The 72,089-nt window shown below is 38.5% G+C and overlaps 2 protein-coding genes across 2 annotated transcripts in view; one reads left to right on the top strand and one right to left on the bottom strand.

Annotated features, from left to right (window-relative positions):
- Positions 1 to 35,892: 35,892 nt before the first annotated feature.
- Positions 35,893 to 53,111, top strand: ptbp2a (polypyrimidine tract binding protein 2a). The gene is made up of 14 exons (XM_026926516.3): positions 35,893 to 36,003; positions 37,656 to 37,683; positions 43,535 to 43,604; positions 43,960 to 44,144; positions 44,226 to 44,363; positions 44,493 to 44,609; positions 44,850 to 44,960; positions 45,066 to 45,276; positions 47,660 to 47,772; positions 49,230 to 49,263; positions 49,694 to 49,786; positions 51,065 to 51,281; positions 51,367 to 51,444; positions 51,562 to 53,111. The coding sequence occupies exons 1-14, from the start codon at positions 35,996 to 35,998 to the stop codon at positions 51,689 to 51,691; spliced, it is 1,533 nt and encodes a 510-aa protein (XP_026782317.1). The 5' UTR covers positions 35,893 to 35,995; the 3' UTR covers positions 51,692 to 53,111.
- Positions 53,112 to 69,147: 16,036 nt separating this feature from the next.
- Positions 69,148 to 72,089, bottom strand: part of dpyda.1 (dihydropyrimidine dehydrogenase a, tandem duplicate 1) — a 132,420-nt gene continuing 129,478 nt past the window's right edge. Inside the window, exons 21-23 of the mRNA XM_026926535.3 lie at positions 71,665 to 71,811; positions 71,393 to 71,533; positions 69,148 to 70,340 (exon numbers count right to left, since the gene is read on the bottom strand). Coding sequence (XP_026782336.3) covers positions 70,170 to 70,340; positions 71,393 to 71,533; positions 71,665 to 71,811 — 459 coding nt within the window. The 3' untranslated portion in view covers positions 69,148 to 70,169. The remainder of the gene's footprint in view (positions 70,341 to 71,392; positions 71,534 to 71,664; positions 71,812 to 72,089) is intronic.

Raw genomic sequence — 72,089 nt, 5'->3', positions numbered from 1 at the left:
TGCATTGAAAGTTTACTTTCAAAGTACATTATTAAATAACCTGAAGCTGTAGTATACTTTAAGTACAATTTTGGAGTAATTTTTAAGTGGACTTCTTCATGCTTGCAATTCACTTCATTACTGCTTTCAGAAAGTAATAAAACATATGATAAATGCGTTGAAAGCCCATTTAAAACATTTTTAAATAAAGTGTATGCACTGCATAAAAGGCTACTCTTGTAATTGTGATTTAAGTATTTTAATAAATTTATACAATGTCACAGAGAGGTCCAATGTATAAACATCAATCCATGACTAATTTTATACCAACAGCACACCATATGAACACAAGAAAATGTGTTCTACAGGAAAGTAACCTTTTATCGAATGTGCTTTTGAAATGTTTCAGATGAATTTTGGGCGAAATGAGCAATTAAATTAGCATTAGCCGATGCTATTTTGCTTGGCTCGCTATCAGTGCTGTGGCTGAAGCTTACAGAGTGCTAACAGTTAGCCTACTAGCTAATCCGATAGACTTAATATTGTTCGGGGAAATTAGTTGGCTTAGTATTGCTAACTTCAAAGAGCTAGCTATTTATAAAGGCAGCGTTGCAGTTTCCACACTTGGTAGTGGATGTTTAACTGTTTGTGCTCTTGTCTGAAAGGATTTGTGCATTTTTTAAAGTTGCTATTCACACTTCTTGTTTTTGACAGCGAGGTCGCGAATTAGCCATCTCAGTCTCCAGTTAGCTTAGCCTGTTAGCTAGCTAGCTAGTCGTGTGAGTGAGTGAGAGAGAGAGATGGGGAGAGAGAGAGAGACGTTGCTAAAGTTCGGTGCTGTGTCTCGAGATGCCCGCGATGTTGGAAAAGGGTACGACGGAGATTTCAGGGAAAAGAAGAGGCAGAAACTCGGTGAACAACCTGACAAAAAGTTTTACAGTAACAATTCTCGGTCAGTAATGAGGAGCAGGGTAAGTGACGGGTGGTAGCAGGCCCGGGTTGGCTAATCGGGAGCAGCGGGAGGATTCCCGGGGGGCGGGTCTGTGTTTGACCGCGAGGGCATGTGTTGTCATGCCACTGGGTTGAAATACAGATGTCTGTTATTGAAGTTACATGTTATTTATTGTAATGACCCTGACAAAAAGTGCATTCAGCATTGTGGAAAAAATTAGCATATTTTTACTCAAAAATAATATATTTATGGTATATTGCTTGTGTGTTTTGATGACACTCTTAATTAATTTGTAATGTACTTGTAATACAAAAAAGTACACTTTAATATCACTAATCAAGTATGCAATTATCTTACACAGGCATATACTTAAAGTGTACTAAGTATACTTGAAGTTGTTCCAATTTAGCACATGAAAGTACACTAAATACACTTAAAGTTATGCTTTACTACAATTTAATTACAACTAAAATATACTTAGCACAAAATTAGTTGTTCCAAAATAGCACCCTAACTGACAAGTTAACTAATCATTAACACACTTAAAGTATACTGACAATTAGTCTGGCTGCACGTATACTAGGTATATATTTTTTTCACTAGGGTACATAAGGAAGCATCTTCAGCCAGTCTGCCTCATAATGCTAATGTTAGTAGCCCAATACTAAATGCAAACCCAGAGTGACTCTGCATCACACAAACAGATTCAGTATATATGACATACAGTATATGATCTATATATCTCTGGGGAAATTATTTGGGCTTTATAATGCTCAATCAACTCTAATGCTGTTTACAAGCTCTCCATGTATTTATCCCAGAGTCACTGAAAAAATAAGATTGGTGAGCTCTTTACTCGCCATAAAAGTGTTCGTTAGGCTACCACTGTATGTGATCATGCAATGCTACAACAATCATATCTACAGTTTGAGAGTGAATTTCATAGTCTTTCTTCATCTGGTTTCCGAACAAGATGCTGGGGAAAGGATTCTAGTACTCAAACATGGTAAACAATCAGCAGCCAATTATGCCTTGCCTTTTCTTACGCTAGCAGTGGAAAGTGGGTGGAACGTACCTAGCAGTGGAAAGTACCACAAGGGCATCTGTCTGTATTGTGGACAAAAGTGACATATCCAGTCTCAGTGCATTCTTTGGCCTCAAGGAGGACATTCCACTCTGGTGAGCCAACCACTAACTCTTATGGTAGAAAGTAAGAAAAGTACACTTCTTGTATGTACCTCACTCTGAACATTTCCAGCCCGCATCAAATTTGGTGCCACAGGATGAGAAGGTGGCAAAAAACAGTTAGTAATTCTTGTTGCCATGCACAGGTCCCTCAGTGTGTACACCCTGGATGGTAACCCTCTGGGAGAAAAAAAAGACCCATTCCCCTTACCATGTGCACCGGAATACTACATACCAAAATCATCTTTTCTTTCCTGATCCCGATATGTCCAATGCCTGCCAAATTAATTCCACCTTCTAATATCTACTGGTTGTCACTCAAAGTCCAGTGGACATAACTGAACCAAGAAATCTGGGGTTTTCTCAGATCCTACTGTCATCAAAATCAACATGATTGGATCCAGGACCTGGGCTGAATATGCACAGAATTCACTCATTCACTCCACCAATCTCATTCTGTTTCAGTGAGCTTTGGGTTACCAGCCTCCACTGTTCCTATGGTCATTACAGCCTTGTTTTGGGAGGCAGATTAAATTAAGCACAAAATTGGCTACTAATTGCCCAAACTTTAGTACACTGAACAGAACATGTAATAAGCCACACTTTCCATTTCCCCACCCTTTTGTTTCCCCGTTTTATACGCAATCTTCCCTCAAGCGCATATGCACGAGGTGCACTTTGCATGTTGCCATGTTCATGGTGCTTAAATTGCACTTTTAGACTCATACATCACATTTATACATAACACACAATGGTTTTCCACACAGAATACAGCCTAGAAACAGGTGCATATGCGCTTGAGGGAAACAGCTAAGATAATCTGGGCTAGAGTGTATGGTTATCAGAAATCAATACTTTTTTTGCCCAATGTAGTTCTAGGTTGGAGAACTTTTAACTCACTCTTAAGTTAAGCAATTCTTTGGGAAAAAAGAATACTACACTAGCACACAATTACATTAACTTTCTTGAGAATGTGGTTTCAAAATGATTGAATACTGGCAAATAAAGCTAAATTCTTATTTTGGCGTCTCATTAAAGCTAAGAATATGGCTGCCATTAACACTCACTAACACATCTGAAATTAACATTCAGTTTATGAAGACTGTACCTCATGCAAGTAAATGTAGGTTCAGTAAGAAAGAGTTAAATATGTTAATAAATTAACAATGTCACAAAAGTGTTGTTTAATACATTTACACTCTTTAGTAATTGTGAGGAATTTGATGTATGAGATTGTATGTGCTATGACCAGTGGAGTAGTATTGAATAGTGAATAAAAAAAAGCAGAGAATGCTTAAGCCTAATTGGCATAAACAGCTCAGTAAATCTTGCTCTGAGACAAGCATCAGATGAGTAAGGTGGAATGTTGTTGATCAACAAATGTCACTTGTGTGTGCTAAAGTTCATTTATTGATTAACCACTTTAGGGTCCAGGTGGAAGCCAATCCCAGGAACACTGGGCGAAAGTCAGGAGAATTCACTCCTGTCCATCACAGGGTTCCCTTTACACACACAACCAGACACTCATTCACAACTACAGACAATTTAGCAGAGCCAATTCACCGATCATTGTGTCCAGTCATGGGAAAATGGGTCTGCTCTTGTTCACACCTATGGATGATTTAGCATAGCCAGTACGCATACTTGCATGTTTTTGGGCATTGGGAAGATAACAGAGAACCCAGAGGAAACCCACATGAACACGGAGAGAACATGCACCTTGCACAGACAGTAACCTGAGCTCAGGATCAAACCTAGCACCCTGGAGCTGTGAGGCAGCAATGCTCCCACCACGCCACCGTGCTGTGCTTATACTAAAGTTGAGCCACAGAATATGAGAAATATTAAAATCATTGTGCTAAATAATGGGAAAATGGGTCTGCTTGAATGACTGATGGAGGGAGAAGGACAGCACTAATAGCAATGCCTACTACCATAACAGACACTCAATGTCCTTGGAATAGTGCCTCCAAATTGAATCATATTGATGCCCTAATACCTTAGTAATAGAAAAGAAGACCATGAACTCTTTTGGATTCATATACTCAGTATATCTTCTTATTGGTTTAGAAGATTCGATTAATGTTTTGAGTATTTATGTAAACAGCCTGTGAATGTGATGGTGAAAAGATGCTAAATTACAGGCTAAAATGCAGAACATCAGCAGGGTTTCATGTGAGAGTTGTGTTGTGTACATACACAGAGATGCATTTTAAAGAGCTGGGTTATCTGAATAATGGCTAGGAAGAACAGCGTAGATTAAATGAAATTTCAGTAGTTATGTGTATCATTTTGTTTGTGAATGAATTCAGTATTTTAAGTTGTTTAGTGGTCCATGCAATTTTGTTTTTCCTGCTGGGTGCCTATGAAGTGTCAGCGAACATTTACAAGTATGTATGAGATCAATACCCTGCATGAGGTGGAAAGCTTTCTTTACATATCAAATAGATATAAACACCTACATATCAAATAGAACTGTTCCTTACTGTGGGTAATGGCTTGATCATTCTTCTTGTTTCAGTGTCAGGTCAGTAGTTTTTTAAAATGATACACTGACATATTACACAGTAGCTTTTCATGCTTGCACCCTGGCACCAAGAAAACAAAAGAGGACTGAACATCAGCAGCCATGAAAACAAAAAGTAACAAAAGCTTTATGATGGAGAAGGTTGGAGGTTGGAAGAGTAAGAAAGAAGAGAGAATAGAGACTGACTTAGAGGAGGAGGTGGAAGATTACACTCTTTCCTTAAGGGTTCTTTAAGGCTCACTGCATAATTATTGGTTTTTATCTTGCTTAAATGGTTCTACTTGGAACCCTTTCTGATAGGGAAACACTTAGTAATAGAGTTCTACATAGAAGCTTAAAGGTTCACACAGACAAACAACCAAAGGACCCTAAATTTTCTATTAGTGTAGAAAGAAGGAGACAAACAGCCTCAAATAAAATTTAAGTTACTCTAGTTCACTAAGGGGATTTTTGAGATATTGCTAGAAAACATTATATGTGATGCCCCTGCTGAATATAAATAAGATGAAAGATCCTCTAGAGTTCTTTTCCTTATATAATTGGACCCATTTTTATTTTCGTCTGCTATTCGATAATAAAATGATCCATCCATCCATCCATCCATCCATTCATTCATTCATTCAATTTTCTCCACAGTTACTTAGTATTTTAGTGTTTCCAAGTGGAAAAAAATGTGAATAAATGAATGAATGAAAACTAATTTATATATCATAGTGTGGCTGTTGGGATTTGCCCATTCAGCCACAAGACCATTGAAGTCGGGCACTGATGTCAGGTGAGAAGGTGAAATCAGTCAGCGTTCCAGTTCATCCCAAAACTGTTCAGTGGGGTTGAGGTCAGGGTTCTGTGCAGGCCACTGGAGTTCTTCCACACCAACGCTGGCAATGTTTTGAAGGACCTTGCTTTGTGCGCAGGGAAAGTGTCATGCTGGAGCAGGTTTGATCCCCTTAGTTCTAATGAAGGGAAATTTGTATGCTACTGCATGTAAAGACATTCTGGACAATTGTGTGCTTCCATGTTTGTGGCAACAGTTTGGGGAAAGCCTACATAGAATGGGTGTGAAGGTCAAGTGTTTACATACTTTTGGCCATATAGTGTATGTATATATACATTTCTGTGCAGTTTTCCAGTTGATACTACTCCAGTGACTCCAGCACGCACACTGGGAAGGCTGTCTTCTCAATGAGTACAGTGTGAAAAACTGGTTTGTTGTAGAAATCCATGTGTGTTAAGTGTGATACACTGTATGGCCATATGTATGTGGACACCTGACCATCATACCCATATGTGCCAATTCCAAAATTATGGGCATTTACACAGAATTGGTCCCTCCTTTACTATTATTACAGCCTCCACTCATCTGGGAAGGATTTCCACTAGAATGTGGCTGTGGGGACTTGTGGGCCACAAGAGCATTAGTAAGATCAGGCACTGATGTCAAGTGAGGAGGCCTGGTGGGCAGTTGGCATTCCAGTTCATTTCAAAGGTGTTCAGTGGGGTTGAGTTTAGGGCTCTGTGCAAGCTCCTCGAGTTCTTTCACATCAACTTTGGCGGGGAAATCTTAATGCTTCAGCACACAAAGACATTCTAGACAATTGTGTGATTACAACTTTGTGGCAACAGATTGGGAAAGGCCCATATATGGGTGTGATGGTCAGCTGTCTACATACTTTTGGCCATATAGTCTTTTCATTTTCAGTAGAGTTGAGGAGCATGGTTTTGTTTCATTTTGTTCAGAATACAGACGAGTTTGCCATATGTGTGTAGAGTATGTTAGAGCATTTGAGACACTGAGATATTGTATCCAAAAATGTGGGTAAGCCTCTGAGAAAATCTGTAAAAACCACTTAAAAAAACAAATGACCTACAATGTCAAATATGTTGCACACACATGCAGAGGTCTTTACAGTAATAACTCAGGAGACATGCCCTTACTTTGCCTACTGTCCTCAGTAAAAGCTGGGGGAAAAAAACACCAGCATTTTGAGTAGGGGCATCTAATTCCACAGTGGTTATCCTTGCATCGCAAAATCAATGTGGCTTTTTACTTTTAATACTGTTATTCTGGTTTTTCAAATATTCATCAAAAGAAAGCTATGAAGGTTCTATTGTGATTCATGACTTGTAAAACTTGCCCTATAAAGCAGAAGCTCACAACCCTGCCCACTCTATTGACTTTGCTTCAGTAGAAAGGTATACAGAGGCTGCAAGTCAACAGGAGTCACTACTGGAAAAAAAATGGAAACTGTACCATCACAAAGAATAGGGTTTGTTCTCAAGTCACTTTAGCTTGCCCATGGACATTTTGTGAGTGTGTGTGTGTGTGTGTGTGTGTGTGTTGGCATTAAGGTTAACTAATACAACCTCTGCCACCTTTATTGTACAAAAGAACCCATGCTCATAGAAAAATAACTGACCTAATTTAACTCACTTTGGTAAATGTTAGTTGGGAAAAAAAAATAGACTGTACATCCTCAAATTATTTCACTATGTCTGAATTTTAGTGAAAAGTGTAAATGTAAAATCTGGGCTAATTTATATGATTTCACCAGTCTTTTTAGAACACTAAAACACAGAGTGAATATGCAGCTTATAAAGTGACAGTATATGAATACTAATTTCCTCCACTTGTCATGTTATAGGTAGTTTCACAAACATACTGCAATCTACATTACCTGCTTGTCACACCTGACTGCACACTTTATCGCGGACCCTCGCTTGGAGTTGACAAATTACATATTCAAGTTTTCATTTGAATGAAAAATAAAAGTTATCTCATGCTAGGGATTAATGAATAAAGATAAAAGAATGCAGAGCTGGTTGACACTAACAGTCTGGAAATTAAAATATTCCATCTATAATTGATATTATTAAATTAGTCAGCCATCATACATTTAAATTATTTTCCATCCATGTCAGGAGTGAATTCTTTACTTTAGCAGACCTCTCATTCCTAGTGAAAATTATACACCATTATGTGCTGCAAATTATTGTTCAAACTGATCACCTTTTTTCCTCGTTTATTATCACCTTTGTGTTTTTTGACTGATCCTCACTTAGGTCTAATACCCTACCAGCTAAATTACTTTCTGAATAATCTTCAAATTAAATGAAGGGTTTGAAAGGCCAGTGAAGCTGACTCGGTTGCTGCTTTGGCTTGGTTTATCTGAAGCACAGGTCTGCGGCTTTGGGGAGAGGGAACTGAGGAAGCATCGTATTCTCTCAGTTCACACTTGTTAATTTCTCTGTCGGGAGGCACAAATCTGGTCATTAGCACAGTAATGCAGTCTCTTCTTGACCCAGCTGGCCTGCTATTAACATGTCCACACCTGAGACCACCTCTAAATACCCGCCACAATTCACAGTTACAACTCCTCCTCTTCATTCGGCAGAATCGGAAAGGCAGAAAACACTGCTAGCTGTAGTTGTTGCTTCTGGTCTTTTGGCTATTTTGCTTGAAAGTGGTATGGGTCTGATTGTTAAGTGAATTTAAATGTACACATTCAAAGTGAGTTACTGATGAAACTCTGTCATGAGAGTGCTATATTTATTGTACAGTAATATAAAGGTCTAGCCAGGAAATACAAGAAGCATAACAGAAAACAACAGACAGTGATAAATGTGCTATATTTATTAGACAATTTCCAGGAAAAAAAAAAAAAGTTCTTTCACTACGCATTCAAGTCAATCATTGGGGAATAAGATGATAATGTTTTCAGAGGCATTTGTCATAATAACAACAGGTGGGGCTTCTGCTGCAGGCAGTAACAGATGCACCTGTTCTTTTACTCTTCCATTAAACTCACAGTGAAGGGTAACTCCCTCTCCTTTCTGAAAAAAAAAAAACTATATGAAAACTCTATATGTTGAGTGTGAAGTGAGGAAGGCAGCTGTGCGCTCTGAGGAGCCGGCTCATTAGAGAGGGTGGGAGAATGTGCCTGCACTGATTAACACTTCACTCTCATAGTGCTTTAATCTGCCAGCTCTCTGCCTCCAAGCCTGGGCCTGTTCACACACCGTCACCTGAAAGCCAGTCTTCTGCGCTTTCACACACATGGGTAATTAGACTGAGAGAGAGGACAGTAATGCACTGTTAGAAAAATGGGCTTGACTGAGATGCAAGTCTTTACTGATTACCTCAGATTTCCTCTTGTGCTACAAGAAAACAAAAGGAGAGATGAGGTGAGACAGAATAGTTCCCAGTTCTTACGTAGATAAACCTTATATAAGACTGGAAATTCAACCTACCATGTACGTTATATGCGTTGAGAACTGTCTGACTTCTCATCATATTGTCCAGCCTCCCATCCATGTATTTTAAAGGACACTGTGTACTTTCAGTCCCCACTATTTCCTTTTTAAGTGCGTGACTCACATTTAATGTTGTTTAGTGCAGGGTGCTGGGGGTTGAATGCTTTGTGTGTGTTTGGTGGGGACCAAATGTCCCCACAAGGATGGGAATACCTGACAGTTTTGACATTTCGACAGCTTGACATTTGGCTTGTCCCTACCACGAAAACTGCTTTTGATAAAAACTGCAGCTTTTATTTATTTATCTATATAAATTTTGGTTACTGAGGTTAAGCTACGGGTTAGTTTGGAGTCTATGCATAACATTAGGCATAACATTAATTAGCTGCATTAATAAATATGTCTAAGGATGGTCCTCACAAGGATAGTAAGACAAACGTGTGTGTGTGTGTGTGTGTGTGTGTGTGAGACAGAGATTTTTCACAAGAACAAACACTTAGACCTCTCCATAAAGCCACTGTCCCTTTGGGGATCTGATTCAATGGGTTGCTCCTTATAGACAGGACTGACTTCCTGTGCTTCTGGATGGTTGACTGGCACTGGTGTGAATGATGAGATGGAATCACTCCGAATAAGGAAGAGGGTACAATGTTTCAGCCTGGCCTCTCCTCACCCTTCTCTCTGCGCTTTAATGGCACCTCTTGCTTAAACAACCACCAGCCCTTCTCACACGAAGATCTATGTAATTTTGTTGACTGACAGCATAATATTTGTTTATTTTCTTGTCTGGCACCCACCTGTGAGTGCTATGGTGGGTGTAGCTATTTATTATTGACAGTATGAATTTTTGCCTTTGATCACGTGTATGATTTTTAGATCATATACTGAGGCTGACAAGCTGAAAATCAGTAAACAAAAGCTGTCAGGAGAGGGAATGCAGATGAAAGTGGTCTGACTCCAGTTAGGCTTCCTAGAAGGGTAATCACCTTTTAAGTGCAACACAGAGATTTTAATTGTTTTAACTTAGCTTTAGTGGTAGGTCACCAGTAAATACACTATATGGTCAAAAGTATGTGGACACCTGAGCATCACACCCATATGTGCTTTTTGAACATCCAGGTTTACTTCCACCTTTTCTGTTATAATAACCTCCACTTTTCTGGGAAGGCTCTCCATTACATTTTCTAGCTTGGCTGTGGGGATTTGCCCATTCAGCCACAAGAACATTAGTGATTTCAGGCACTGATGTTGGGAGAGGACACCTGGTGCACAATTGGTGTTCCAGTTCATCCCAAAGGTGTTCAGTGGGGTTGAGGTCAGGGCTCTGTGCAGGCCACTCAAGTTCTTGGCACCAACCTTGGCACACAATGTCATTATGGACCTCTCTTTCTGCACTGGGGCATTGTCATGCTGGAACAGGTTTGGGCCACTTAGTTCCAGTGAAGGGAAATTGTAATGTTACAGCACGCAAAGACATTCTAGACAATTGTGTGCTTCCAACTCTGTAGCAACAGTTTTAGGAAAGACCCGCATATGGGTATGATGGTAATATAGTCTTTCTTTTTAGTTCTAAGAGGCAACACATTACTTTATCACCTCTAGTGGATTGAATGAATGACATAAAAAGAACTCTTGGTTTTGAAAAATATTTTATTATCCAACGTAAACCATATAAACACTTTATAACAACTTTCATTAATACATCATTAATAGATATGAAGAAGTTCAAAATTTGATGATTAACAAATGTTTATAAATTACACTTCATGTATTGTGTGTATAGACCATTAACTAATAATTTAATAGTGATGAACGATTCTTTAGTTATTCAGAATTTAAACATTAACAAATGTTCATAAATGACACTTGTGTAGGTCTGCCACCCCTTCTCCTCCGTTCTTCCAGGTCTGCCAGGACTCCCCAGACACAAACATGATAATTATGCTTTGTTGGAATTAATATATTGGAGTGAAAAGCTCAGGGCTGGTCCACCATGGCAATGTGAAAGTATGGCTCCATTGCTCCATTGTCTGGTTCCATTTATGGCTCCATTTTCTGAGGTGTCTACCACTACCATGAAGGCAATGAGAGATTATGGTGTCATAGTGTCCTAACATATAAAACTGGCATCAAAATCATAGCACCAGCCAAGGCTCAAGTGTCTTGTGTTAAAACAAAAATTCACTCAAACACACTGAGATACCACAGCTCATGGCAGACACGCATATGCATTTTGCACCTGTGTAAAAGATAAAAATTCATTCAGCTAGAGGGGTTGGTATTTGGCTGTATTTGTAATTGTAAAAAGGCAACTAGAAGATCCAATCTTTTGGAAATAAAGCTTATATGCACAAATTGCATACTACTGCAGTAAATTGTATATATACACTGAAGATTTCGAACCTTCTATATTTTAGCATTTTTGTTTAAATTATCTCATTTAAATGCTATAACTGTTTTGAAATCTATACGTGAAACAAGAAATGTTTATTATTAAATGTTTTGTGAATTGAAACTTGTTAGAAATTTATTGAAACTGCCTAGATCTAATCTCATCAGAAAAGTCTTTATCGCTCTAATTAGGCACATGTTTTACAGCTAATACTAGCACTGTCTATGAGTCTTTTATCTGTAAGTTACAGAATAACCCTCCAAATGCACCTGCAATTAATAAAGCACTCATTTATAGTTCCATTAGGATCTGAGAGTGACCAGCTAATAAGTTCCACAAAGATTTAGGTTTGCCTATTTAATTGCTATTCTGTATTTGGTGTGTTTGGTCTCTGGCAATAACAGTGAATAAAGTCTTTTAGTGGTGTTTTGTTTTGACATAGTATTACTCTTTGGCCAAACAAACTAGTATAGCCTACCAAACGAGTCTGCTTAATCTGCTACCAAATAGGAAGAAATGAAGTAGATGAGTTCCCAAATGAAATAGACCATGTTTTCAGCCTCTCTTTTAGGCTGAACCACTAAACAGACTCTTTGCTGCTGATTCTACAAGCTCAATCGGTCCAACTATGCTGACAAGTTCTAACTAATGACAACAGTGTGGGACATGCTTCAAAAACTACAGGCGACTACATACTACAAATGCCCATGGTAGCTGATAACAACCAACTTTGGTATGTTAGTGTCGTTAGAATGAGAGCATGGATAAACTGTTCCTCTGTAATCATAAAAGATCTTCATGTTCCTGAAAGGCTAACTGGGATAATGAAGTGAATTTTGAAGGACTCCTGGCTCATAGGAGGTTATCAATCTAATTACAAGCTCAGTTAATTGTGAGAGCGTGAGCTACTCACTTGGCCAACATGGCCGTCCACCTGCACAGTGACTGGCCAGTAGAGGTGTGAGAGGACAGGAACTGGTAAGAGCTCAGACTCTACAAGTCTGACACATTTTCTTCCTGTTTATATCAACACATAATGTTGGGCTGTGGTGAATTTAATTGTTAAATTAAATTCCAATAGCAAAGTGTCAGTATCATTCCTTTTTAAGTCAGCTAGCCTGTAAATAGCTTGTGAAGTATTTTATCAACCATGCAGCAAGGATAAATGGCACATTGTTTTATTGTCTTAAGGTTGTCTGCATATGCTTTCAAATTCTGATGGATTAAAAGCATAGTATAGTCTATAAGAATGTAAAACAAGGAAGTGGTTATTGCTACTTTGTTCCCTGATCAAGGAAATAGTTTAGGTTATTTCTTGTCAGTTAGTTTGAGCCACTTAAACACCAGAGCTATATCCTATGAAGCCTATGTAGCTTGCATAACTATTTTTCTCTAATTAGCTCATTCAAAATTAAGTCACAAAATAGGACAAGCTTTCTCTGGAGCACTTTTGATTAAGCTTAGACCAAGCATATATGGTGACAAACTACAATTCATTAGAATGAGACTTCTTAGGACAGGGGGAATAGTGTAGTGTGCTGATGTGATAGTAAGACTCTCTCAGGGGGCATCTAAAGGCCATGGAGTATGATGTTAGGTTGACTGCCATAATCTGTGTTGCAATAGGTGATTAGTGTTAATGTGCCCCAACCATATGTGGGATCAGTGCTCATGTTTATGATAATATGGACTATGTGAAGTTTGTGTTGTGTGATTAATCTCTTATTTTAGCACAGATTGCAATTAAAATGAAATCCCATACATGGAAAAAGCTGTGTTTTAGGCTTATGGAGCATGGCATAAATGAAAATCACAATACATTGTTTTCAGTATTAGTGAAGGAACCAAATTAATTGTAATTTTATTGTCTTTTACAGTATTTGTTCCTGTTCAAATGAATCAATAGTTGTTTTTTTTTTTTTAATTCTAAAGATATAAACTAATGTGGTGTACCAAAATGGCCCCGCTGTGATCAAAGAGGCTGATATTTGGATGGCGTGTTTGTTAGCCCACATCCTAATTAGCACTATTCAAACTACATGAAATAATGAAGTAATGAGCAGCTGTTGGTGTGTGCTCTCCAAGAAAGTGGCATTCCTTTCCACCTCACTCCCTCTAATTCCTCCATCTTTGCTTCTGACGATGTCTATTGGTGTGTGCGCTGAGAGAGAGATTGAGAAAGAGAAATAGATGAGTGGGGAGGGGTGTGATCAGGATGCCACTGAATGAAGATTTTTTGCACCTGGTTCTGAAGAGAGAATGTGTCCTTGATAAAGCCTTTGTGCCTCACAAGGTCAATTATCATACAAATCTTGACTTCAAGCTTCCCAGTCGAGTGGCAACCTCACTGATGCACATACAGCTCTTGGCACACATTCCTATCTGCTTTTTCTTTGGAAACAGGAATAATGGCTGTTCTGTGGGTTTGGCTACTTTGTAAACCCTGTACTGCACTGCAATCATGCCACACAATTGGGAATCAGTCACATAGGTTATTATTGACTGCTATACGCTATTTTATCTGCCTCAAACAGCCAGTATTGGACCAAGAGGAAAAAAAGCCACAGCACCATGAAAGCACAATGTCTACGGTTGTCTTTTTAGGACTCCTTGCTGTGCTTCTCTGCACCTTTAATGTCTGAGGTTTGTGGGTGACTGGGCTGTTTCTATGTAAGTCAATCTTTGATAAGTCTTTAATTGTCAATTGTAAAGGTCAGATTTACAACTATTACCGATATGTGTCATGTCAGCCAGCTGAGTAGCTATGATTGATAGCACACCTGGATATGTAGCTGGGCCGTTTCACCATCCATAACCTAGAATTGTCCACTATGCCATTGATTGGACTCAGATGGGCAATGTCTTAATAAAATAAATTGGGTCTCTCCACTCAGTCATGACCGGTAGAGCCCAGTGTCTCTATAAACCATTGGAGCATAGTCAATGGCCTTTGATAGCAGTAGTCTTTGCAGAGAAAATATTATTCAGCAATTTCCTTTAACAAATGATGCCTTCATGATGATGGATTGGTGCAGTTGCCAATATGCTTTAGCCATCTATGGAAAATCAGGTGTTGATTCAGTATATTGATTAGGATGGAGCTTCATAGATACAGCTTCACAGACAAATGTTTCTCAGCTGAAGTAGTGAGACAAAATACATTTGTGATATTAGCATCATATCAATGACTGTGCTGGTAATATGTGTGTATTGCAGTACCATCTAAAGGTTTTCACTAATGAAATATTTTGAGAACATAATTCTTGTCAGAAAAAAGTAGAGCACTGCATCCATTTGACATGATGTAATCTACTTTGCAATCATTCATAATGGGTTCTGTTCATCGTTGCAGGAACAGCTCTATCACGCAAATAATAAAGCTCCTGTTTACAAACAAATCAAAGGATCATATCATTAATTAAAAATATGACAGAGTACATATCAATGTGCAATATGCAATAGCTTCAGCTTTCATGTAGTCATTTGACACATGTTGACTTTTACTTTTAACCTTCAGGTATTACACAATATTATTAAATACCATTCATCATGGCTGTACAAACATTTTTAGTGAAAACATACAGTTAAATACAGTTACATGTCCAGTGAAATTGAGCTGTGGATAATTAAACAATTTGCATTAAAATAATAATTTGTTCCCCTTTATGCATGCATGACCTGGCCCTGAGCGACAGAAACCTGCAGTGCATGTTTAAAATCCAGTGTCGAATGCTACAAAATGGTGTCAGTGGGATCCATTAAAATGCACCAGTCTGGAATGCATGACTGTCTTTGATGGCTAGCTGAAATTCACAGTATTGTGGAGCTGAGCTCACATGTCACCAAGAGTTATTTCCCTGTCTGTCACTCTCCAGTGTGTATTCAAGGCAGTGATTTATGTTCTGCTGTTTTACACTTTAATGAAAATTCATGTACCCCCTGTCTGTCAGTAGGGAAGATGGCTGAGAAAAGGCAGAAATATTTGCCAGTCCTGCTATTATTCCATGGATCATTATTATTTTCCCTTTGAATGACTTTTGATTCATGATTTTTTTTTCGAACCGATCACACTGAAATTGTAGTATCTGTGATATTTTTTCTCAAGCTGCAGCAACACTGAACTTCAGACAACTGAAGTTTGATGGAACAGATAAAAATGAACATTTTGCAGTGTCCCATTACTTTATCCTTTTAGCTTTTAGGTTTTAAGAAGATCCAAATCCTTGTTTAACTCAACAGCATGGGTTTGGAGTTTGTTGTTCTTGCTGAAGGCTCCTTGGACAGTTGGAGATTGAGGAGTGAATAATTAAGAGAGAGAGAGAGTGAGAGAGAGAGAGAGAGAGAGAGAGAGAGAGAGAGAGAGAGAGAGAAAGGTGAAGAGGTATCCATTTAGCTTCAGTCCTACCAGTGTCATTTGTGGCGCCTTGCCTCTCCCCTGACAAGAACACCCCCCACACACACACCCTCACCCCAACCATTCCTCCACCCCCCCACCCCACCCCACCCCCCCTTCCGTGGGCTTTTACATGTGTGTGTATGAGTGTTTGTGTATTACTGTGTGTAAGTGTGCTCAGGGCAGCACTGCTCAGGGCAAGTAAATCTCCATTAGTTTAATGTCTCTGTGCCTTTTTGGCTTTATGAGGGCTGAGCGTTTGGGATGAGTAATTGTGTGCTGCTTCATCTCCTCCTGGCGCCGTCGCTATTTACTCCCTGGCACCTGCTCCTTTTTAATTAGCGCCCCAGCCCTGATCATCTCTTAATCGACTTGGAACATTAAAAAACAAAAGCCAGTCTCTAAGGAAGCCACAGTATGGGGGCCCGTCATCCTGGCAGGGAAGAAGGGCCACCCCCTAATGAGCCAGGCCATCTCTGTGTCACACTCAGCATAGGTCTTCATCTACTGCCAAAGAATCATCTTCACAAGATGGCTCAAAACTTTGATTCGCCTTCATTGTCCCATCAGCACGCACAGCACTTTAGCCAGTGGGACAGATGGGTGGGAATTCTTCACTGAGCTTTTTTTTCTTTCTCTACCCTTTTCTTTTGTTCATCACCACACAGCAGCTAGGTTCTGTGTAAAAATGTCAAATCAGCTTGAGGTTGTACTAAATATTGGTGTGAGAAACACAATGTTAGTCTCAGGATTCAAATGATATTTTAGCATTTGTTTTTTTTTTAAAGAAGTATTTAAATGGGGATATGAGTGTGAATAAATGATGGCATTCTGTATCACTCTTATTGTTTCTGTTGTGTTTAAATCAGTGTTGTTTGTTTAATCTCTCTTTTCTGTTTGTTTCAAGACACCTTTACATAACCTGTCACCTATGATTTATGTACTCTGGGCAGCAGATGTTTAGAGTGGGCTATTAAGAAGGGGAGCTGTCCACAGAGCAGAGGGTGCTGAACCTGGACAGATCACACAGGCTATTGAGTGTGTGTGTGTGTGTGTGTGTGCGTGTGCACGCATGCACTAGCCCTGTCTTTACTGATAGTGTTCAACAACTGCAATTATTCCAAATAGACACATTACTGGGACAAGAACATTTGCAAACAAAAAAATCGAAATTGTGGTGATTGGTTTACTGTTCCTTGGTAAACAGAGACATCTATACTACAAAAATGGTCTTTCAAACAATTTTTAAGAATTTGTTGGCTAATCAAGGGTTCTTGGCTTCCTAAAAGGGTTCTATTTTATGACCTGTAAACATTCTGCTATAGGGTTCTATTGTATGCACCCCTTCTGTCTGCTGTACAGCTGTTTAAAGCACTATATACTAGCTTTTTAGAATTCCACAACCAATGTTGTGGGACAACCAAAGAACCCTTTAGGGTTCTAAATTTTCTAAGAATATATAGTAATATCTTCTCTTCTATTGTTTGAACAAAAGGTGTTATTAGCTCAACATGAGCTCTAACATGTGCCAGTGAAAGAGTACACGTCAATCATGGCAGCCAGTCAGTGTGTCAGTTGTGCCAGTGGTGAGCATTTCCAGCAGCCAAAGCCCACTCAACCATTCCTCTATATTCCCCATCTTGCAGTGGTGCACATGCCTTACAAACCCCCTTCTTTTAAACTGGCGCCTGATTTAGTATGTTGGAAATAGATGTCACAGATGCAGCTTTATCTCCATCCAGTGCCTTACCTAGTACTATGTTCTGAGTACTAAATGTTCCGTCCAAACAAATCAGCGAGTACATCCATGAATCTACGTACAAATCATAGAGAACGTCCATGAATCTACAGCAAGGGGGTGGGTGGAGGAGAAATGAAAGAGTGCTTAGAATTTCTTCCTCTTCATCTTTCATCCTTCTTCTCCAAGTGGAGCAAATCCAGCAGATTAAAGAGCACTTTGGATGTTGCCAGACACAGGGTCTTTGCTCTAATAAGAGGCAGTATTTCCAAACAAGCAAAAAAAAAAAAAGACATAGGTGAGATGAAACAATGGAATGAGATCCTATCAGTATATTAGTGAAACACACATTCTGTTGAGTCATTACAGAGATAGCTCTGGTGACGTCTTCTTGGTGTACCTCTCCCTTTACCAGACCCCTCCAATTCTTTAGTGTAAAACCACAAAGCACAAAGAAGGATGGAGCCCAGAATGGTGCCATAATGGTGTAATGACACAATGACAAGCAACACAGTCATTTACAAGCCCGACGAGACCCTAAATCGTCTGACCCATCACGGGGAAGCTGGGACTCATTTTTCTGCCAGCCATAAATGGACGGTCAATTCAACAGCCTACTGGTCAGCGCCTCATCTATTTCACCTCCCACTGTCATAAATTCTATTCCTTTAGTTTCATATGAGAGCACACACACACACATACACCACAGATGTGCTTATTTTTTGGTCTCCAGCCATAATTACATTTCATTGCTTTCAGCTTTCATTCACTTGGTTATGCTTGAAAGATCCATTGCATTTTCTATTTGGAGTATGTGTGCCTGCACAAAAACGCCAGAGAAAATGTACCTCTTAGAGAATAGAAGTCAGTGGCTTGTAACCTGGGGGCCATTTGTAATCAATGCTACTCGCTGCCATTACTATGCCAAACATCTGTTTATGTGTGGCATGCAGGAGATATGATTGAAATTACACATTTCAGAATGACACTGAATGCTTTGCTTACACAAGTTTTTCCCAAACTTGGTCATGGTGAAAGCTGTCCAATACATTTTAGTGTTTTCCCTGTTCCACCACATCTACATCGAGTCAGCAAGGAGCATTTAATTAACTGGATTAGGTGTGTAAGAGCTGTTTAAAAAAAAAAAACAGAGCCGAGGTTTTCCAGGATCAAGGTTGGGAACCACTGATTTAAATTACTCTGAAGTTCTCAGATGAGTGGCAAACAATGGAAATACCTCCAGACACTCCTAAATAAAGCCTGCACTCATACCCTATAAATTTCTCAAATCTAGTAAGCATAAGATAAATATACCCCTACATTTGAAAACAACACTACATTAGCTCCTGTCAATAACTTTCTGCATGCTTTATTGAAAACATACAACTTTAGTATGTTTATTTAATATGCAATGCAGTCATAAAAGGTAATTAATTATAATGAATAAATAATAAGGAATAATAGCATACATTCAAAGAAGCATCATCAGTTATCACAATCACTGATTGATATGTTTGTTTAAAATATAATTAAGAACCATTTCTTAATGTTATTCCTCAGTGTGATCCATGCTGGGTGTGTATCTGATCATATGGTTAGACATACGGACAAGTCACATGCAGAGCTGATCGAATGCTTTACTATGGGATTAAAATAATGTACTGCACAGTGATCAGAGCAAAGCCATATGGATTGAGGTTTATTAGATTATCTTTAATTAACAGTGCTGTCATCTGTCAGTGATTAGTGGCCAGCTGCTGCAGGAGGCCTGAGGGCACAGAGATGATATTGTAGCAGGCGACTCGGGTACACACTGGCTTCACACTGGCATTTTACAAGAGTTGTACAGAGATTGCTAATGTTCTTTTTTTAATCTTTTCACAGCTGATAGAAAAGGATGCATCTGACATGTATGAATGTTTCAGACCACAAGAGGGAGCTGTGGTTGTTTGTCCACAGCTAGAACCACTTTTGTGAATGTGAGTTTGTGTGTGTGTGTGTGTGTGTGTGTGTGTGTATTTGTCCATATGTTTTAGAGGGGGCAGGAGTTCATTTGTTTGGAAAGGGGCCAGCACTTTTGACTGATTCTACAAATAACTTTTTCTTGTCACATTCCTGCATGTTTTTTTTCCCTCCTGCCATCAACTCAGTTTCCATGACGATGATGGGCATGAGTGTGTTTCTATTTCTGTACGCTTTGCGATAAGTGTTTAGATGAAGTCTCAGTTTGTTTTGTGGTGCATGTGGCACCGCTTGCCAGGCATCGTGCAACATGGCCTCTGTCCTCAACCTAACACTGACATGCTCTTGATTTCTCTTACTGATCAAACCCCAGCATCTGGCTGATAACATCAGGATTTCACTTCTGTGATTTCAAAACATACACTGCACAAAATTTTACACAATTTACTTCCACTTGTGCCATACCATGATTGCCCAGGCTGGTTCTATAAACTGTGGTTTACCTTTAACCTGCGGAATTTGAAATACTGAAACAAACCAGAGACAAAAAGGAAATTTTTAAATTCTTTCTTCAGTAGAGAAACATCACATGGACCTGTCTCCTTAACACTACAGAAAGTTAGCAAGAGCTGTGTGTGTGCCGCTCTTCAGTGACACACACTTGGCCGTGATCCAGCTGAGCGGGAAGCAGACAGTGACCCAGGTAATGAAGCAGCCAGAGGAGCAGAGCAAATCACTTCCACAAACTCACAGGCTCTGTGTGTCTGACTAACAAACACAGCCTCTCTGTGTGCTGTACGGCTGATTGAGGCACCATATGTTGGCTGATATATTTGTAGCAAAAGGAGAGAAATGGAGAAAGAGAGGGAAAGAGAGAGAAATGGCCAAGCTTCTGCAGCAGACGCAGCAGGCAGGAACATCACAGGGTCAGCAGCACACATCCACATGGATTATCGCGCTGTCACACTCTGCCTCACGCCAACGGATAACAAGCCAGTCTGATGCTGAGGGAAGGAGGGGTACACAGAAAGAAGAACTTAGATGAAAACACTCATATACAAAAATGCATTTTTACTTTTACATAACGTTAACAACATATACACTCATATGCAGTCGCTTACACATACCAGACACACACACACACACATACACATACATGTATGTATGTATGTATATATAAAATAAAGGAAGCTGCTGTCTCACCACCCACTTGTTAATTTACATGTGCATGAGTAGTGTAGTGTGTGTGTTTGTGTGTGTGTGTGCGCTTGTATGTAAAAGGTTTGTTTATGCCATTGCTTATAATCCTTCATAAATACTGTATGAGTTATTATAAGATAATAAACCTTTTTTTTTAATGTTGCTGATGCTTATAATTTCAAAAACCAGTCAGATAAATGCAACAAAATCCCTGCTAGGACAGCTCTGAAAGTCTTTTCCACTGAAGAACGCAAATTTATTTTCTCACAGCAAATAAACTATAATTTTATTGACTTAATGCAGCCTCTGTGTTGACCTTTAAACTTTTCATTATTGTGAAATCAAATATCCATTTGCTTAGTGTGGTCATTCATCTCTTACTCTAATGTAAAGACTAGCCTAAAGCTCTTCTCCCAGTGTAGAAGTGGTGCTTGGTCTTGCAGTTAGCAGAACAGATGGTGTGAATATGCAGGCCAGTAATTTTCAAATCAATAGCGCAACACATGGGACCAACTGTATGTTCTGCAGGAGGGATGCCATGACAGGCCCAAAGGAGATCTACTCAAGGAACACTGAAGAGACACACACACTGGAGAGCATTTCCATTTCTGTATCCTTCTCTCTGTCTCTCAACAAACATGGACTTTCTTTCTTAAAAATAAGCTCTTTATACTACATGTCCTGTCTCGTATAAAGAGCTCTCTTTCCTGGTACTTAACATCATAATTGCTCTCAGGTGATTATAATAAGCTGTACACCATATTATATTCCAACGTGAATGCCACCACAATTCTTTTGGGGGTTCTTGGTGCTTAGACAATGCTGAAGTTATTAGCCATCTATCTGGGTTATGTTTATTGGCAATCTGTAGAGTAGATCTGTGTGTGGTGCTCTGCTGGAGTCATACTGGGATGCAGACCCCCATTAGAATGTACACACACTGTCACAGCAGTTCTGAGTACATGAGAGAGCTGTACACGATAATAAGCCCATTAGTTATACTGGCTGTTTCCAAAGCTTTCATCTTGAGCACCACATTCGATGATGCATCACAGGGGATGTACTAATTTCTGGAAAATTTGCTTGCTGTTGTAAACAATCAGCGGAATCATTCAGGGCAATGGAGGAAATGCGCTGATGTGATTCAAAGAAAGTGTGACGGAACATATTGCTATCAAATTAGGAAGGAAGGAAGCGAGAGAAAGAAAGAAAGAAAAAGAAAGGAAGGAAAAAAGGAAGAAATAGATATATTTGACTGAACCACTGAAGGCTCTGTAAGAGCGAAACAGGCAGGGAGCAGTAGATGGGAACCTACAGCCCTAGAGCTTACTTTCCTAGACAAGCTGTTGTTTAATATGACTGCGGCACAGGCACAGTAGTCCTCTTGAGTCTGCAGCAAAAAAAAATCTGGAGCTCCTCTCTATGGCCATTGCACACCATAAGTCTCCAGAGAGCAGACATGACAGCCTGTTTATTCCACTATTTATAGATCATTAAATATTTGCAGTGCAGTGTAGTCTCGTTGTTATTTACTGTTGTTAATGACAAATGAAACATCATGCCCCACACCCCCATGGTTGACTCTTGTTTCCGACTGTTCAAATAACAGTTTTTCAAAAGCAGATGCTGTTATGTTAGTGTATTAAATCATGTGGAGAGGATTATATCGCTATGGGAAGCAGAAGCCCTCTATTGGGTGAGTTTTGTTTGTAAGACAAGCTTACAGGAAAAGTGTAGACTGATTTGTCGTTATGTTATATTGCGAATCTCATTTACACTCTGTGGCCTGTTAATTTAACAAAATGTTTCAACAAAATAATTCACCAAAATGTTTAAATGCTTGTGTAATACACTATGCTATGATGAGGTATATACTGAATATCCAGTTTTTGCTAGCATGAGTTAACTTTAGTATTCAGTGCAGAAATACTGAATTTACTTATTGTTTTATTCATGAAGAATAAAATATGGAGAAAGTGAACCAGGATAGCAAAGTATGGCCCAGGGTTAAGGCACATAAGAATCAGTTATGTCAATAACAAGTGCATTTTGGGTCAAAAATGGTCTAGCTAGGAGCAGCTACAGTTACTATTTTCACAACATTTGGAATCTAGGCTAAATATGGATAACATGCAACTAACCTTATATTAAGTTTATATGGTATTTACAGTGTAAAATGTGCATTCTGGTCCATCCCATGCCTAAGCTTGAGTGTCATCAGTGTTGAGCTGTAGCTGTGTTCTGACAGCAAGATTCAGATGAGTTCATCAGCATTATTCCATAGCAGTATGTGGCCAGATGTAAGTGATAAGTCTCAGCTGGCTGGATCATCATTCCTCAGAGAAAAAAATGTCAAATCAAGGGAGAAATATGGATCTATGGAAGATAGATAATGGCTGTTACAATGCACATAAATGGTTGAACACACTACTCATACTTATATGACTGTTATTTCTCCAAGTACTGAAATCAGTGCTGTAATTTTCCCTAATTCTTTCTGCTTGCACAGCTGATGAAGGTCTTTGTGCAAAACAACCCATATGTTGCAATCTTCAAGACATTTTGAATTTCAATCTTGCACTCTTGTCATTACCCCTTTGTGAGAACAGACAACTGGCATGTTGCAGATGATGACAGTAGTCATGGCTTAAAACTACAGAATGTAAGATTTTGGAATTTTATCATCTCTGGTAGAAAAATGCTATTGCAAGCTACTGGGCTGAATGCTGGGCTGTTCTCCACTGTGTAGCTTAATCTCATGGCCGCGAGTGCCAAGTCAATGCACATTCAGAGAGAATTCAAGGCTGCATCCCAAACTGCGTAAGTGCACCTAAGTAGTATGCCTAAAAAGCAATGACACCAATGCTGTCCTAGGTATTACAGAAATGTTGAGAATGAGATTAAAATAGCTTCATTGTGCAAATCCGTGTAACTGTCACAGTTACTGAGTACCAGGTAAAAGAAGAAAACCAGATTATGTCTTTTAGCTACCATCAGCGAGTTAGCTCTTACTACAGCTGTCTAAACAAGTGCACATACATTGCTGGCCTGCTCTGGTCATAAAAGAACACATAAGCTACAAAACAAACTAGTTACATAACATAAGTTAACTGGCTAAAATGTAAGTTATGGTTGAAGGGAAAGTTCTATTTAATTTTATTTATGTAACACTTTTAACAATAGGAATTTCCACAAAGCAGCTTCACGTAAATCTGGATGTCAATGTAGATTTAGATCCCTGAGCAAGCCAGAGTGGAAAGGAAGGAAAAACTCTCTAAGATGAGTAAGAAAACCTTGAGAGGACCCAAACTCAAAAGGAACTTATGCTCAAACAGCAGCAAGTGTGTTGAATGGATGTTCAGTATGAGCATCATGATCATTTATGATTACAACAGAATTTTTTTTAGGTATAAGTCTACAATATCCAAACGAAGTTGTCCACAGAAGAGTGGGTGAGTCGTAGTCATAAACTGTTTTTGGTAAGTGCAATCTTTAGGGTATCCAATTGGAAGCATCCACAGCAATCTTTAGGGCATCCAACCTCATGTTTGTGTGTGTGTGTGTGTTCCCCTTAAGTAGTGTGCATCACAGGAGACAGTGGCAGTGAGAACGGTGTTGCATTCATCACAGCCTCGAGCAGCTGATTCAACCCACACAATAGACCAGGAACAGCATGGCTCTTCCCCTTCTTCCCTCACTGCTTATGGTGATTGGTGTCCTCGGCCATCACACTGATCCATTCTGATGTCAGATGTAGCACATAGTGATGCTTTTTGTAAATGTGCTGCAAACTGAAGCTGTGTGCAGGCCAAGAGAGTCAGATGACTGATCAGAGCTTTAGGGAGTGAAGTGTGAAGCAGAGGATCTTAATGACTGCTTAAGCACTGTGCAGATGTGTACTTTACCCAATTTAAAAATGAAAAAAAGAGCTGTACTGAGAAATATGTGTATTTTTCTGGTTATTAAAGAAGTGACTTCCTGGGGTCAGAGCTGCCAACAGGTTCAACACTCTGCAAGTTATTTTTGTCACATGTAAATTTGACATGCACTAAAATACTTGGCTGAGATGCAAACACATTTTTCTGCAAGGTGGTTTGAAAAGTCAGTTTGATTCTCCAGACCTTATCCCTATGTTGAGAGGACCTTAGTTGCTCTTAGAATAGTTAAGGCCTTGGGTTCCTCTGTTGAGTTTTTCCACACTGACAAAGCTGATCCACCTCAAGGACAGCTTAAGAACTGCAGCCATTCTGGTTGCCATCCCTCCCCTTACTAGTGTGGACAATTTGAGATTTTTTTCATTCCTTCCATTTTTGTAGTATGTGCTGCATTCTGATACTTCATCTATTTCTTTTACAGTGAAAAATTGTGCTGTAAAACTGTGGTGGCAGACTGCAGCGTGCCTCTACTACTCCCCGGAGCAATTCCCACAGCTTCTCAAACAAAGAGCGGCATTTCATGAAGAGAAGGCAAGTTTGTTGTTGCCAATGTGTGTGTATGTGTGTGAGAGAGAGAGAAAGACAGAGAGAGAAAGAAAGAAAGAAAGAAAGAAAGAAAGAGACTTTCTGGCTCTTGGATAACAGGTCAGTTACCTCAGTCAGCACAATTAATAGCCTGAGAAATTCTGTCCCAATGTATTGCTATGAATTGAACTGACCAGCCCTGATTCACAGCCGTAGTTGACTGAATGGTGCTCAGAGAGACTAAGAAAAATGGCTCTAATAAATCTGAGTCATTCCTTGTTTTTTTTTTCTTGATTTCACACATTAAGCACAATATGTTCACTAGATTATATATGATAAGTTTATTGTAGCTTTTCTCATTTGGTACAGCAATGATCAAGGAAAACATTGTCAATCGCAAAGTGCAGCCCCAGCTTATGCTGAGAAGAGGACTTCTAATGTAATGATCAGTTACAGTATTCAGTATGTGCTCTCTGTAAGAAATGCTTTATTACTACAGGCCATATCCATGCTGAGAGTGAGAATGAATGATTGCCCTCTGCTGAAACAATGGGCAGCAAATGAGATGAACAATACCCATTTCCTTTTCCTCTGGCCCTCACCCTTTTTAATCATGTAGCTGTCATCTTAAAAATATATTTTAAATACACCTTTCAGTTTTACTATACTGACAACAGAGATATGCACAGATTTATTTGTAGAGACAATGCTGTGTTTCTTTGAACTATAAAAGCGTATTTCATTTTTTGAAGCCTATAGTTATGAACAATGGGAAAGCATCCATCTTCTAAAACGTGTCAGTCTTCTGTAATAGAGAAATGTTTTCATGTGCAGACAGCTTGTCCTTTAATCTTTTGAGGGTTTGGAAAAAAGGGACGATGTCTTACCATCACAAATATAACACCATCAAAACATTATTAGGATTCTCCGATCCTGTCTGCAGCATGATCTCCAGGAGTTGAGCATCTCTTAATGGCTGCAAAGCAGCTGGGGAAGAAAGAGGAACCCATATACATTTATGGGCCACATAATCTAAATATGCAACAGAAGGGCTGGGGTTCAATCTGAGGGCTACAGAGGCACCATAATCCATTTTATAGGCTGCCAACCGATTTCTGTAATATGAGAAACTTTGAGTGATACCATTTCCAGTTTAATTTGGGGCCACGAAAGCAAAGCCATCCGTCATTGCGCTTTTAAAAGTCAAAATGTGAGAAATGACAGGGTGCTTGAGAAGCATTGCTGGGAGCAGAAAGGCCACCCCATAACAGGGCTGTAAAAGACAACACTTCCCTATGAAATTGTGAAATCATTAAATTGAGATGTGTTTCTTTAAAAGGCCATACAGCTTACCTAAATCTTTGCTTATCTGGCTGCAGACTGTTGCTTATATGTATTTTTAACTCCTAGTTGAACTTTCTTAAATTTCCATATTTTTATTACAGAAGCCTGAGTAGTCATTGTAGTTATCACTGTCATAATTTTGTTATGAAATCTGAAGACATTGTTTGGAGAGGAATTCAAATCTGAGGTTTTTTTTTATTTTACATCGGATTTATTTTGTGAACTTGTTACTTCTGTGTGTGAGGGTTTTATAAACAGTTAAAAATGCCATTCACATTCAGCTGTAAGGATAAAAAATAAAGGAAAAGGCAGACTTTCTTTCTTATGGCACATAACTTTCAATGTTTCCACTAAAAAGCATTCTGCTATTCGAATGTATTCTATTTCATCAAAACAGACACCAAGAAGTACCATTAGACATCCAACGAACTTACAAAAAGGAAAGATTAAAAAACATAATCATGGTATTGGTGTATATGATCATAACAATATCATCTAAAAGCCATATGAATAGAAACAGTGAGGTAGAGGCCAAATATCAAAAACAAATGGCTTTAATAATCTGTCCTGTTGACATATCTTGATAGATTGATGAATGCATAGACAGATGCGAGGGAGGAATGGATGGGTGGGTGATCAACTTTATTTATCATATTTTTATCCAGTTAGTTCAGTTAGACGAGATCTAGTTGATATTTCAATACATGGTCAACATTGTGTTGTCAAGTGGTCATGTTACAATCAGGTTTGATTTATTTATTTATTTATTTATTTATTTAAATTCCATTATCTGGTTAGATGCAGATGGAATGTACACTTTATACTCAGAAAGTTCTCTGGTTGGTCTTGCTAAAGAGACAGAGAAGTAGGATATGAAAAAATATAACAGGATATTCAGAAAATATTCTATTGCCAGTACTGTTGTGGCACAAGCTCTTCTTCAAAATGACTACAAAAACAGAAGACAAACTATACAGCTGACTCTTTCTGAGCTTTTTCAGTATGCTTTTCAAGCTAATGTATGAAATAAACAGTGGCAACAAAGTGCTAAAAGACAAGCAGAAGAACCAAGTGAAATTTGTAACAAGATGGACACCATTACTCTATTTTAATACCAGTTGAAAAACCATTAAGAGTCACTCCAAAGTTGTATTCTCCACAGACAATTTAAGTGATTCGTAAACCATTACGATAAAATGGAGAGGATAGAGAAGGCACAAATGTCTCATTGATCAATGGGCTGAAATGCATAAATATAGCAAAGAGCTGAGTGTCTCCCACAGGGCGTGTTACACAGTTAATTTTTCAATGACACAAAACTCTAAAATAAGATGAAGGAGCGAAGGCATGACGCTAATATATTTAAGAGCTTAGGAAGCTTTTGTTTTAAATTTTTACAACTTCAACAAAAAGATTGTTCTCTGTTATATGCTTCCTAATGTGACAATATATTTATCACAAGAAAACCATAGCACAACACTAGTGTTTTATCTGTTTCCTTTGTGTGCAGATATCTTAAAGCAGGAGCCAATGCATACGATTGCTCTTTTCCTTCCAGTTCAACAGAAACTGATTAATCATACGTCATGTCCACCATACGATGTATTCATTCCACATACGTGTATGCTTAGCCTTAATAATTTGACTCTAATATGTTGAGACAGTTCCTCCAGTCATTTATGTATTGGCACCATGCGGACAGGCAACACACTAAGAGCAGCAAAGTTCTTTTTCACTTTTTTTTTGCATCTTTTTGCTCCACTTCTAATCACAAAGCAGTAAAGTCACTGACTTGGAAGTTTATCAACACTAAATATTTAATTAAATGTATACCTCAGTGTCTCAATTACTCAACCTCAGTCAGTGTTGAACAGAGGTCCTGACTGTAATTTCCTGCCTTAACTAAACCGGCGCCTTCCCAAACAATAGGATCATTGTGGTTTGATCTAATTAAAACTGATTAATTAATTACTTTGCTCTAATGCAGTGTTGTTTGTAATTAATGAGGCTTGACACTCAGATGGTGTTAATCAGGAGTGTCTCACAGTTTTATTTGAAAAGTATTTCAAATTTAAATCTTATACAGTCTAAATCTTTCACCCATTACATTGAAATTATTTGTTTTCTGTATTAAAAATTGTCTCTATATTTTGGACGTCAGTTTTTCTGGTAGGTTATGTGAAATTGCCCCAGCTGTGAATGAGTGTGCTTGCATGGTACCCTGCAATAGACTGGCATCCCCTCCAGGGTGTATTCCTACCTTGCAAACAGCATTCCCAGGATAGGCTCTGTATCCACTGTGGCCCTTGTGGATAGTGAATCAAGATATTTTATTAAGCAAGTAGAGATGAAATTTCCATCTTAGGGACTTTTGTCATTAACAGATCCAAATAAAAAGAGCTCATCACATAATACAACATGGCCATGAAGGCCCAGAGGTTTCCTTGTCTTCTTTATTCAGGGATAACAGCAACTTTACGCATTGTAAATTACCCAGATCAACTTTCATTTTATGTTTTAGTAACAGGTTGAACATTATGGGATTAAACTTACCAATTACAGGCAATTAGCGGGAGCATTAATGATTTCTACATTGTAATTCTGATACACCTGCATATTAAATTGATGGAAATGGCCCTGATTATTATTAATGAAATACTTGTGTGTCATGCAGGTGGGCTCACTGGCCCTGCACTATATACCCCTGAAGAAGTTAAGAATTCTTCTAACCTGATTATAAACCGTGGGCCTTGTTCTCTGTAAGGACTGCAAGTCAGCAGGGAGACAAATTAAGATTATTTTTACACTTTTGTGCCATTCGTTCTTCACATAGATAGAACCTTAGAATAATGAGCAATAATATAATCACTGTATTCTCTGTATGTTTTCTTTTGTCCCTGTTACTGTATTCTAGATATGGTCTGTAGAGCCATATTCTTCACCACTATGCCTTAAATAGTACAACATAAACAATTAAATCTTTTAGGGTACTACATTTTGGCATCCATGCAATAAACATTATATCACATTTCCTATGCAATTTGTGTGGGAAATAAGGATTAATCCAATTTAGACAGTATATAGATTGTGTATATGTACAACTTTTCAGCTGTGATGGGTTCACAATTTGTAAGAATTGAAAACTCCCCTTAGCCACAGGAAGAGTTATTGTAACCCGGGCTCTGCTCTTATTGCTCTGTTTAGTGTGGCTTTAAGAGGTCACTGCCCCCATCTCCTCTACCTCAGTCTGTAATAGCCACGCTTTGGGCCTGCTCACACTCAGCCACACTTCACTCACAGTCCTGAACACATCCAATTTCCTCACTGGGTTGTGCCTGCCACACATTCACAGAGCCGCAATCCACTGTGCCATCTCCACTGTGTCTTTGGGTTGCATTAGATTACTGCATGAATCCCCATTTTAGCCTTTTGAACTCTACCAGGGCCTATTGTCACTGCATCCAGGATAACTTCACAATGTCTGTGTCCCACACTTACCTGCTCCTGCTGAGAGCAGGTTTACTGTCCTAGCAACCCAGGTCTCATGTTTGAGGATTCCTGAAAGATGCACACATGTTACCTTCACCAGATTTTGCTAGATTTTTCACCATGAGTTATGATGCCAATAAGAAGCAACACTGAAGGCAGGTAGAAGATATCTTCGGAAGACAAACATAGTATAATTCATCAGTCTGGATTTAGTACTTGGTATCGGTCGCTGTATCTCTGCGTTGGAGGTGATGGGCTACATTAGACTGGAGACAGCTTAAAGCTCTCTGTTTCATCTCATTTTCATAATCATAAGGCTGTCTGAAGGTGCAGCTGTGCCAACATTATGTGGGCTACTTTGGAAGAAACATGATTATATTACTCTATAAGTGTTCAGGCTTGGCTCTATCTGGCATGGAATATGCCCCTAAGGGGGGTATTGGAGAATTATAGAAATTGGATCAAATTTAGAAAAATGGACCCATTCCATTTTTCTCGTTCCTGCCCCAACAATCACCAGTCTAGGCCTTATAGATAAAAGAAAGTGCAGTAGTAAGGGATGGACAGCTTCAAGGGAAATACTCTCACCATCTCAAGTGAAAATGTAAATAAAATACACATTATTATGTGTTAAACGTAAGTTAATATATGCAACTATATTGCTAAGCCATTCCCAAGATGACTACATAATCTTACATGGTGTTGTTTTATCTCAGAAAAGCACTGCATTGATATCTGTGATGGTTCCCAGACAGATGAATTTCTCATGTGTGGACAGACACCCATGAGGTTGTCCTTCAGCTCGGCACACTCTCTAGTGCAACACCAGCATATGAATATTTGATCATAACCTTGCAATGATGCCCAATGTGTCAGTATTCATAAACCTCAATTGATGCAAAATTTCATCTTACAAAGTAATCTAACTCACCGGCAAAGTAAACTGCAATAAAAGCAAATCCAAATTTCTGCCATCTGGGAGGATGCTTAATCCTTCTTTCATTTCACATTTCCTCTGTCGAGCTTTATTTTCAGTAGATCCCTACAGTGGATTATACAGTCATTTCTGCTTTGAATTTTCAGTGGGCCCTTAAGGTCAGCAGAGTAGTCCAGTAGTGAGTGATTAATGCTTTATAAACATATTTATGATCATATACAACAATTTATTAAAGAACACAGTACAACTACAAATTGTTCAATATAATTAGCATTACTCAATTCTTGACCAACTATAAAATAAAGATACTAATTAGACTCTGATACAACTAGTAACAGAATATGTTTTGAAATTATGTACGTATACACTACCATCATTTTCTCCCTCAAAAAACCATGGGGCGATATACAATAACTGAAAAAGCCTTTGTGTTATGGGCTATGCTGTGCTTATTTCTATCATAAGGTAAAGCAAAACATCTGCACAACATGATCAAATGCTCTGCATCTGCACAGGCAGGGTTTTGTTGTCACAAATTTGTACTCACCAGAAAGCAGCAGCAAGATAAATGTATTCAATCGAGCACTAAATTAGAACTATAGTGGGTAGCGTAACCATCAACACATCAATTCAGCACTGTTGGGCAGTAATGGCAGGCCAGTGTTCTCAATGGCCCCTGGGATGCAGCAATATATATGCAGAAAATTGGAAATCAATGCAGGCTTATAATCATAGTAGAAGCAATATTGTTTAAGCAATTAAAGAAAATGGCAGTCGTCATTTTATTAAAGGTTAAGTTGTTCAAATGAGTGGTTATACAGGTTCCACAGTACTAGGCCATAAACAATGAAAGGGTGTGATACGAGCTTGATGGGATTTTCTAAGCATTTATATACAAATACTGCTTGTTTTCTGTCGGGTTAGGGTAATTAACATTATATCAGCAATGTGCTGTAGGTTTATTCAAACCTGTTCTTACTGATCAGAATCCCTTTTGAGCCCAGCATTCATGGTAAAAAGGCTATTTCGGGTGATCTACCACTCACAGATCTTAATATTACTGTGATACAGCAGATATTTGCACAGCAAATTTAATTCAGTCTAGCACTGTATTTGGATGGCTTCACTTGAAGGTTGTTGATTGAATGTGGTGAGTTTTCTGTCACTTATTGTGGTAGTACATGCATTATTTCATAGAATGGCAGCATCCCAGCTACCACTCATTTCAATGTGAATTGACTCCAGGAAAGTACAAGTAGCAACATGACAGCTGACATACACTCAACTTCTATGTATGTCTAATCCTGTGGTGTCATGGACATCATGGCAAAATCTAACTGCTCTGGGTCACATTACAGCGGCATCGCTTATGACCAGTCAGAATTAGACAGAATATCTTGCCAATGCCAGCTCATGAGACCTGTCAGCATAGTGTCTGCATTTGTATACCTCATTCTTAGCCACAATGGCTGCTTGACTAAACCATATACAAATGTACAAATGTCTGTTTGATGGTCTAGAAAGCCTGACTGGAATTTCGAAGGGCTTAATAATTAGTTGATGAGTTGGATGAACAGGGAAAAACACAGCGGTGTGTAGTGCAGCCTCCCCTAGGACTCAGTCTGAGAACTACTGGTGTAGGCAGTGAGGGAGATCCCCTGTTGGTTATTTGTTTATTCTGGTTTGGAAGAACATTTGCTAGATTGACAAGAGCTCAGGGGACCAGAATAGGAAAGAAATTGTTTGTTAATTACTTCACCTGGTTTGTTATTTTTACCTAACTGAATATAAAAATCCTACCTTTTCTACCTTTAACTTTCGAAGCTTAAAGCTGTCTAATAATAGATTGGAGCTGTGTTATAAGGTGATATAAAGTCATGATTTAACACATACCGTCAAATGGTGTAAGTTTTACTGTCAAAAACAGACGTGAAGTTATCACAATTCGCCAGCTCCAAGTAATTAAGTAAGCTTAGATGTAAGCTTACTCTTGTTTCCTTTCAGACAGGACAAGACTTGGCTGCTGTATGGCAGGCCTTAAATGGTTTAGATTTGGTGAGCAGCTGACAGTTTCTTATTTGCCTTTTGCTCAGTGGGATCTCATAAGCTAATTCAGACACAGTAGTCTGGGAATCTACATCTCTGTGTTTGGGGAAATGTCATTTTTAATTAAAATCCCAGGCCCTTAAAGATAAGCAGACATTAATTTCACCTAGGGCTTGTAGTTGCACATAACCAAAGTAACATGACAATAATATGAACTAATGACGTGAATTGTAGCATGCTTCTTTTTTGTGATACTACTGAGATAAAACTGCTCATGACATTGATCCGGAAAGTACTAGTGATCACAAACGATTACAATATTATAGTTAATGTGTAGTCATTTTTGATAACAAATTGTTAATATTAGGTGTCATGTGTAGCCAGTTTGTTTTATGTTGTATATGTCTACGTACAAACAGAACACATACGGTCCATTCAGTGAACCTCAGTAATCGCTTTGTCCTGCTCACAGTTGGAGTGGACATGTGGAAAGGGCTGAAATTCTGCACAGAGAGTAACCTGAGCTCAATATTGAACCCTGCAGCTGAGAGTCACCAACATGATCTAAAATGATCAGAGAAGGCCACTGCACTCACCACTACAAGGGGCAATATTAACCTTGCAGAACCTGGAGAAAGTGCACTGTGACAATAGGTAGAAGCAGCACAGAATCCCTGCAGTGGCACATTTAAATAATGCCCAAGAGGAGGAGACACTTCTCATAGATGGGCACATCACAGCAGGGCCTGGGTGTCCAGCTCCTCTGTATGCCATGGTAATGATGTCCACCATCCAGTGGGCCAGCCTCTGCTTAGACAAGCGATCCCCTCAGATGAACGGCTAGAGGATCAAATGGCCAATGTCTGGTCTAAATAGTACCCTAAACCGGTAATACCAGGCACAGCAACAAACTCTCTGCAGGTGGCTAGCATTTGCTATGAATCTAGCCTCATGTCTGCTTCAGTTTTAGGGAGCTCTTTTCTGGAAAATATTTATCCAATATACAACTTCTATGTATATCTTATCCTGTGGTGTCATGGACATCCCGGCAAAATATGGCTGCTCTGGGTCACATTACAGTGATATCACTTGTGACCAGTCAGACTTAGTCAGAACATCTTGGCAATGCCAGCAGAATTACATCACTCATGAGACCTGTCAGCATAGTGTCTGCATTTGTACACCTCATTCTTAGTCACATTGGCTGCTTGACAAAACCGTATAAAAATATATGAATGTTATTCTGTCCGTTTGATGCTCTAGAAAGCCTGACTAGAATTTTGAAGGGCTTAATAATTAGTTGATGAGTTGGAAGAACAGGGAAAAAAATGCAGCTGTGTGTAGCGCAGCCTCCTGGTAAAGCAGTAATACCAGGCACAGCAACAAACTCTCTGCAGGTGGCTAGCATCTAGCCTCATGTCTGCCTCAGTGTTAGGGAGCTCTTTTCTGAGTTTTCCATGAGACTGATGTGCAAGGAAGGTGGAAACTGGAATGCCTGCCAACTGAAGTCAAATCTCAAAAAGCATGTATTCTGGGACAATGGAAACATGGAAATGGGCACCCACCAATCAGTGTGACCCAGTCCTGTGGTAATATGGCATGACTTTAAAGAAACTTAAACTTCGGACACAATAATCGAGGACCTCAAATGGACTCTGTGAACCTCTTTTATAGTCAGAAAGGCTCACCAGCACCTTTTCTTCCTTAGAAGACAGAGGAAGGTAGAAGTGTCAGACAGTACTCACTAACTTCTACAGGTGCTTTGTGGAGTCCATCCTCACAGGCAGTGAGGACAGCACAGAGGATTATCTGCACATAACCTCCCACAATGAAGGATATTTACCACACAAGCTGTCTCAGTAATACAGCCCAGATCTTAAAAGACCCTAGCCACCCAACACATCTCCTGTTCTCCAATCAGGAAGATGTGCAAACAACAAGGAAGTGGAAATACAGGGCATGGTCAAGTGTATATGTGTGTGTGTGTGTGTATGTGTGTGTGTGTGTGTGTGTGTGTGTGTGTGTGTTTGCTAGTACAGTATATCACCTCAGAAAATGATGCCATATACAATGTCCAGTCTGCATTGTATTGTAGGGCATGTACTGGTCATGAGAAGGATGGCTCTGCAGCGTCCCATAGGTGCTGAAACTGTCCATCCATTTGGGACAACAGATCTGCTTGAGGTGGAAGCAAGGTGTTCCAGCCACCACGGATAACAATGGCTAAGCATCTGTTAGCACCCATAATTCCTTGCAGCCTGAGCATGCACATATATCTCCTTTCAGTGTATATTCTGAATAAGGTGTTTACATGCAACAAATTTCTGATTAAAACAGGCATATTCCAGGGGTGGGAATTGGAATTTGGGGAATCAGAATATTGTCTTAATCTGAATCGGGTAATTGGATTGCGGTGTTTACATGACTCAGTATTAATCAGAATATTGCCAAATTCCAATTAATATCAGAATATTGTTGTGCATGTAAACGTAGCCAATGAGTCAATTTTCCATCAGTGAAGAGGTCCACTTGTGTCTTGCCAAACCTCTCCCAGATCTAGGACATCACTTCTCACAAGGCCATTCATTCTATCCAAGCAGAAGTTTAATCTGCTCATCTTAAGTCTCCAATCAACTATCAATGTATCTCCTAACTGGCTGGAATGAAACCCTGCAGCCACAGTGGCCCTTTGCAGTAAGATAGAAGACCACTATTCCATGTAAATGACCATAACATTAATTATTCCTGTTATTTCTATCATAAAGCCAGAACTGCATCCATACATAACATCTATTTTGCAATGAACTTAAAAGCATATGAAAGCATGGTCCTGATGAAACTGCTAGGTTGAATTTAATACCCAGCTTACTTCTCTGTGCCACTTTAGCATTTCAGTAGTTACAACAACAAAAACCAAAAAATAAATAAATAAACAAAAAATAACAAACAAACAAACAAACTAATTAATTAATTAATTAATTAAGTTTTTAAAAAAAAGAAAAAAAAAGAAAGAAATCTCATCGACTCGTGGATTTCCGGGTTTTTCCGGAAACTATTTCCGCCTCCATTTTGTTGCCTTGTATGCAGCTAGAAGAATTGTTGCTGCTGTTGTGTGGGGCGTGGAGAGAGCTTTTTCAGCGATGGACGGGTAAGCTTCTCTCTGCTGTTATTGTTTTTAACGTTATGCTCTTGGAAATGTGGAAACTGCACCAGTGGTAGTTGTGTGTGTTAACACGGTTACGCCGCTCGTTCCTAAGCTAGCCAGCTAACTCATTGAATCGCTACAGAAATGAGGCAGATAGCGTGGCGTGTAGTTAGCATCATTGTATGTGCGCGCGCTTGCAGATTGCATAGGAGCAAAATTAACATCAGAAAGTCTGTCAATGTGGCTCTCACTAAATCCACTTTACATGTAAATAACACAAACTCCATTTAAAAGGGTTTTGGTTTGAGTTGGCTATAGCAGGGAGCGATGTGTTTACTAGTTAGCCAGCACTCGGGGAGAGCAGAGTGGCTAAGTGTGTGTGTTGTTTTTTTGTTTTTCTTTTTTTCTTAGTTTCTTGGTAAAGTTTATAGAGGTACGTTTTTATTAACAGTAACGGTTTAGCTCCCATGTATACGTGTAAATACAACCAGTTGCAAAAAAAATCGCATATGTTTGCTGCATTTATCTTTACGCCAGTGTTTTACAGGCTGATAACCAGCTAGCCGAAGCTAGCTACCTACACAACTAGCTAAAATGTGCTAGCATGCTAGCTCCTCGCTAATCACTTGCGGTTCCCGCTGCTTTATGCTACAAAGCTAATACGGTTTCCTCCAGTTAGGAAACGGTACAGCTATAAAGAATTGTAGAAATGCACAAAATTATGGACACAATTGGTTGAATTTATAGTAACATAGTCTGTATAATATTTTAGTGGCTTAATTAATATTTTAAAGGCCGCGACGTTCTTGTTACTAGCCAGCTAGCTAGGTTTTATATTGTTAAGGTGCAAGGCCAGAGAGTGATGCCTCCACCGCCACTGTACAGTTTATAACCGAGAGCATAAAACTCAAACTGTCTTGCTGAAGTCTGTAGTTTCGCTATTTTTGTGACCTGAATAATTAATTTAGTGATTATACAAATTTTGCAACTTTTCCAACGTTCTGTTATTGAGCCAAAATATTTTATAACACTCTATGGTTTAAGGAAATCCCTAAAACATTTCTCTCTTCTTCTTCTCTCTTCTTTCCTGGCTGTGTTTGTGTGTGTATATGTACTCCTGGGTCTAGTCTTGGCTTTTAGAGATTCAGTACATGCAAAAATGAGCAAGGCTTAGTATTTTGCAGTGTATTTTCTTTTCTCAGACTAAGCAAAAACATTATATATATATATATATATATATATATATATATATATATATATATATATATATATATATATAAATAAAACCTCAAGGGAAAGTGTCAGTTTTTTTTATTGTTGTACAGCCAGTTAAGTTCAACATGGAGGAAGTGCTTATGAAGAAGGCCCTATGATCAGTCAGTTGGTTAACCATCTAATGGATGCAGTGAAAGAGCTTCTGTTTTAGAGATAACAAGACCAAGAAATAAATGAAAATGAAATTTAAGAGTGTTCAGGGCTTTATTAATACATTAAAAAATAATAATAATAAAAACTCAGTGGAGTCTGCTCCTCATTTAATCTTGTTAACAAAGCGTTATTGCCACCATACAATTCAGTTTGGACTGAATTAGCCTCTTATTAAAATTCTCATTGTTTAATATATGTAACTAAATATTATTTTGTCTGTTTTTCAGCATCAGTGATGTTGCGGTTGGTGTAAAGGTAAGCTTTGTTCTTCTCTTTTCTAAAACATATGAATGCAGCTGCATGTATGGTGCCATTTGTCACTTGACTGTACAATGCTAATTTAAAGAAAGCTTGTAGGGCTGTAATAAGTGAATGTTTGTGTAATATTTTCAGATTATTTAAACAAATATTATAGTGAGTAATCAGAGTTGAATTGCTTGTGAATAGTTGAGTTGCCCGTTCTGCTAAGTGTTACCTATAGTACTTAATTAATTATTTCTAAAATAGCAAAAATAAATCAGTAAGGATTCATCAGAGGATTCCAAGCGCCAGCACACACACGTGCAGTGTGTTGAACTGCAGATGTAAGGTTTAGGTTAACAGTAGCGCATGTGAACATGTGTTCGAATACCCAGCTAACCATTTGAATACCAAAATCACTGTTCGGTTGTTCATTATTTACCATGTCCACATTAAGCCAGTGAAAACGTAAAAAAACGCAAGCCATGTCTGGCAATATTTTAATGCGGAAAAGCCCCACTTTCATGATGTGCAATTTGGAGGTGTGCACTGGGACTAAATGGTTTTTACTCTCTTGCGGTTGGGAGCAGGTGGTCAGACACGAAACTCACGGGACAAGAGAGAGATAATGCACAATATGTTTCCAATAATGTTTGGTACAACCCCATTAAAACTACAATAGGCACAAATTGCGTACCTCGGGTTTGCAGATTAAGTGACGCTGTATGCGTGGCAGGTCACGTCTGCTCTACGGCGTTTTTCATTTTTCCCCAGGCCCTGCTTTTGCCTGGACCATTTATTTGTGTTTTCGTTTGCCGGTTTAGGAAAAATAATGTGCAACTGTCTGTGTAGGGATTGTTAGATTACTGTCAAGTTTGTTAATCCAACAAGGTTTTTACTTCTGTGCTCTGTGATGGTAAGACCATTCACAAAGTTTGGAGGGCTACAGGCTGGCATATTAAGATTTAATATTTCTGTTTAATATTTTTCTGTATCATGTCTGTCAATCAGATAAACAGGAGGACTGTTTAGTTTCCGAGGGAAAATACTTGATTGCATTATATTTCAAATACCTTTTTCCCCTCTCTTAGCGTTTGAGATTTATTTTTTTTAAGCTTCTAAGGATGTTCAAATATTAAGGTACATCCCTAGTTAATACTTAAAGGAGTTGCAGCTAAAATATTGACTCACTTCTAAATAACTACTTTTTTTAATTAATTAGCCACTGACTTGCTGTTCGACAGTATGTCGTTAGATAGGAGTAGTGGGACTACTTCATAAAGTTAAACTAGAGTAGATCTGAGCAATATGTCAAGATAAATGTTTTTATAATTTCTGTATTGATCATGTTGTAGAATTTAATCATATCAGTTTTTAAAGAGCATCCACTAAATAATGCATACTGGATAAATCGGGTCATTACTATTTCTAGTAACAAGTTTATTGATTTTTAAAATATTGAAATATTTATCAGATCATAAAATAATGTACACGCCCACGGTATACAAAGGAAACTACGACTGCGCATACAGCACATAGTAACCTAATTAACGATGCTGCAACTAGTAGCTAATAGTGTGATGCCACACTGGAGTTGATTGTTTTATAATAACAGCATTTCCTGAAGTGTTTTATTCCTCTTGTGCCACAGTGATTTGCCAGTGATTGCAGATTTTTTAAATTATTATTATAATTATTTATTTATATATATTTTTTTAAACATCCTGTAGAATGCCTGTAATAGTCACACTGGTGGATTACACATATAAATTGCGCACACAAGATATTATTCAAGGCTGGCTAGCATCTTTTTTTTTTTTTTTTTTTCTTGATATTGTAACCATGAGGTGAATGCGTGTTGTGCTAGCCGTAGAGTTATAATGCTCGAGTTTGTCATTTATTTTCTTAGTACATACCCTTTTTGATTTTTTGGGTGGAGGAGCACCTGTTGTCTGTGCAAATAAGTGGTTCTGCCTAGTAAAATCATTCTACCTGCAGCCAGACTGTGCCTCGGCAGACGTGTGGAATGTACAGCAGGAAGTAGCAGCATTGTGGTGTGTGATGGTATGGGTTATATTTAACCACAAATACCTACTGAAAGTTAATAGGAAGTGAGGTTTTTTTCTGTTGCTGTTGAACAAAAGAAGAAAAACTAATAAAACTAATAGCCTGGACAAACAATCTGCCGGATTAGTGATTGGTCCACACCAGTCTGTGGATTCAACTGGGTGGTATTTGTTTTTCTTGTGGGACAATTTAATAGTGTTGCCAGACTTTGTCAGCACTAAATGTTGGCATATTTTTAATTTTGGCTTTAACTGCGCTTAACAAGCTTTTTTGTACTTGCCTTTGACCTCACATTTGCTTTCGGGCCAGTTTTCACTTGCCGCCGTCCTGTAACCTGATTCTATTGTAGAATAAAATGCGAATCTTCCAAGCGAGTGTGCAGTTCAGCAACAGTAGTGAGTGACAGTTATGGTGGCTTTGTGCTAACCCTATGTGCTGTATGGTCAGGCTGCATCTGTTGGTTATTTCTGTGTAAATTGAAATATAGAAATGAAAGTTTATAAAATTTGAACGCCTTCTTCTGGAAAGCAATCAGGATACAAATACAATCAGTATACATCACGCAGTAATAAGCTTGACTTATAAATTTAAGTAACTTGCACTATTTGTCCTCTTGTTAACTAATGCAACATTTTACCCCGTCCAAGTTAACTTTATTTGCGCTGTTGCTACTTTGGGGGTGAAAGCATTTCATTTAGATGCATCTTGACGATTCCTTTAATGTGTCAGTACATTTTGTTAATGCAAGTAAGCACATTTCAGTTTAAATAGTCCTATTAACCTGCAGGTTTTAAACGCAAGTCCCCTGGCCCAGTTTGATACTCCTGATTTAAATTATTAGCTAAACTTAGGATATTGCTACACAAGAGTATACAAAATTTTTTGATCTATACTGATCAAAATTTGAATTGGGTTGACCAGGTCAACTTCTAAGCATAGCTACAGTTGGTTTACAAGTCACTGATGTATAGAGGCCTGTTAAGGCTAAGTCTTAGGGATATGTAGATGCCTCATCTATAAAAGTGTTCAGAGTGTGAGAACATTGCCTTTAATACCTCTATTGATTGTTGTATTGTTTGCAGGGTATTCGCGAGTCATTAAAAACTATTAAAAAGTCTTAAATTTCATTCCTGAGGTATTATTTTATTTTATGTATCTATTTTTATGATATAAACATGTCCCTGCTTAGGTCGTAAGGTTGAATGAAATTGTTTATTTCGATATCTCTGTTGTGCAAGGTGAGTTTGCCTGTCCGAAGCCAATAGAATTGCGTTTTAATTCGACATCATGATTGATTTATTCTAAATAACTTCTTGGTGCCAAGAACTTCAGGAGGATTGTGCGAACGTGGGGAAATGCAAGTTCTCTGAAAAATGGCCGAGGGGAAATGGACTTCATGTCCGTTGCGGGAAACAAACGTGAGGCATATTGTGCGGTCTCCAAAACGGTCTTCAAAACAGCGTTGATAGGGATGAATGCAGTAAAATCACACATGCAGTCAGCTAGCCGCAAATCTGCTATCAAATGTCGGGAGGGATCTCTGTCTATGGCACATTTCTGTGCTGAGCAGACCGCCGCATCTCGCCAACTTAGCCGCCGTGGTAGTACAAGTAGCGTTATCATCTCAAGCCCAGTCATGTCAATGCAGCGTTCAGCTCTACTGCTTCATTGTGGGCTGAAGTTATGTGGTGTCTCCACACAGTAGTAAAGCACCATTCATACGTGTCAGACATTGAACATTTTCGAACTATGTTCCCTGATTCAGACTTTGCCACACGTGAGACATTTTTCTGCTCACTGTAGCGTCACATTCCAGTTTTTGGCTGACAGGAGTGGAGCTGTAGTCTTCTGTCGTTGTAGCCCATCCGCCTCAGTGTTTGACATTTTGATATCCTTTTCTGCTGTAGTTGTCGAACGTTTACTCAAGTAAATGTAGCCATTCTACTCTCCATAGTCTGATCTTTCTCCTCTGACCTCTCTCATGAGCAAGGTGTTTCCTCCTTGCTGCTCTTAAGGCTTACTGGTGCTCACTGGTTTTTGTTTTTCGCACCATACTTTGTAAATAAGGCAAGAGTTTTGCGAGAGAGGGAGATGTGAAATTAACCTTGTATCTGCATGATTTTAGGCCACATGACTGGATAATTGCACGAATGATTATGGGGTACAGGTGTTGCTATTAAAGTGACCCCTAAGTGTATGTATATTATTGAAATAAACACTTTCCTTTCTATGTTTTAGGTATCTAATTGGGTACTGAAAACTTGCATTAGTGACGTTCTGTTTTCTCAGAGAGTTACTTTGAACTGCGTCTATTCAGATGTGTTAGAAAGGCATGAAATAAATTGAACATGAATAAATAACTTGAAGCCATGGCTTGAATTGTTTTCCACAGTGTAGAACTGGAAGAGCATGAAAGTTTCAATACTTAATGCAACACTAGTTCCCAGTGGCATCTAAAAAGCTCTTGTGGCAATTTAAGTGCATCTTCTGAGAACACCATTTGTAAGACAGTTTGCATACTCATCTGTCAAGTGGTTAATGAAATACACAATTTTACCTGATAATGGCAGAATTTACCTTTGTTTGAGAAGAAACTGAAGTTAATTTCAGGTCTAGCTCTTTAAGTACTAGCTTGACATATCTAATGGTTTGCCCTTGTCTGGAACCTCCATGTTTACGAAATTGCATTTCACTTTAATGTTTTAGGATGTATAATGTCATTAAAAAACAAAGACAAATAACTCATGGGTAACTTGAGCATGGTTGGTTTTTTTGTTCGTTTGTTTGTTTGTTTGTTTTTTTTTTTTTTGTAATGGAAAAGAAAATGCCAAGGCCATTAAAATGTATTATTTGATATTCTGTGGCTATTTGTCATTGAAGAAATAGAGAAGATTTAGAACTGTCCCCTGGATATTTGATTTAGGCCTACTTCAAGTTTCCATCTCCGGCTTTCATAATATTAGACTGGCAGTAATTGAATGGGGCCTGTTTATGTCTAAGATGGTTAGGAAAATTGTGATATTCTCAGAAATGCCTTCTGCTAGCAGATCTCTTAACTTGGTTTGTGTTCCACCAACAGAATTTTCCTCCCTGGAGAATGATATTAACCTGTATGTGTGTGGAAGTAGTTATGGGCAAAACACTGATTTTAGTAGCATTTGTGGTTTTGAATTTATCAGATATATTTCCTATTTAACTTTGATATCCATTATTCTATTAAGAGCTAGTTATGACGGAAACTTGGTTACCTTCACCTAAGGTACATTTTAAGTTGGATAAACCATTATCGTTATAACTGTTATGCTCCCCCCCCCCCCTTTTTTTTTTTTAAGTCATACAGTACGTTTGGCAGTGCAAATTGTAAGAAAACTCACAGCTGTGGTTTATTAACAAGTTCTCTTTATATTGAGTATAAGATATGTTAATTACAAATGCCTACCCAGGATAATTGTGTTTGGAATTATTTATGGTGAGCAGCTTTTCCTAGTGTCTATCATTCATTTAGTTGTACTATGAGCTACTTACTGGCTATTGCTATAAACATTTTGGGGCCTTTAGGGATCTAATTGAGCTTAGGATGAGATGACTGTGTCTGACATCTCAGACATTGCAAGATTAAAAAGACACCTTAGGAAAAATAAAAAGGCTGGAGTTTTATGTGTCCTGATTTTTTTTATTTATTTATTTATTTTTTGGTAAAGTAGTCTTCAGAGAGCTGTGTTTCACATTCTTGAAAGTAGCCAAAGCAAAGTGTCATTGGAGGGCACTGTTTTCCACTTGTTATTTTTCTTCATTTTAGAGGGGGTCAGATGAGCTGTTGTCCAGCAGCATGTACAACAGTCCCAACTCGGGGATGAGCAGTATCAGTGGTAAGTAAGGCACTGCGGTCTGTTCTATGTTTCTGTCCACTGAACAAAGCAGAATTATTAGAAATCAAATGATACATGCCGGAAAGTAAGTATGGTGTTAGCAGACCTGGACTTCAGGGCAAGTTAAAAGGATGAGAAAACTGAATTTTTCTTCTAATGTAACATTTGCAAAAAAAAAATAATAATAATAATTGTTTGGGCAGCACCACTAAAAGAAGTTGTTGGTTCAGGTTTGCTTAAGGGTTTTAGGCTTTAACTCCATCCAATCAAAAGAGTGTGTCAGTATTAACAAATTGTCATGATATAACTAAATCATTTTGCTGTAATGCATGTTTCTGCTTCATTGCCTTATTAGATGGCACATCCAATGGAAGTGACAGCAAAAAACTGAGAGTTGAAGAAAGGGTGGGAGAGGCACCTCCATCACGTGTTCTTCACATCAGGAAACTACCCAGTGAGGTCTCAGAGACCGAGATCATTGCCTTAGGTTTGCCATTTGGAAAGGTCACTAATATCCTTACCTTGAAAGGCAAAAACCAGGTGAGTTTTTGAGCCCTGTTTTTATTTATTTAATAATGACTAATGGATAAAGACTTCACAGTTAACATTTGCTTTTTGTAGGCATTCCTAGAGCTTAGCACGGAAGAAGCAGCTATTACCATGGTGAACTACTATTCAGCTGTTACACCACATGTTCGAAATGTCCCAGTCTTCATTCAGTATTCAAATCACAAAGAGCTCAAGACTGAGACAAACCAGGTAACCAACCTTCTCCATAAATCTTCTGAAATACGTCACTGCTCTTATGGAATATCAGATGAACAGTGCTGGTGCCACGTGGTCTTTCATGCTGAAATCTGGGTGATGTCTGCTATTTTTGCTGCTTAGTCTGGAACACCCACATCAGGCTCTGGTGATGGAACACTCGCAACACCCAGCAGTCCAGTCTTGAGGATCATCATAGACAACATGTTCTACCCTGTCACTCTAGATGTGTTGCAGCAGGTTGGCATTCTACAAATGGCTGTCATCAGTTTTTTATTTGCCGAAATAAAATTTTAAATCTTTGAAGCACAGACCTGCACCTTTTTTATTTTAACATTTTTTTTTTTTTTGGACTGCTATCTTTGTTGTAAAGTGTTTTACATTCTCATGTCGTCTCATGTTGTATAATTGTTTTTTTTGTATGTCTTTCTCCCTTTTTGTTGATAGATCTTTTCAATTCTCTCCTTTCTCTGTCAATAGATCTTCTCAAAGTTTGGCACAGTTATGAAAATCATCACATTCACAAAGAACAATCAGTTTCAGGCCTTGCTACAGTACAATGATGCAGCCAGTGCTCAGCAAGCCAAAGTGGTGGGTGTTGGATCTGTTTATGGCAATATATGCTCTCAGTGCTCAGGTTTGTACAATGCTGTACCAGGTTTTTAGAATATAAGTAATTCTTGTACTCTCTCTTAGGCACTCGATGGTCAGAACATATACAATGCTTGCTGTACGCTCCGTATAGACTACTCCAAGCTTGTCAACCTGAATGTGAAGTACAACAATGATAAGAGCAGGGACTACACTAGACCAGAGCTGCCTGCAGGTGATGGGCAGCCTGCTGTGGACCCCTCGGTGGCAGCGGCCTTTGGCAAGGACTCGAACTCCCTGCTCGGTAAGATCCCAGGTATCTCCCTCTTTTTTTTTCCCTTCTCTTCCTGAGTCTTAGTGGGCTAGACACAAGTGGTAAAGCTGGGTTTGGGGGTTTATGGATTCTCAGAAATGAATTACACAGCATTACCGTCAAGAGTTTTCACATTTAGGTGCCACCTTTTATTGAATATGGTGTATTTTCCCCCAACATTATACAGTAATTATCTTCTAAAGCGAGCTTAACGTTCTTGCTCGTCATTGAGTAAAATTTAGAAATACAGGCTTTTTTTTTAAAAATACACAGCAGTTGGCACATATCAGAGGTTGTGGGTAGTTGGGTTTGCACTGCGTTTCAGTTGCCAGTGTTTTTATTTAGTGGAAGTTGACTTGAATCCAAACTATTCATTTGACTGTTGCCTGGTGTGACATTTCAGGATTGGTAGCAGTGATGATTTATGTAAATTATTTGTTCACCCCAGGGGTCCTCCATGTTATCTGTAAAGGGCCAGCATTGCTGTGCGTTTTTGTTCTAACAGGAGGCACACCTTTTTTTTTTAGTCTTCAAATGACCAAGGTTTGTCTCATATTTGGTTGGAACGAAGATATGCAGTCATGCTGGCCCTTTGTAGGTAACAGGGAAGACCCCTGATTTACTTTGTGTACTGGGCTTCTGCATTGTTCAAAGCTTGATTATGATGAAGTAAAGACAATAAAGGGCATACCTGGCAGTAGAGATAGCACAGATCTGTTATCCAGTTGCAACCCTGAGGCGATATGAGCAGAAAAGTCTGGCTCAGATATAGAAAAAGAAATCAGATCCAATCCTCTAACAAATCTACCCTCAAGTACCTCACAGTTGCTTGTAGCAGAACATAACATAAGACAATGTAATGTGTTGCATTACCTTAGCTGCGATGTTTAGCCTAGTTAATTAGGATTCCAGGCACTCAAAACAGTGAAAATGCCCAGTGATGTAGCTATTGAATTTTTGACTTTTCTGCATCTGTATATTAATATTGTCTTATTTTTTAAAGACAACTTTGAGTATTTTTAAATAATAAAATAAGTTCTGTGCAAGCAGTGTAGATCGCTGTGAATTGTCCTCTTGGGTAGTATTGTGCATGTTCTAGTGGAAAAGTTTTTGAGTTTTTTGTTTGAATTACACAATACCTTGTATAACAACCGGAACCGGAAGTGTGGCTTGGCGTCGAGTGTGGAGTAAAACTCCTTGAGGCGCATTTAACATCAACTGAAATTCATTGCCAAGCGAAAAAAAATTAGGAAATAGAGCCATAATCTTTAATTATTGTGGAGCTCAAGCTTTTCGCACTGGCGAGGACCTCACATTGGAGTTTGGAGCTTCATTTAGATGTTTTCACATTTATGAGTAAATATATATCTTGCAGATTGTCTGTATTGGACCATCAGGTTATTATTAATGTGTTAATATCCATTGAATACCCTATACAATGAAATGAAGAAATAAATTGTAGCTTGGTGTGTGCAAAGCTGCTTTCTGCACGCTGGGCCTAAAATGATCACTTGTACTGTATTTACTATGTTATTAATTGTACTACTCCAGTGAGCTTGTAACTTACCTTTTCAGCTCTCCATCGTCTTCTGTTTTAACAAAAATGAGAGAGGTGACAACAAGCAAAAATAGAATGGTGGCAGTGTAACTTTGGTGTTACCATAAGTTCAATTATTTCTTGTGAAACCCAATATTCCATAGCATGTTTTGAGTAAAGTCCTATGACCAGGTCTGCGACTAATGTTTCATTTGAAACCTGGCGTGATTAAATAATTACAGCGGCCAAAATCTTGAGATCTCAGTTAATGAGCAATGTACACAGTATGTTTTTCCACATGAGCGTAAGTGTTTCTGCTATGGTAAAATAAACTAACAGCTAACACCTTAGGGTTTTTTTAAGAGTCAATCTGTTACGCTGTCTCTTAACCATTTTTAAAAGTGGTATTATGTTCTCTTACTGATTTGCCCAGCCTGTTTCTCGAGACATGAATATTATTTCAATTGCCCATTAAATGTTCTAAAAATCTATTCTCAAAATACCACGATAATGGCTGTTGAGAGAAGGAATTCCTGTTATCGACTAATCAGGGTGAATCTAAGTTATGAATGACTTCTAACAAACAAATTAATTTAATTAAATGTGACCTGTCTGGTTTTCTGTTAGAGTATTTTGCTAGAGATCTGTACATAAGACATCTTAATATCCGAATAGACTAGCTTAAAACGATAATTTAAATACACTTTATAAGATAAATCTTAACGTTTACTTCATTTTGTTATTGAATCATGCTTCGTACAACACGCCGTTTATATTGTTTGTAAAATAGTTGTAATGTGGCTGTATTGTTGTTGGCAGTATTCCTCTGAGCTCTTCGTGTATCTGCAGGTGCGCTGAGTCCTCTGAGTGCAGCGGCGGCGGCAGCGGCAGCAGCAGGTCGAGTGGCTCTGTCTGGACACTCTGGTAACGGAGTGCTCCTGGTTAGCAATCTCAATGATGAGGTCAGTCCTTCCTTAAGCCTCTCATTTTGTGTAGCCTCCATTACCTTTAAATCTACATAGCTTTGTGTTGCCTTTTTAGTCATGCCATTGTTCTGTGTGTCCATGTTTGATCAGTATAATGCACAATGGATGAAGCAAATGCAGTAAGGCTGGTTGGAACTGCATCTGTTTGGTTGGATTCTTCATGGGACATTAATCTTTACACTTATTACAGTTACAATTATTACAGTTCAGCTCTAGTTTTACTAATAGGTTCAAATAACCAAATCATTGTGCCTAAGATTTTTTTTTTTTTTGATTTACCCAATTGGCAATATTTCAAGAACTAAACTGTTCATTATGTGATAATGACAGCAGTTCACATATTTTCTTAAACATTTAAGCTAACACATTTTGCTTGCATGTGTCTGCCTGTCATTTGTCCTTTTCTGAAAGTTATTTTTCTTCCAGAAATTATTCATGGCCCAGCCTAATCCTTAAATTGTGCTGTTTCTCAAAATGAGTCATTTGTCTCTAACTCTGTCTTTATTTCTCTCTCTCTCTCTCTCTCTCTCTCTCACTTATGAAACTGGTTAAATGTTTCCATTATCTGTCCAAGTTCATTTCACTTCTGACCCTTTCTCACTTTGGAAACTGAAAACTTGTAGAAAATATGAAAGTGGTAACTAACCTGTGTTCTGAAAAATCTCCAAATTTTAATGTGGCACCTTCTTGGTAATGAATAAGTGTGTTTGCCAGGTCCACCATGGCTTTCTCTGTTTGTGCCATAACTCAATGGTGGTTTCTAGTCTACACCAGCATGGCAGTTACGGGGAATTTGGCCATATTCTAGTGCACGAAGAACAATTTGACAATTTACTTGCATTCCAAATCTACCATTCTTAAGCCTCTCCTATATTTAAGTCTGTTGCATGCTTTTTTTCCCCCTCCATGTTATAATTTGTTGCTTTTTTTATTTCAAGTAATGTATCCCACCCTAATGCTGGGTCTCTACATTGGCACAATTATTTGCTTGTATAATCTGTAATTGCATAGAGCAACCATTTTCTGACCAAACTCCTGCATTTCCTGTGTACTGACCTGTATTGTATATTTTTTGTCCCCCACTTTTTTTTATTTTTATTCTGCATTTGTCTCCCTTTTCCCCCTTCCCAATCATTCCCCATTTTCTCCTCTCTCCCCCCTCTATCTCTTTAAATCCTTCCCTCCTCATTTCTATCTGCCTCTCCCAATTCTGCCCCACCCTGACCACACCTCACTGTTCATGCTCTGTGCTTGAACAAATATGTTCCTCGGATGAACTTGCCCCCAAATTAACTGCCTTGACCCATGATCCATGACCACCTCACCATTCTGCGGGAAACCACCCTCCGTTATGGATGATCTGTTCATCTTCGCTCTTCCTCGACTCTTCTCTCTACCTGTCTCACGCTGCTTGCTCTTCTCTCCTTCTAAAGATGGTTACGCCCCAAAGTCTGTTTACCCTCTTCGGTATGTTCTTGTTAGCACTCTATGTTTATTTTTGTTGTTTTTTTTTTGTTGTTTTATTTATTATTCCCCCATATTTTATTCATTTTTATTTAACTGTAACATTTGTTGCATTTTACTGTTAGTTTTGAGTTCTTTTTTTTTTCTCTCTGTCCCTTGAAGTGCTTTTTGATTTTCTTTAAGGCATGCATGTTTCTGCATGTACTATCATCTCAGAGCTTATATTTAAATGTATTTTCATTTGAGGGAATCTCTGAATCTCCTGCTTCTGTTTAAACTGTGATTAGTTTTCTTCATTAGGAAAATGTTCTGTCTCTCTTTATGATGAATCTAGCTCTCCACTCTAAGTTTCACCCTGTTAAAGGCTAACTGTTCCTCCCTCTCCATCCTACTCCTCCTCTTGCTTCTCTTGCTGCTTCTTGCTATAATCCAGGGGTGTATGGTGATGTGCAGCGTGTGAAGATCCTCTACAACAAAAAAGATAGTGCACTGATACAGATGGCAGATATGAATCAGGCCCAACTTGGTAAGCGTAATTTCTTGATTTTGTTCCCCTTGTAGGCCTAAAGTTAAGAAAGGGAAACATTTCCTTAAACTGATCACTGATTTTCTCATATTTAATGCTTGTTTTATTATTATAAATTTTTTTTTTTTGCGCTATAGGCTCTAAGCTTACTTGGAAATTTATGGAAATAGTTTAGTGTAGATTGCTGCAAAAAATGCAGTTTTTGAAGGAGTTGATCATCATTAATTTTTCACTTAGGATGGAACAAGGTTGTTGATACAGTTGGATTGTTTAACGTCTTTTCAAAAGGAAAAGGGGGCAGCTTGAACTTCTGGTCCATTGCTTGGTATGAAACCTGCAGGTTCATTATTGTTAAACTGTTGCAAATATCTAAATTTGCAGTGGTATATGTAACACCATGTGCAGTTGTTGCAATACAGATATTTTTAAAAATACGGAGTACACTAGCCTTGTACAATCTGGGAAAATAGCACCTTTTAACAAGTTCACCTTTTATGTTGTCTAGCATTATTACTGACAGAAGGTTTTGGGGTAAAGTTGCTTTGAGCCCTTAAAAGCAGGTTGCAGTAATTTGCTGGCACTTCTTTAATTAGAGATAAAACATAGTATAGTTGTATAATACTAATATGGATGTGCCTTCTGCCTAATTTTCATATTCGAGTATCAATAAGAGGTAATGCACGGATATTCAGTTAACTTGAGAGGGGAAAAACATCTTTTAATGTGGTGTAATTAAGTATCATTTTTCCACTTCAGCTTTTCTCTTGTCAGTGGCAGTGCTCTGTTTGTTTGAGACAGATTCAATGCACTCTGCCATCGGTTAAAATACAGACTTTGTTAAACTCTCACTGGGTTTGAGTGCAAATCTCATTGGACTAACAAACTGTATCACAGTGGTAATGCAGGTTAATGTTAGTATATAAGTACAGATATTGGCAAATTGTAGCCTATTTACTCAAGCAGTGAATGAATCATATATGAATGCTCCACAAGAGTAGCACCTGGTGAAAATGAAAAGTGTTGTGTACTTGTAAATGCTCAGATTACATTTGCGGGAATGACGCATGCAAAATTACTGAACGTCTGCCACACTTATCAGTTGTAATCAGTATAACAGATAAAGGCCATGTGGCCATAACATCTGTACATTTTATTTGGTGCTTGTAGATGCTATATAAAAGTAGTGTAAAATGTCTCAAAGGGACATAATCCCCCCCCCCCCCTGGTCCCCCAAATTGTGGTGTCTTATTATCTCATGTTTGTCATGTACTTCTCTAGCAATGAGTCATCTTAATGGACAAAAGATGTATTCAAAAATCATCCGCGTGACCTTGTCTAAGCATCAGACGGTTCAGTTACCCAGGGATGGCTTGGATGATCAAGGCCTCACCAAGGATTTCACCAATTCTCCTCTACATCGTTTCAAGAAACCTGGCTCCAAAAACTTCCAGAACATCTTCCCTCCCTCTGCTACTTTGCATTTATCGAACATCCCGTGAGTGCAGCTCCGTCACCTAGCTACTGTCAGTCTCTAGTTCTGATTTTAGAAATATTTACCCATTATCCTGTCCATTTTACAGGCAAGACATAACTGAAGACGACCTCAGAGTACTGTTCACTAATTCCGGAGGCACTGTGAAAGCTTTCAAATTTTTCCAGTAAGTTCTGTTTGTGTGTAAAAAGTAAAAAGAGCTCTTTATCTAATGCTTCACTGGGAATTTGTTCGGAAGTGTTAGGCTATTGTCGCTAACCATTTACTATTTTTAAATACACAGAGATCGCAAAATGGCTCTTATTCAGTTATCTACAGTTGAAGAGTCCATTCAGTGCTTGATCGACCTACACAACTACAACATGGGTAACAATCACCATCTGAGGGTCTCATTCTCCAAATCGACAATTTAAAAGAAGCTGCGACATGTTTGTTGTTTTCTAATGTTACCTGTTGACTGTTTTGGTACACTGGGGACCACATTTTGACACTTTTTGTTTTCTTTTACCAGTCATTCCTTATGAAAATGAGTGAAAAATGATACCAGATTTATCTGGGGGAAAGAAAAGAATGCTTTACCCTATTAGCAGTCCCCTTTGTATTACCTCCCCCCAGTTCTTCATTATAGGAGGTTGATCCCTCTTTATCCTGATTAGTTGACGAAGAATGTGCCTTACTCAACAAACTATCAAACATTTTCACATCCATAAATTTTCATAAATGCGAGATGTCCACCACATAGCGGCATAGGCCTATTTGTTGTGAAGGTGTTAATGGTTTGAAAAAAAAAAAAAAACTGTTGTTTTTTGTTTTTCTTTCCCTTGTGTGAACTGTACAGTGTGTGAAATCTTGCCTCTCCAAGCTCAAGTCCATGTTTTTGCTTTTTTGTCCATTTGTCTTGTTTTGCTTATTTGATCAGCTTGGAATGTGGATCTTGGTGAAAGATCCAGTGGCGTGTATATAACAGACTATTCTAGTGCTTAATAGTCACTGCAAGTTTGAGTGCTAGCTTGTATCCAAGTGATTTTTCAAAAGGTTATACAGTATGCCATGTTTAATTTTTGCATAGTAGGCACTGACCATGTTAATACATATTGGATTTTTTTGTTTGGTTTTTTTTTTTTGTTTTTTGGTTTTTTTGACATACACCAATTTTCTCTGCATGTCTAGATAAGTTCTGAGAATCTTTGTTTAGAGAACAGCTGCATGAATTTTAAAGCTAACAAACATGAGCCTGAAGTTTGACATGAGCAGCACATGGAATAGAGACAGCCTGGTGGGACCAAAGTTTGTGCCTTTAGTCTTAATTTACTGAGCATTCAGATTTTTAGAAAGTTCCCTATTTTGTACTTCCCAGAAGCAAATCCCACAAACATGCTGATAATTATCTGCTATGGAAAAATGTAACGGTTACCAAGAGATATAATCCATGTGCTGCCAAAGCTCCATGGTTGTATTTCTCACATGACTGGACTGTACATTTTTAAGATGGTGGTTAAGAAATTATGTATAGTTTCCTCCTTCTTTTTTTTTATACATCTTTAGAGACATAAAAGTGCAGTTGGGATGTGGCACAATTAAAAGATTGTTTTTTCTAACACTGTTGGGAAGGATTGTCTTGGTTTTGTGTTTGTGGTTTGTTTTTTTTGCTTCTCTATCCCTCTTGTTCCTGTACTTTTACTGCTGTAGCATGCTCAATAAATACTTCTGTAGCTCTGTATTCACTCTGTCTCTCTCCCTCTCTCCTGTCTTTCTGTCTCCACTCTGCCTTTACTGTTGTTCTCTCCTCAATGAAGGAAAGGATACACATTAAACGTAAATTATTACTTAAAATGTATATGAGCACATTTATTGCTGAATTTGTAACTGGAGGCATAAGCTGGGTCATAAATAAAGGGGTGTGCTCTGTTTGAATCATGCTCACCTTGACATGTTGCCAACCCTCAGTGTATAATAAAGCGAATGTAAAAGTAGAAAGCTGATAGATTTCACAGAATTGCACATATTAATTATAACTAATGGTAAGTCTCACTTCAGGCATATGTGCCGCGCTGAGCGTTTGAGCCATCACTCTGATCCTCGTTTGGACGCTTCAGTTAATCACACTGCTGCATGCTGCTTTTATTTCACACACTTAAGTCGAAAAACATGTATTCAATCTAACTTTTATAAGCAAAAAAAAAAAACCACGATAAATCAGCGCCTAGGCTTAGACCAAATCAATAGCTTGTCTGGCCCATGAATCACGCTCCCCAGACCTCAGCATCCATCGATGGGATAGGAAGGGTGTGATGCACCTTATTTTGCCCATTGTCTTAAAGTTTTCCAGAGCTCAATTAAAGGGGGGGGGGAAAAAAGACCTGTTGATGGAAAATCTGAGAGTCTGGATGAGCTCTGACCGTTTGCTTACTTGGACTACAGAATGCCTCTTAATTGTGAGGGACTAAAGTCTTGTTCTAAACAGCATACTCCCCATCTAAATAGTACACGACTTAATAACAGTATGGGTTTTCATGATTGTACTACCACTGATTTCATACACAACAAAATGCATCCGGCTTATTGAATAAATGTCAGCTTGTCTTTTCTTTTGTCATCTACCAAATCATATACTACCATATAACATATCTAGATAGTACAGGAAAAAGAGTTTCCCTCTAGTGCTCTAAAAGAGTTGTTCAGTTTTGTCCATTTTGGGAAACTCTTAAAGTTTGTATTTAGAACAATATAACAGTAGTACCTCTTCAGAAAGCTAAAACAATTAACCTTAAGAAACCTTTTAGTACACCAGCTCTTGTGCATACTATTTAGTATACTAGTATGTAGTCTGACATAGACAGAAACATAGGTGCTACCATGCACCCTTAGCATCTCTTAAAGGGCCAGGTGCTCTGATTGCAATGTGCAGTCTTGTATAATCACTGTGTATGTCTCACCTCACCTCCCCTGCTCTTTGTGCCCTGGGTGCTGTGACATCTAATTCAGCTCAGGTTCCCTGATAATGGCACTATTGATTTGGACTGTGTTCCTTTTCGAGCAGCCGTCCTCATGTCTCTTTATGCTGAGGCTGCTTCACACTGAGCTCGTCCTGCACTCGGCCCAGCGTGGCAGTGTGTTTTGGTATTGTCATGGTGATTGCTGTCACCACAGTGGTGGGGTGGGGGATGAGAAATATGAGTGTGTGACTGTGGCTTCTGCTCGTCTTCCCACTTGCCCTGGAGCAAGGCTCGTAGAGTTGGTGGGAATTGGAGGATTGCAGATGAGATTATGCAGGCAAAGCGAGCTTTCCAGAAATGCTTTCCTTGCTACATTGATCGAGCAAAATATTAACGCGCAGTGTGAGACCATCTCGCTTATGAAAAGATCGGCCTGGGTTTCCATGCTTTTACACAATATAATGACTTCATGCATGACAAGATGCATCAAGCTTATTGAATACTTCTCAGTTTGCCTGGTCATTTATGCTTCTTTTTCATTTTAACTCCCATTTAGGACTCTTAGTGCAGGCATGACAGGAAAGAGTTGCTTGGCTAAATATGCATGAAGGCCAATTTAATAACACAATGGTGTATGTTTGTCATAAATATATACTGTGTCCAGAATGTTATTACAGGACCATTTAAGACATCCAGAAATACATTTAATATACAATTGTTGTAATGACTCTATTTTCTATCAGGATTCAACACAAGCATAAGTGTCTGCTTCTGAGCAGCAAAGTATTTTCTATAAGCACTATCATGAACATCCATGCAGTGATCATTTTGACTTATTGTGAGTAACTCCATGCTGAATGGCTTGAATCTCACATCCACCTGCATTAAACCTACAATCAAGATGGAAGTCTTCCTTTTGTCCTTCTCTTTCTGAGCAGATAGAATCTGACTGAATAATCAAGAAGCTTCTTTCTCTCAGTGGGGCCCTTGCTGTTCTCACCTCTCCATGCCATGTAGGATGGGTGTGATGCTGTGCATGCTAATACTGAAAGCAGGCCCCAGCAGCTGGGAACAGCAAGTTCATCGTCTTCTCCCTCCCCCTCCTCCATCGGACCGTCCCTTCCCTCTCTCCATCAGTGAGCTGATGGCAGTCTTGCCGTGGCCAGGGAAGCAGCTCTGGTTCTGGGCAGAGAGGTCAGAGCACTAATGAGATGCCCAGGGAGAGAATGACAGGAGTGTGCATGCGTAAATAATCTATTAATTACAGGGGAGGTGCAGGATGAATCGAAAACCTTTCTCTGTGATATCTTCATCCCTTCCCTGAACCCCCTAGACCCCATCACCACCCATCATGCTCACACACACACACACACATACATGCACACACACAGAGCAGCTCACCTCCACTGCATGCCGTTCTGCAGGTTCATGAAGAACCACAAAGACACGTTTACTCAGAGGTTAAAGCAAAATCCTCTAGATTGCCGCATAAAAAGGTAATTTACAATATTAAACTGACTTTTATCTATATGCAAATGACTCTCTTCCTACACTTATTTAAATAATTTATGTGAAGGTACAAAAGTGAGAAGGGGGTTATTTTTACAGGAGGAGATAACCTGGTTAGGCTGTGGTGAAAACTATTAGTTTTTTTTTTTCCCCCTGCTGAGTTTATTTATTTCAATTATGCCAATAGTTCCCTCATGGGCTGAGCTATGGGAAGCAACATGAGGCTTATTGCACTGCTTCTCAGTGAATATTTTGCCTCAGGGCTTTCCCTGAATAATGTCAATATCAGGGCTTGTGTTCATTCCTCACGTTCCCCTCTAGCCGCTTGTCACATATTGTGATGTCTCTGACATGGATAATTTCATCTCATGTTGAGGTGTTTGTGCAGGAACATGGACTTCTAGCAGATGTGACGTTCTGTCTCTTATGCTGCCCAAGGCATCATTTTCCTGTCATGTGCGAGAGTGAAAGTCGGGGGAGGCAATGCGGCGTATAAAGTTAGCCTCTAATAGACGCTAATTGATTGCAGCAGCAGAGTGAAAATTAAGAGAAAATAAGCTTGAAGAGTTGACCTCTTGTGGATACACGAGTTGGAGAAATGCTGCAATATGTTCCATTAAGGAAGTTTCACAAGTTTACACAAGTTGTTTTATTGACATTTTAAAGTATGTTAGGCACTAATTAAGATTACACAATTTGCACAGTGATAACAGAAAACCTACAGAAATGATAAGCACAGAAAAGAGAGAAGCTTAATGGCTGCTTTGTTGTACTGTTCCTTTCGGATGGTCCCAAAACATAACTAATTCTTAATCTTAAAACTCCTTTTTCCCCCGCTGTTTCCCTTTTACTACAGAACGGCTGCAGGAGCTGGGATTAGTTCACTCACAGAGAGAAAGAGTAAAGTAGAACTCACTGCATATTATTACTTGTGAGAAATCATCGAGAGCTCACATTACCCAACACTCAGGCTCCTCTACAGTACCGTAAGCAATGCAACAGTGATATCTGCAAAAGGTCAACTGGGTACATTCTCAGAGTTGTGGTTTTAACTTTTCCATTTTTGTTTCACTTCAGAGACACACATTTCCAGAATGTTAAAGTGTTGTTCTCTGTAGGTGAAAATGAGCCTTTGTACAAGACATAGTTTTATATAGCCCTTGTGCTCTGGTGAGACCACATAAATGAGGATTTTAGCACAACATCGTCTCTGCGGTTCTTATATCTTACGCACCAAACCATAGTGCGTACTTACCATCTGTCAGTGTTTACTTGAGATGCTGGCATGTTTTTTGTATTCCACCATAGTCTCCACTGTAATATGAAACATTTATATGATTTGCATCATTTGGGGGCACACTTTATTCATTTTTTACTGCTGGAAATGATCTCTGTTTCTCTCATTCTCTTTTTTCATCTGCAAAATGTATGCACATGGCGTGACACTCTATACATTTCTATCATAAATGCCACCGGTATCTTGACTGTGAAATCTAGATGCAGATTTAGAAATCAAAAGGTTAGAAGAAGGCACATCTCCAGCACTGGATAATTGGTGATTATGTATGTGATTTTAACAAAGTGATTGATTTAATGAGCGGATTATTGGCACAATGAGATACGACCGATGGCCTAGCTTCTCTCCAAGGACCATGCTGTCGTTGTGAATGACATCAGTGCGTGAGGTGAACTCACCATTAGTGATCTAATCTCCCCCAAGGACACATTACAGAGCAAAAACAGGCTTCATATCCCTCTCCCAGCACATAGAGTATCCTGATGTGGTGAGGACAAAAAGCTTTAGCCTGAAATGGATTTGCAGATTTGATCAGATCTTGCAACACTTTCCCTTTTTTCTTTCTTTCTTTCCTTCTTTCTTTCTGTCTGATGATTTCATGAAGTCCCCTTTTAGATTAAAAAATATCTAAATATTGCAAACAAAAATACAGACTTGATATTTTGTTACTATTTTGGCCACAATTTATTTGTGATACCACTCATTCTTTGCATTTTTTGTGTTAACTTTCCAGTTATAAGTTATCTTTTGTGTTGCTTTTCTCCATTGTGCTTCTCAATTTTGTTTGTGTTTAGAATAGACAGATGTGACCAGAGAGAATAAGGCGTGTCATGTATGTGTGTCGCTTCATCAAGCTGAGCCACCACACAACATGGGCAAACCTCTGGTTATGCCTCCCTATTTTACTCCTCCCCCAATGCCTTGCAAGTTGTTGATGCATGATGTTTTTTTTCCCCCAATGTTAATATTTTGGCAAGTTGCTGATGCATTGGGTTTGTGATATTCACTTTCTTGTCACTATTAAAGTGCCACATATGACTCCATTAATTCACACCACACGTGATGGTCACATATCACTGACACAAGAGCATGTATACATATATATATATATATATATATATATATATATATATATATATATATATATATATATATATATATATATATATATATTTTTTTTTTTTTTTTAAGGAAACTAATGTCCAAATGAATAACCGCGTCAATCCAACATGGAAGACAGAGACATCAGAAGTTGGGTAGCTGTAACTAAAACACACATCAATAAAAATATGACAAGAGACACTGTGTTTCTATGAGCCTACAGATTGCACAATCACGATATCTTTATAGATTACAATAAAAAAAAAAGATAGCTGCATATAGAAAGCGTGATTGTGTGATTTTACCCTTCATTTATATGTGCAAGTGAAATGTTTCCAAAATGGGTCCAGTGTAAATTGGCCTTAATAAACCTTACAGTCTACATAAAGTGCTTTTAGCATCACATAGAGGTTCTATCATAGAGTACCACTGATTGCATCAACTCACTTAATATGTACAAAGGGACCATTCAGTGGGTGCATTTTATCTAGATTAAATATCTACAGTAAATATTCAATGTAAAAATATAGGAAAGTTACAGAGACCTTTCATTTAAAACATTCTCCTTGGATACAAACCACAAATAAAAGTCACAAAATATACAATATAACTGGTATTGTTTAATTAGCTGATTAATTTAGCTGACTCACATGTCTGATAAAATTAGTGGATATCTGGTGATGGTACATCTGAGAACAGCTAAGGTCCCTGGAGTGCTTGTCAGTGGAAATAAATACACTAGAGGAGAGTGGCATGGTAACTGAGGGAAATGTCTAGCCTGTTAAAGAGCACATCAGTGAGATGTGTAGAGCAGACTACAACTGATAGTTCGTTAGTACTGTATAAAATATCTGAGATGAGATACATAGTAGTGTGCAAAAATCAGTAAAATAAATCTGTAAAATGAAGAGGCTTTCAAAAATAAAAACACTGCAAAGGGGAGTAAATAGTACAATTCAAAAGCAATATTTGGTGTGACCAGGTATTACCTTTGAAATTGCATCAATTCTCATGGTACGCTGTTGTGTAGTTTTACAAGGAAATCCGCAGGCAGGATGTTCCAAGCATCTTGGCGTGTCTGAAACTTTCAAACAGACATATTTCTTTGTAACATTCAGGGTACCATCTAATGCAGAAGACATAAACATTTAAGTTAAAATTGTTATGAAAAGATCTTGCACAGTATTGTATCTTGCACAGTACTGTCTAAAATAAAAATAAAAAAACCTTTCAGTATTTTATTTGGCACAGCAGTCACCTGTGGCACCGCAATGTCAGCTAACATTTTAATCTCCAGCATGATGCTGTATATTTACTAGACATTAATATATAAACCCTTGAGTCACTGTGTTCTGTCACTGAGATTGATGTATGAGAGAGAGGGAGAGAGAGAAGTTTGTAATGTGTGCTGAGGAGATCTGTGGTAGTCTTGCACCCCAGGAGCTCCCAGCTAAGTGACTTCGGGCTCAGAGGCTGTTTGAGTATCGGGCAGGGAGGATAATCCCAGGGGTATTTTTCATCCCCTACAGAGTGAAGATACATTTCTCAGCATGGAGAATCTCTTCCTCTTGCTCAGTACAAAGTAATGTGGTGGGGAAGGGGTGGGGGTGGATAAGCAGAATTCTTGCTTCTTCCTCCTGGTTCCTCTTTCTCAGGGTCATTGAATGCACAGTGGAAGCTGTCTCTGGATGCCTGTATATCATTCCACACAACATTACATCTCTTCTCTTGGCAGGCGTGGTTGGGGTCTGTGATGGCACACTGCTTCTCATACAGCTTTTATAGGGAATTGTGGCTTATGTTTCTTTTCTCAGTGTGGGGAAACCCTTTTCTGTGTAAGAGTGTAAAAATATGGGTCTGTATATAAAAATCCTACTTTCCTGCAAAATCTAACAATATCACTTTACAGTCCTTAGAGGAGAGACAAGATACAGTGTAAATTATGTATTTGCTAGCTTAGCCATAAACATGCTTCTACGTTCTATATTCTCCGTTCTATATCTGTAGTAAAACTACAGATATACTATTTGGCAAAAAAAGAAATAATAGGACTTGTATGACAAAAACCATCCTCCTTTCATCATAATATAATATTCTGTTGTTAAGTAACCTTAATTTCCCCCTCATTTCTCAGGTTTAATGGGAATCTCTGCCTCATCCACCCTTAAGCCTCACACTTAAATTTAAGCTCTTGCTGTTGTTGAGTGAGTGTTTAGAGAGCTGTTTGCCAACTGCACCTGAGGTGAACAACAGGGTCCAATTCTGGTCTCCCCCCACCATCCCTATTGCTGCCCCCGTGGGCTTGTGCATGGCCCTGCCAATTCTCTGTGGCAGAGAGGTCCATTTGCTTTCTGAGGTAATCACTTCCATTAGCATTTATCACTGTGTCAGTCCAGGGACCACTTTAGGAACATCTGCTTTCTGCTACACTCTAAAAGGCAGAGCTTTTCACCCTGCAGGCCTGCGCTGCCTCGCTAGAGCAGGCAGAAGTGAGCTTTACACAACCATTTATTGATAGCTTTTAGGACAAACTGAAGCATTAGTGGCTAAAACACCTACCGACCATCTCCTGAAAACAATTCAGGGCTTTTTTTTTTTTATTTTGCCGTTTTTTATCCTCCCCCAATTCAACTGAAGGGCTTCCCTGAGGTTTGGCAGGAAGGACATGTAGCATGACTCTCTACCACACACTCCATACATACCCATATAACCTCTCTTGGCTGTCATTTTCTCAAAAAAAAAATCTTGGCTAAACTAGGGAAAATTCCAGAAGGTTTTAATGATGCATGATGCTGTAGCCCTGCCAAATGTTTGACAGGGAAGGCTGATGCCAGTTCTTATGAGGCCCGGTGGCACTGGGCAGGATTCCGAACAGGGCCCAGTGGCAGACTGGCAGAATTAAGCAGCTGAACATGTGGCTGTCATAGAAATCCTCTTTCCACTCAGCTGTTTCTGGCAACCGAGCAAAGGGAAAGTGAAATTTAAATGAAACCGGTGGTAAAAACATAGTCAAATAATATTTAGAATTAATGAAATAATCACTTGCCAACATATCAGTGTTTTAAAAAGGGTTTGCAATAATAAAACATATTTTATATTCTGGTATCTGATTTTAAACCTCTTTTATCTGTGGAAACATTTTGGTGACTGACATAAAATAATAAATGAATAAATAAGTAAATATGTGAATTTCTTTGAAAAACACTGAAATAAGATGACAGATCAATACTCATATATAGCACGTTTGCAAACCTGGTTCTGTTGATTTCCTCTGGCTATCCAGGGAATACAATTGTTCTGTGACATCCCACTATCATTAGTAAAAGTAAAAAATTATCCATTATTGAAAAAATAATCAAAATTTAGTACTCATTATTTCATATATATATTCACTTCTGCATACACAAATGTGCATTTCAATTATATTTTTTTATAACTAACATCTGTTAACATATAAACTGAAGGGAGTAAACTGGAATCTATTTGTAGCAACCACACTGACACTTTCAGGGGAATTAACATGGTGGCAAAGTTAACAAAAACACTGAACTGAACACACACGGGCAGATAAAAGCAGAAAAAGGAGCATTTACAACCATTTCACATGACAGCCGTAGCAGTCTTCATGTCTAAGGCAAGGCTGCAGAAGAGTTTTCATAGCCTTAAAAGAGATATTGGACTGAAGACCAGTTCTGATCAAAACCTTTCTGCTCAAGAATAACGAACACACACATACACGCACACACACCGTGTGGAGGTAATTCCCAGCTGCACTATTTCTTCAAAGAGACAAGCCTTAGTAGGAAGGATGTTGGAGTCTTTGTGAGATAACAGAAGGGACCAGCCTTTTTCTGGGCTGAAAATAACTTCCAGCACTCAAGACAATTACACAGATGGACAGAGTGGTGCCACCCCCTAACCTCCACCTTCAGTCCTCTCATGAACAGTCATGTGAGAAGCAGAAGAACAGTGACAGAAAAAAAAGACAATCTGATTTGGCACTCATAGCGGAGAATAGCTGGAGGATGCAAAACCTCTTACATAGATGATAATCAAGGTAACACTTAAGGGTAGCTCCATGGCTCCTACATAAGCCCTTCATAAGAAACTGATATAAACTTATATCTATAAAACCTTATTGCAATGGGCCTCAGTTGACATTTAGACTGCCTTAATTAATTAATTTTGACATAATAGCAGTGTGAAGTGTCAGATGTTTTTTGACCTAAAACATAATAGATGTTTTATGACATTTTTGAACTGATGTAAATTGGATAACTGACTTGATAGCTCAATGTACTTCAAGTATTTTTCACTCAGAGTGGTCATGATGTGATGTGGCTCATTGGAAAAACTGAACATTTTCAATAGATGCTCTGTAATGTCTCCTGAACTCAGAACTTGGAGAAACATCAAGCCGGACACCTGCAATATAACACTGTTACATAGTGAAGATTTAACACTGGCAGTCATTACAATGTAACATTTTAATCAATATTTATGACAAGATATTTATGAATTTCTATGGCATTTCCATCTTAATGAATCACATTATTTTTCTGACTCTAAATTTAGACCATGCTACGTGACAGATTCAGTAGATGTACACTGAGCAACAAGGCCAGTTTCCATGACATTCTAACATATGTTAGCTTGGAAAATATTACAAATGATATCCTTTTGAAAAACGTGTCACTTGTCTTAGGTGTCAACTTGACATAAAAATTGACAAAAGCAGTCTTTATGAGAACTGACATCTAGTGGAGCAAACCTTTATAATATTTAGGTATGTTTGTCAGTTGCCATGAAGGGCTTATTCAGGTGCCATGTAGCCCAAGAAATTTTGCCTTTAAATCATTATGAAGACATGCTCTACAGGGTCACAAAAGTGTCTATACATACGAAAAACTAACACTTTTTAGCAAAATGTCTTCCAAAATTTTTCATACTCAGTTTACATTATAATATAAATACATAAATAAATAAATAAATAAATATTTACATATATAGCTGTACAAATATAAATATGTACATATATATGTCAAAGGCATTCTTAAAGGCTATCTAAAAATATTATATATAAAAGAAGAAGGTATTGAAATCATGAAACAAAATAGTCCTCATACATTTCATATTAAAGGCTGTGCCATAAAACATAACTAATGGCCACTGGCCATAAATATCAACTACACTGCTATACACTTGAAATTTTAACAGAATGACTATGATATAAAGAATATTCAGTGTACTCAGTACACACTATAGTGAGGCGCCATAAATAAACTACAAATATACAATGTACACATGAGCTGGTGAGATTTGATTGCACAGGGATTGCCATCCCTTCAGGACATGTGATGTGGCACTATTGAAATTCCTGCCACAGACTCAGAATGCAAATACATACAGTAATGTAATAGATAGCATCACGCATCGTTGACTGGTGGAGCAGAGAACAAGGGGAAAAAATAAATTATTCTAGCCCAACTTGTGTTCCTGCACTAGAATTTGCATGTTATCAAAGACAGAATATCTCAATCAAAATGTCACCCATTGCCTGCAGTCCACATACAGGCTTTGATAGCTCAAAGGGCATTTTCGGCAGAGTAGGCCTCGATGCAAAGATTTTGTCTCTTAGAATTGACTAATCAGAGGAAGCATGAAAAAAGGAAAACAGAAGGAAAAATAAAGAGGTGTTATTCTATGCTCTGGGTTTAAAGCAGTGCCGCTATCTGTATCTGTATCTTTTTGGTTCTCCAAATATCCATGTCTGTATTTGTATTCAGATTCAAACCAAAAATGGAAGTGGTCTAAACCAGACGGATTTTTGCTTGTTGGTTTGTTTATTTTAAAATTAAATCAGAAAAATAGCACTATGCCTCCAAAAACACTGGGGGAAAAACAGAGGTAAAAATGCAAATTGAAACTGAAAAATGTTGCCTACAAATTCTATCTCTGATGGTTTCTCAACCTCAACTACATCACTTCATAATTAACTAGAGATGTGTGCAGGACAGGTTTTAATCTCATTCATGACATTTTCTAACAACTTCAGTTGTTTTTATCTCCCAAAATCGAAACCACTGTGACCCTGATGAAGTAAAAACCTGACAACTTTTTGGTTTACATCCTGTGAGATCTGTGCTGATGCACAGTTCTAGTCTCAATCAGTTGCTTTCAATTTTGATTTGAAAAAAAAAAACCTGGAATGGTTTGAATTCCAAGTATTCGAATTCAGTTACATCCCTATTCTGCACTGTTTGAAACAGCTGCACTTGTGTCTTCTTGACATGACTCATATCAGCCTCATCTCATAAACCAAAGCCAGATTCATTTTTTTCAAACAGAAACATTGATTATATTAAAAAAACAACACCAAAAAAATTGTGTGAACCTTTTAAGTGACTAATTACAAGAGTTACACGCTATCGATTTTTGTAGTAAAGAATAAACCAACAAAAACTATTCAGCATGGTTGAAGAGCGAAAAAAAAAGAGTTAAATATTCACATTTCACACATGCAGCACATACTTATCACCCTGCTCACACATCTCTAGCCTCTTTCATTACCACAGAGTGTGAGAACATTTGCTCTAGAATGAAGTTTGACATCTGATGGATGTGATGATCTCTTGCTGGGCCTTAATATTAAATATCAGTGCGGTGTCTATCAGATGCACTAATTGTTCCACTATGATTAAGGGGCTGTTTTGGTTTCTGACACTCTCTCTTAGTGGATAAATGCAGCACCCTCTGTTGGAGAAGTGCAGCATGATATTTTCAGGGGTGAATGTGACGGACACTGGGGCTGATTAGAGAGCAGCAGCAGCTCGGTTCTTAATCAGCAGGACCAAATACCAACCTGTCCTGGCATCTTAGGCTCTGCCTGCTGGTATTTCTGCTTCCTTTAAATGACCTTTACCTAGTATGCCCTGGTACATGGAAACATATAAACACAAATGCCTCCTAAGACAAAATCATTTACAAATGCATGTTACTCTGTTGCAAATCTAAGTGTGTGTATATATATATATATATATATATATATATATATATATATATATATATATATATATATATATACACACATATGCAACTTTCTTCAATCTAGATTATAAAATAGAAAAAGTAGACATAATATAAAAATCATGTAGTGGTCCTTATGAAAATTATATAGTTTTTTTAAATTAAAATTGTCTTGTTTTATTTACAAAGAAAATTTGTTCCAATGAAAAGGCCATTGTCCTTTTTTTTTTTTTTTTTAAATTGCATGACAGAGTGGCAGTGTGTCTAATAACATTCATGAATAATTAAATTCTACACAGTTGGCCAAAATCCAACTTCCTAATTTACTAATTGTAATTAGGGACGATCAGGGAGTGTTTATGTGGCATGTCCCAGGAGACTGGATAGTCGCTTTCACTTCTCTGCTACCACATCTCATCACCTACATTAACCGACTGGCTTAAATTGAGCTTATTGCTGTCTGCAACAAAAAAAAAAAAAATTTTGAACACAGCACCAATTTTGTAAATCTACATCATGTAGTAAGGAATAGAAATAGTGCATGAATGAAAGAAAATAATAATATGAATCCCAGTTTTCTTTGTGTGTATGGGAGCAGGAAGTAACCTTAAAGCAAGTGTCTGAGAGGTTACAGAGCCAAGAACTACAGTAAAAAGGCTTAAACAATGCAGGTAGCTGAACTTTTAAATTCCTGACTGCGCTCACGCTCTCTCTCTCTCTCTCTCTCTCTCTCTCTCTCTCTCCCTCCCACTTGACAGGAAAAGGAGATGACTTCTGTTCACAATGCCATCAGAAATCAAATTGATTATTACATAGAAGAGTGGGTCTTCTATTTCTAAACATTTCAGGCAGGGTGTCTTTTAGAAACATCACTAAAATGGCATTTTCTTGCTGGCATGTTGGCCTTCTCTTTCACTTGAAAGGCACGGCAAAGCACCACGAAGCAGGTTCACAATGCATGTCAACTCTCATTTTGACTGTGCCAGACAAACATTGCAGAGCAGCAACCTGTCTCTATAAAACAAGCTGTTATGCTAAACTTCACAATCAAGTAGCAGGCAGCAGTAAGAAAAATAATCTCTCAGCATCTGAGCACTTACATCTGCCCTCTCTCATTCCCGAGCAGATTTCTGGGACTTTCTTATAATCAGCCAACACACAGTAACAGGAACCTGCTTTGAAAACGAGATGAGCTGAGGGAGAAAAAAGGAAACAGAAATAGACTGCAGTCTTTTGACTCAGCCCATTAATGTTGAGGTGCTGAAGATAGTGTCTCACTCATCTGTCACTCCAGGCCAGAAGTTCCAAATGTCAGACACAACAATTCTTCAGCAGCTTCGCCTCCTGCTCCACACAGACAGAGGCCAGATATTGTATCGAACGGGGGTGGCTGAGAACAAATACCAAGCATTGAACTAATGCGTCTGTTCATTACAGCTCTCCTGATGAATGGCTCTATGGCACTTGGTCCCAAAGTTTCAACAGTTCACCTGGGAAACTGCAGTGGCTTTCAGCTTTCAGTCCAGCAAGAGAGAGAGAGAGAGAGAGAGAGAGAGAGAGAGAGAGAGAGAGAATTTAAACTGTAAAGGGTTTGTTGCTATGGTGACTGAGCAGCAGTAATAAAAAGATGAAGGTCTAAAATGAAATTCAATAAGAGGGAGTTTAAAAGCACAACATATTTAGTTGCGTTTGACTGCACGGTTCTGTATTACACACATCTCTTTCAATGAACTAATGCATATGGAGCATCAAGTGACTGAAACAATGCACAGCAGTAAATTTGCATGCATCAAGAAATTGAGCATGTGCAGATTGAGCACAAAAAATACAGTTTAAAAAGTAGAAGCATTTCATTTGCCTCTCATTTTCATTTCTGAGAGTAGAATTTCAGGAGAGCAGCTTGTGAGGCAAGCAATCATTTAAATTCAGCTTGCTTTGAGTCTTGGCAGAATTCCAGACTCGGGATAATGGATCCAGACTAAAGGCAGCAGCTAATGAGAAAAACCTTATGGTTCCTCATGTTTAAGAGGCACCCCCTCATGCACCACCAAATGGGCACATCTGTAACTTAAGTGACCTTGATCGGGAGTATCATGTTAGTACACAAGAAGCAGCAGTGTGGAGGGACTTCCAATGTGAGGGCTTTAACAGTCGTCCTGTATGCACAATGGCTTCTCACACTGGAAATAAACTTTTTTTTTGTATGGTGAAGCAATTCTTTCTAATTCAGTTCTAACTAGGTGATTTTCAGTCATAAGTTCCTCGATAAGCTTCTGCCAGGAACTTGAGAGATCTTTTGATTTACTATGTCCTCTTCATTCGGAGCGAGTGTAATTGTGTGTATTTTAACAAGCGCAAGATGTGACCTACGCAGAAGCGCTTGGCTGGCAGGGAGAGCTGTCCTGAGGTCAGAGCTCCACACATTATCAGAGAGGGTCTACAACAACACGCCCCCATAGCACCACTGCCACTTAACGCACCAGTGATGATCGGTTACTCTGGCCTCAAGTTCACACCGCCAGTCTGAGATTGATGCCATGTTGATTTTTAATGATGTGCCACAGGACGCAGGCAGAGGCGGAGTGTGGCTGCAGATCCTGCACCGCTTCTGTGCTAAATGTCATCCTAATTATCTCACCGGCCAGCCAATGAGGAAGTAAACATTTACACTAACCCATGGCCCCCAAAGCGGACACCCAGCCCCAGACGGCTCCTCTAGTCCCACAGCTACATTGTTCATGTGCCTCATCTAGTGCTTCTGATCTTCCTAGCACCTAATCAAACGGGCCTGGAGTGAGAACATACACCTCATGTGTATATTTCCTTTTTTTCCCAACAGGAAGCTATGAAGCATGTGCAAAAGCAACAGTAATTCTTACTATTAAACATATATACTGATCAGCAGATAAGAGTACACTGAAATAACAGTGATTCCGTGGTTCAGTAAATATGACAAAAACAAATTTGTGATTTTTACACAAAAAGTAAATTATTAGAATTACTTAAATGCTTTAAGTTCTGTACTTAATTCATTTCAATATGTGACCCAAAGTGCATATTTTACTTACTATAATAGGTTAAGTTTACTATTATGTTGCAAGTGCTCACAAAACTAGAAAAAAAGAAGTAATGAAGTAAAGAAGTAAGAGTAAGAATGTAAAGATTACATTCTAATGTGGAGGTGTGGTTTTTGAACTTGATTTGCATGTGTTTACAAAACTTTAAACTGATTTTGAGAGTTATGGATGGCTTGTTTTCAAAATTTCTTGTTTTGTTTGGGCTTTAAGGCCTAAGGTTATTGTATTATGAAATTGTTTGGAAGATCAAGTATTTCAGTAAAGTTTTCTTGGTTCACCCTACAGGCAAGTCAGTTAAGTACGCTTGCCGGGCTTTGCTAGTTCAGCCTTTATGAAAGCTAATGTAAGAGCATTTACCCCATTAGAGTTCAGTTTTTGGTTGAAACCATTAAAGGTGGTGACTGCAGGTAAGTAGTAACAATAATAAATGATTTGTTAAATTTATTTACTTGTTTAATTTGTACAAATGTTAACCATTTAATTCAAGTTTGAGTAAAATTTACTAATTAAAAAAGTTACATTTTCTTACATTTTTTATGAGAGTAATCCTTGGTGCCATGTAAATCTTACTTAAATGTGCTTAGTTAAATTTACTAGGACATTATGTGTGGAAATTGTTACTACACTTTTCTTGAGTAAACTGCACTCCAATATGTTTTTCAGTGTACCTACAATAATGCCAAGATTTATTCTCTGGAGAGTTCTTTGAATGCTCTGTATTTGTTGCAGATTTGTTGGATGAAATCATTAACCTCCATTAATCTGTGTTAACACTGTGCTGGTGGGAATTTCCTACTATCATGCAAAATAAATAAATATGAAACGCATGACTTTCTCAAACTCAAAACCACGGAAACATCCGTAACATCAGTATCATTGTGATAAATGCTTTTCTATGAATGATAATACAGATAAACGTGGGATGATTTAAAAATTGCTTTAATTAGTAGTCAAATTTCAGTACTCACATTCTATTTGTAATACAGATATAATCTGAAATACTGTGTCACTCTGTTCGCAGCCAGATAAATAAATGAAATAACTCACAGCCCTTCCTTGTGACAGCTCATTGACACATCCTGTTCCTGTGCAATAACATTTTGTAGTGCTGACACGGAACAGTTGCATAAAGCATTGCAACCCGGAGCAGTGAGGATTTATTGAGATAAAAGTGGTCAGAGCTGACCTTTAGGGTCTAGAATGAATCACAGCTAGTCTTCATATCTAATGATCTGGAACCAGTCAACGGTGACCTTTCTGCATGGCGTTCACAGTATAACACAAGCAGGCTGGCTCTCAGAATAACCACTTACTAATCAAAGCTTCAAAAGGAGCTGTGCTTGTTTGAACATTTGTACATGTTGGTGTAAAACTGAAAACAAGAGGACAACAGAACATATGTTATTATATATGTTATAAATGTTTGCACATCATAGTATTCAATACTTGTCTGTCTTTATTACAGTCACTTGTATATCTGACCATTTCCTGTTTAAAGAATGTCTTATTTGACCAGTGAGCTTACAGGATGTACTGTCACTATGTTTTGCTGGGAGACGCAGCATGCAGTGGTGGCATGGGCTCCCTGCATCATCATGAACATCCATAATTTGAATTGTCCCTCTTCATTCTCATTAGCACAGCCCTGACGAAGAGGAGCGAATGAACTCCACGACAACACGCTGCCCTGCTATTGTTTTGAAATAACGCAAGTATTTTTGCCTGTGCGATTATTTCTGGATAATTGGCTTCAGAATATAAGGCAATTATTTCTCAAAACTAATTATTTGCTCCCCCCTCCCTTACAACATAGGTCATTTTTCACCCCGCAATTATGTACTGAAATCAATGCTCTGATGTAGACATTTGGTGATTCTTTTTTTTTTTTTTTTTTTATTCTTCCTCATACTCTTTCTCTCTTTCCTGTCTCTTTCTCTTCTTTCATTCAGCATACAGGCATGATGGCTTGAGGGAGGCCTCTATTTGGCACATAGGGCGTTGTCCTGGTAACCATTTGGATGCAGTCGATGATGGGACAGACGCTGAAGCATAGAGTGCAGCCGGTGCAGCTGTCCTGAACCACAGGCAAATGGGTCTCAGGGTCAAACGTAATGGCCTGCCAGAGATAAAGGGGAGCACACACACGATTAGATTAGAATCATTATACCCTCAGCATGGGGCACCATGGAGCAACCAATGGACACTTAACAACACATGCACTTCCATATGTTCAACAGAGCCAAACAGAACTACTACCCTTCCTATCCATAGTTCCTATCCAAACTATGGACTCTTCATGAAATCTAGTGCACTTGTTTTGTAAAACACTGTATGGGATGATTGAAATTCAAAATACCAGAGCCTTTTCAATCATCTGTGGAATACAATCATTGCTTAAGTGTGATATTTTGCATTTAATGCTGGGCCACCTATTTGATCATGACACATTATGCTGATAAACGTCCCTCTTTATTAGAAACCATTAATAACATGTAATCCCTCTCAGAGATCCATTCACCGACAATGAGTGTCACAATGAACAATTACTGCATTGAAAAAACTGGCTCACTACTTCATCAATACCCTTATGATAAATTGTAGGAGACATTTATTTAGCAACAGAAAGCAGGAGAAAGCGGAGACAAATACTTTAATAAAACTGTCACAGCTGTCCCATCCTGTGTTCCTCTATGAGTCAAGGCAGAGATGCTCATATGCATCAGTGGCTTTGCTTAGAAAACAAGGCTGGATAATGAGGTGCTTTTAGGCTCTGGTGAGTGGGCCCGAGAAGCTCCTCACCCACTTTTAATTGTTTGTTTCAGCATTGAGCTGAACGTTAAATGTAAAATTCTGAGCTGGCCAGAATCATCTCAGTACTGGCTGCTGAAATGCAGGAGCAGAAACAGGGTAATGATCTCTCTCTGCAGCTAGGGGCTATGTAGCTGTGGTGGAAAAAAAAAAAAAACAAAAACGAAAGCGCGAGCCAGATAGGGGTGAAAAGGGAAAAGGTTATGGCCAGAGGCTCTGGGCTGTGGGTTTGTGTTGCTACAGTCATTCAGGCGGTGTGTGTTTTTGTGAGAGTGTGTACAAGTATGTCTGTGTGTGTTTGTGTGTTTGTGTGTGTGTGTGTGTCTGTGTGTGGGTGGGTGGGTGGATGGATGCAGGCACCTGGTATCCAGAGTCGTTGCAGGTCATGTAACACTTTCCACAGTTGATGCACATCTCTTCATCTATGAGAGCCTGCACTTGCTCCTGGTTGTTCAGCTCCTGGTATGCTCCAATGTGCTTCAGAGCTCGGGCTATCACATCCTGACCACAGAGGACAAATAAGTGCAATGCAATACATAAGGCCAAAATAAAACCTTCGGTTTTACACCATAATGCCTTGTCATTCAAAAGCAATAGAGATCATGGATTGAGAGGTGTAAATAAACTCTTACTTTAACAGCTGGCACAGGTTTCTTAGGGCTGTTAATTCTTGAGCCAGTGGAAGGAGGTGTGTTGTCTTTGAGATCTCTTAGCTTCTCTCTGTTGTTTGCTATGGCCAGCTTCCTCTCCTCAAGATATGGACCAAAATTTGGCAATTTCTGGGAAGGTGAAACATAACTCAAACTCAAACTTAATAATTTAATACAAAAAACAAAACCTACCAACCAAAAATCCATAATAAAAAAAAATCAAATTCTTTAGTGTTTTCTAAATAGTTGGAAGCTGGCAAACTATTCATCGCCAGTATTAAATACAATATTTTCTAGTCTCTTCTATATATTCTGCATCTTATTTAAATATTTGTCTTTATCTGACTTTAATCCAGTGGTGTGCATTCTCTGGTGTTTACGCTTTCTTGTAATTACTGAGTCATTGG

Source organism: Pangasianodon hypophthalmus, chromosome 1, assembly GCF_027358585.1.
Source record: "Pangasianodon hypophthalmus isolate fPanHyp1 chromosome 1, fPanHyp1.pri, whole genome shotgun sequence".
NCBI classification, from domain to species: domain Eukaryota; kingdom Metazoa; phylum Chordata; class Actinopteri; order Siluriformes; family Pangasiidae; genus Pangasianodon; species Pangasianodon hypophthalmus.
The sequence above is the reverse complement of the archived record's forward strand: the minus strand, read 5'-3'. Positions and strand labels throughout refer to the sequence as shown.

Excerpts from the sequence above, each read along its gene's own strand:
- ptbp2a (XM_026926516.3), top strand. Across the intron at positions 44,364-44,492 it reads TCAAGACTGAGACAAACCAG|TCTGGAACACCCACATCAGG; the intron begins GTAACCAACCTT and ends TTTGCTGCTTAG. Across the intron at positions 44,610-44,849 it reads CTCTAGATGTGTTGCAGCAG|ATCTTCTCAAAGTTTGGCAC; the intron begins GTTGGCATTCTA and ends CTCTGTCAATAG.